Below are 67274 nucleotides of genomic sequence, written 5' to 3'. Positions count from 1 at the left end.
CCCACTCCCCGAACAACAGGCCACATAGACATTACTGTTGCTGTAAAGATGATTGTGGGGGGGNGGGGGTGTCAACGTCTCTATGATATGCCATGATTACAGAAAATGGGCTTCATGCAATTAAAACGATGAAGGATTGTGCCAAAAAAAAAGATTTAGGGCACACGCTCGTCTTGACTTTGCTGCAGTGTTTTGAGGAGAGGAGTCACAAGGCTTTTTCGGGGAGGAGGGGAAGGAGGAGCGAGGGGGTTAAGTCCCATTTGGAGGCCAGAGATGGAGCAGAATTTCATGAGCAACATCTGGAAATCTGACTGCATCATGTGAGCCAGACACGCAGCAGGACGTAGTGATGAGATGGTGGGGGATGGGAAGTTGTTTGGATTTGTTTAATTACTCTTTTTAAAAAAACAAGAACAACAACAAAAAAAAAACTATCAAAATGGAACGGGAACAAAGGATTTGTACATTAGTTTTCTAGATTTTCTCTTCTTACTTTAGCACAAACTTTTGTTGTGCACACTTTTTTTTCTATCTTACTTCTCTCACCTCTGTGGCTTTCAGACCAGTCAGACATTTAGCCTTGGGTCAGTATTTGATGTTTTCTGTCTTTCCCAGCTGACTCTGCAGAGTGGAGAAAAGAAATGCTTCAGCATAATTCCTCCCCACAGTTCCCTTCCCTCCTCTTTGTGTGCAACTGGAGACCTTTTCTTCACTGTCCGGGAAATGACTTTTCTTTTTCTTTTTTTTTTCTTTTTTAACAAAGCTCAACAAAAGACCACACCACAATGTCCGGGCCTCTTTTAGCCATCTCCACTACTCACTCTCACATTTCAACCAGACACAACCTTGTTTTCCAAAAGCTGAGCAGCTGTATAAAGTGTCAGTAAAACCAGAATTCATTGGAAAGTAATATGAAAGTTGCAGATAGAATTTGAATTAGGTGTCAGAATTACTTTAAAAAATTAGAGCAGGGCACATCAGCTTTACAATCCTACTGGGAACTGAGGAGACAAAGATTTAAAAGCTAAAAATTCATTATATTTGATATTTAGCTGCTCAAATTTCAGGATTTTGTTTATAGTTTCTTGTTTTCTTTTGCAACAAATGAATTCCTTTGAGCTTCAGGAATGCCAATTTTTACAATCTAAACTCTTAACTACAAAGCCGGCATCTTATAAAACTTGTAGACTAGTTTGACACGGCTGTGGTGATATTGGATTTGAAGACAAATAAATCATTAAATTAGCTTGATTGGTTTACACACGAACCCAACTTTTATTTTGAAGATTGTAAAGTTCCTGCTCCTAATGTCAAAGTTACTTCAGTGTGTTTTTTCTATTTTCTATCAAAGGCTACAGGAAGTGTCCATCCTTCCATACAGTTATTGAAAAATTCTAACTTCACAACAAAATCTATAAATTAAGTCAAATTCTCTTATAGATGATTACCAATTTAATTGTGTCTGTATGTCCCTGAGTTTCATGCTTCCTGTGCCTTTTCCTGCTTTAAATGACTTCAGTCTTTTACCTTATTTTCTTGAAATGTCACGCATACACCATTCCATACAATGTTCTTCACATCCCATCCACTAATCTCATTTAATCCTAAAAGTCAAATTCTCCTCAAAGACCATTACCAACTCTTGTATCTGTGTCTGCGTGAGTTTCATACTTCCTGTGCCACTTCCTGCTTTAAATGGTCTGCAGGCGGATGACCCAAAAAAAATCCCAACCCCTCCTCCCAACAGGCGAAGTCCTGTTCTCGCTCATTGTACCTAGTTATAGCCATCAAGCTCAGAAACTAAATGACATAAAGTGAAGAACAAGATGGGGGTCATTGTTGAACCGTTATGCCTAGTAACGAGGATGTGAGATAATGGAAAGGTGGGGACTGGTGCGTAGATAGAAAAGGATGTACTTTTTTTTTTTTTTTAATTTGCTTAAGTTTAAACCTCTGACACATCCTGCAGCACCACTGACTGAACACCGTCTTTTACTCTCAAACCGCATGCACAGACTGAAAGGAGAAGCAGGAGAGCGTTAATGTGAAATGGTTGACTTTAGCTTGTGACCAAATTATTTTTAGCTTGTGGGAAATTTCTTTCTGTGGTACAGGGCTGACCTTTCGCTGGAAATTTAGACCATTTTTCCCCAATTCGTACTTTTTGGATTCCCTTTCCTGATTCATCTCCTCACATATAAGGTCTGGCCAGAAGAACCGGGAGCTTCACAGCCAGTTAATGAAATAAAAACATTAATTATTGTGCCCCGACACCAACACATGACAACAGTTTGGCAATAGATCAGCAGATGTACCCTCCATCCTCTCTCATCTGGACATGTTTTAGGTGTTTAGAAGTCCCTTGAAATGCTTTGCTGAAAGAGAGGAGTGGGATATTTCTCATTTGACAAAACCCCCCCCAAAAAAACACTTACTTAATTTAATTAGACAGAACTTGCTGGTATTTTCCTTCTCTGGGCTTCATATGGGTAATCAGTTTTTGGTTTACGTTGTTGCTTCATTTGTGCAAAGTTCTTCAAATCAGCGCCCACCCATCAGTTGGCTGAACTTACCATTCTCAAGATCTAGGATGCATACATGGTTACTAAGTCTTCTTCTTTTTCTTTGGGCTGTTCCCTTTTCAGGGTTCGCCACAGCGAGTCCTCCTCCTCCATCTAGCTCTGTCTTCTGCGTCCTCTGTCCTCACTCCAACTACCTCCATGTCCTCTCTAACTGCTTCCAGATATCTCCTCTTTGTCTTTTTCCTGGCAGCTGCATCTCTAACATCCTTCTACCAATATACCCACTGTCCCTCCTCTGCACATGTCCAAACCATCTCAGTCTGGCCTCTAACTTTATCTCCCAGCTGTTCAACCTGTGCTGTACCTCTGATGACCTCATTCCTAATCCTGTCCATCCTTGTCCCTCCCAAGGAGAACCTCAACATCTTCAGTTCTGCCACTTCCAGTTCTGTCTCCTGTCTTTTTGTCCATCCCACTGTCTCCAAATCATACAACACAGCTGCTCTCACCACTGTCTGTAAACCTTTCCTTTGACCTTCGCTGCCACCCCTTTGTCACAAATCCCCCCTGAAACTTTGATCCATCCACTCCATCCTGCCTGGACTCTCTTCTTCACCTCTTTACCACACTCCCTGTTTTCCTGAACAGTCGACCCCAAGTCCTTAAAGACCTGCAAGTCCTGCACCTTTGTGACCTCTGCTCCTTGTAGCCTCACTGTCCCACCTGCCTCCCTCTCCTTCACACACAGGTACGGTCTTCACACGGCTGACTTTCATCCCTCATCTTTCAAGTGCAACATCCATGCTTACTAACAAAAAGTTTTTTTTCCTGTTTTTGTTGATCTAGGTTAGCATACACGCGATTTTGTAATACAATTTTTATGACTTTGCCTATTTTTTTTTTCTGAACAATCAGAAAACCACTTTTAAATGAGTACTGCAAAAAAGAGTGAATATTTACCTAAACAAACCCTCAGCCTCACTCGGGGACTGAAACAGCAGCTGTTTTGGAAAAGCAATCCAACCTTAAAGTCAGCAAACCTCAGTGCTTTCTGTCATGACTTGTCTGCTGCTGCTTATTGTGGATTTCACTGTAAATTTGAGCACCTTTTGAGTCACAATTATACTGGGGTGGGGCGGCAAAATAAAGGACTACAGATGTAATTAGTCAAATTGTTCATATAAGACATTTAAATGACCTTTTTCTAAGACACATATAGGATTTAGAACAACCTAACCTAATAAATTTATAAAGACGTCACTTCTCTTGCCTTGCTCCGTCAGCAGTTCTTCATTTATTTCTTTGCAATAAATTTCATCGCAAATTAAAGAAATCCCTCAATAAACAGCTTTAAAGAATTGACTGTGAAATACGAAACAGAGCAGAGAAAAAAAAATATATATATGAAAGCTGATGCACATTATAACTTAATTTAGGTAAACTGATAGGTTTTTTTTGGCTGCAAGTTCATAAGCAAGCATTTAAGCAGATTTGGATGGTCTTTGTTGCTCTTTTTACGTCAGAATTAAAGATTACTGGAAAAATCCTAACTCCGTCATCTTGGCTAACTGCCCTGAGAAGTCCACACTGAGTAAACTCGGCCTTTGGAGCAAAATGAGATGCGACAAGAGTCTTAATCTTCCACAGATCAGCCGGACAGTTTTAACACATTTTAAATATTACCTCCTGGTCTTGGTTTTAATAGGAGATTTTGGCAGTGCGCGGAGCTTTAAAGGAGGTGCTCCACCTTCTGATCACTGTTTTTCCTGAGTCGCTGCACAGATCCTGTTGAGCACCACCAGAGGAGGAGAGAGGGGTGAATAACCCGCATATCGTTTTTCCATTTAGGAACACATAGAAGTATGTGTGGAAAAAAAAAAAGAAGCACAAATCTCATCATTTAAACATATTTCTGTCTTCCCCAGAAGCCCAAATATCAAGGGGAGGGGGTTCTGACACCAGCTGTTTGGTTTGTGATCTTTGCTTTCTTAGCAATGGAGGCTGGTCCGCCTCTGCTGAATCTGCTGGAAGCTACACGCCTGTTTTTGTTGCTTATCACAGTGTCTGCACTTTGAGTCGGGTGCGGCGCAGCAGGAGCAGGCTCTTAGAAATTGTCAAAAGGAAGTAATGTGTTGGGGGAGGCGTAGAGCATACAGGTGCGAAAAGTCTTTTTTTCCGGTTGAGGCCATTTTTACTTGGATCAACAATATGAGCAAAAAAAAAAACAACCAACTTCCCACTTTGCTGTAAACATCTAAACAGGCTTATATAATCACTGTATGAGCGTTCAAAATCACAAGATAGACGCAAGAAGATCAAAGAGCTTCTTGTTCTTCAATCTCACAACAGTGTGCTTGGCTTTTCTCCTACGAATGCAAAGCTCACATCTGGTTTCCATAAGCTCATACATGTCATCCCAAGAAAAGAAAAAAAAACTGGGGGTGAGAGGCAGGAGAAGACTTAAAGAGAAAAGGGAGGGGTGTGTATATATCAAGGGAATATTGAACTTCAGTTAAGACTGGCTGTCATAATACTGCTGCCGTTAATCCCCACATCATTTCCTAGTAATTTGTGTTTGCGTGACGCAGCCAATAGTCTCCTCAGTGATTAATAACGAATACAAAACAAATCATTAAAAAGCAAAGGAGGGTGGGAAGGAGAAATGCAGCTTCAAAAAAAAAGTCCCAATTTAAGCAGAATGAGAGCAAAGTCAGAGATCAGAAAGGCCACATCTGAGGTCGACTTTGAAAGCTGAGCTTCTAACACAAACCTATGTGGTTTCTGAGAAAGAAACAGGAGGTTAAAGGAGAGGGGGGGTTTGCTTACAGAGCAACTACAGATTGTTTTTAGTGCCCACTCACCAGGACCTGAGCGGTCGTGCTCAGCTGACTGGTTGCTGAGGTGGTCTGCTGCTCTCCATCAGCTGCAACACAGAAACCTGGAAAAACACCGACCTGAGGCGAGTCTGTCACGAGTTCCTGAGGCTCTTTGTGACACGCGGGTCCAGATCTGCCCTTTCTTTAGCTGATCCAGGTGCTTCGGGTCCTAAAGTAGCAGCAGCAGGTAAAAATCTGGCCGAAGTTAAGGCAAAGGGGTCGCCCACAACTTTTGTTTTAAAAGACCAAATGTTTCCAGACAATTTTGGGGTCATTTTCAGCATCCAAGTACAAACATCTTTTTTTTTTTTATAAATATACAGGAAAATGTTTGCATGGTGATGGTCAGGGTTTAATTATCTTCATGGTTCAAAACTCATAAAAATAAAGTGACAGACTGTGTATGGGGATAGAAAGTCAGGGGGGGGAACACCTTTTATGAACCAGATTGATGGTCTTAATCACTGTTCATACAACTGCTACCCTAAAGTAAAAAGCTTTGTTTGCTTTAGGACTCAGTTAACCCATCACTAACAAGTTTTTTCGTCAGTATTTGACAAATAATCTCCACTACTATAGCGTCCTCTAAAGAATGGCTAATTTCATAAAGCTCTTTACTATTCATAGTCTCAGTGCAAGGTGCTGAAACCAGGAGTTTTAATCTTTACATAAAGAATTTGAAAAGAATATTCTGTGTATCAGAAGAATTTCAAAATTAAAACATCCCATTTTTTTCCTTTAAAGAATTCAATAGGGGGAATATCTATGCTGCCAGGAATTGACTCCTTTGCCTCCCACCCAGCTTATATGGCACCCGACCTTCCCGCAGGTGGTGGGTCCATGTGGAGGGGGCATCCTGTTTCTTTTTTTTGGGGGGGGGGGCTTGGCAAGGCTGAGCCACAGAAGCCAAGGCTCGACCACCAGGCACTCGCCAGTGAATGAATGGCAAAAATGAAAAAAGGTTTTTCTTTTTTTATTCATATTTTTGCCTAAAACTAAACAGCAGGATGACAGGACGTCTCTGTTGCAGACGGACATTTGCATTCTTCTGCAAAGTCATGCTAAGTATATTTCAAAGCTTCTGAAGCTCTTTCTCTGGTTCCACATGCCCAGGCTACACAGCAGGAGGTACAGTGAACAGAAACCTGGAGGGAAGGATGGATAAAACAGATAATACAGCTGTAGTGCACATCCAGTAGCACTTACAGGTTGATGCATTTTCTCTGAAAGGTGTTTCACACCATTAAAACTGTCCAACGTGTTCTTGTGCACTGCTGATAAGGAGATCCTGAGGACTTCATTATGAACAGGAGCTGCTTACAGACGTGAAACGGAACAACCGACAGTCCTGATTTTGTAGCCTAATGATAAAAAAACAAAAACAAACTGAACTTTGACCAAGATGTCTTTGTCCTAACATTCAGCCCATCTTTACCGTCTTATACCTGCCTTAAGTTCAGCAATCACACTGCTGTCTTCCTGCTTTTTCTTTTCCGTACGCTTAACCACTTCTAGATACTTTGTGCTATTTTAGCAACTCATACATCAAAAACTTCAGCTCAGTCAGGAGGTGGGTGCACTGGCTTTTGTTGTTTGTGACTTTTATACTTATGAATATTCAACTTTATTTACAAATACTTTCCCCTCAGAAGCACATTGAGATTTCTTCAGTTCATTCAAAAACATGGCTCTCTTTGAAATCTGCTTCCGCAAACGGGCTGTTTTTGTCTTCTTTTGCTCCATTTAGCTTCTATTCTAATATGGTTACTTTTAGCTAACATTTACCTACTTTTGGTTTTTAAGTTAGCTTTCTGCTCCTTATAGCTTTGAGCTAGTTTTATGCTCTTTTTTTTAGTTTTTAGTAGTGTTTTGCTTCTTTTCACTGTAACAACTCAGCTTCAGCTTGAACAAATTTTCAGCAGTCATTCCGCATCACGCTGTAGTTTGTCTCATCCCTGTGGCTGAAGTCATTAGCGATAAGAGACGGGTTCCTTCTCCAGCTGCTGTCCCACTCTGATTTGTTCCTGAGTGTCAGGAAGATGTTAGGAGCGAAAGGTCTGCAGAGTCCAGACGCTGGGTTGCATCAGGGCAGAAAAATGTCAGGCTCAGCGACCAAAGGGCTGTAATTACAGAGAAGCACTGCTGAGCTTTGCAGGATAACGACCAGAGAGATGGACTGAGAAAAGGAAAGACAGAAAATATGTGATTTTGAAAGAAACTGAGCAAATGATCGCAACAGAGCGAAATCGGGACTTTGTTTTTGTCTTCTCAGCTGAAATATTAACAGAAATCCTGGCAAACCCTTCAAATTCTTAACATGTCAGATTTTTGTAACAGTTTAACTTGACTGCATTAAATATTTTAGCTTCTTTGAAAGGTTTGAAGCAAATGCAGTACGAGCGCCCCCTGGTGGCGATTGAGCGTTTCATCAAGCCCATCAGCTAAAGTTCAGCTGAGCTATTTTCAGAAACTTGTCAGGTTTTTAAAGGCCACGGCCGAGAGCACCGAAAACGGACGGATCCTCTTCGTTGCGGAGAATGGGAAAGAAATATTGCAATCTCTTCAAACTTCAATTTTTATTATTTGTACATTCACCACTTATAGGCGACTCAAAGAAATTAAAAACAAGAAGAAATCTTTGTACTAAAATGATAAAATAACGATAAAAAAAAAAACAATATTAAAACCATTGGTGGTAAAAGTCATAATGCGACCTCTCCTCTCAGGCCTGTAAAGACTCTACAGGGCGAGAAGGGAGGAAGGAAAGATGGGGGGAGGGGGGTTCAATAAGGACATAATCATTATTTTTGTTGGGTGTGACAGATACTCTCCCACAGAGAATTATCTCATAACAGAGATAACAGAGAAACACTGCATTGCCTTAGTAGTTTTTACACACTAAGTGAAAAATTCCCCCAGAGCTGCCTTATTTAAAGACTTAATTTTGAATATTCTTATAGATCTGTACAAAATACCAAACAATTGCAATATTTTCTGATTTCTGCAAGCCTCTACACAGAAGAAAAAAGGCTTTTCTTCTGGCAGCATTGGCAAGCGTAGCTTTGTACTACATGCAGCAACAAAAGAACTCCTCACCAAACTGCAGAGTGTTTGACCCCAAAAGATTCATCCATTGATTGAAAATTATAATCCGCACCTACATTGTTTTGGGGAAAACAAACAAAAAAAAGAACAGAACAGGGCGATTTGGGGGTAAATGAAAATTGCTAAGTGTGCCGTACTGCTACGCGGTCAGGACAAAAACTGAAGAAAGAGATTGGAGAATGATTAAAGAAAATTGTTGAATAGACCGAGACGTACAGCACTCTGGAAAAAACAACACTGCAAAAGTCATGGTCTCCCTTAGCGCCACTCTGTAGGTGTAGATGTGCTTAAAAAAAAAAAAAGAAAAAAGAAAAGAAGTGACTTTTCGAGGGATGGAAACGACATCAATTGGTCCTCTGTTGGGTCTTTGTTGTAACAAAGTACATGTAGTGAAAGGCAAATGGAGGAGGGGGGGTCGGCCTTCAGCGCCTCCTCTCTCTCGGATCGCTTCGGCTGCGCGAGCGGCGAGCCGAGCTGCCTCCTGGTTTACGGTAACCATCCCTGCGTTTGTCGTTCTCCCTCTCCCTTTCCCTCTCCCTGTCTCGATCTCTGTTCCTGTCCCGGTCTTTGTCTCTACCTTTGTCTCTGTCCCTCTCTCTGTCTCGGTCCTTGTCCTTCTCACCCTCACTTCGGTCTCCCGTCGTGGCGCCCGCAGCTTTCACCCTCTCCTTACGCTCCTCTTCCCTTTTTTTGGCCTCCTCTTCTTCCCGTTCTTTCCTCTGCTTCTCACGCTGTTTGCTCCTTTCTGCTCTGTCAGCTTCCCGCTGAAGACTCTGAAACGAGGAGAGGTTGGAGGCTCGAATAAAACTTCCGGCTCAGAATTTTAGACAGCATGAAGTGACGTGGGTCTCACCTGTTCCTCCGTAAGTGGAAGCCAGTAAATGCAAGGAGCTGCTTTAGTCTTGCGGAACAAGTCATCAAGCAGTTTGGCTGGGGGATCTTCGGCTGTTGACCCAGAAAAACATCAGGATATTTAACAAAACTATCATTAAATATCCAGCATAAAATCAAAATGGCAGGTTTCTTACGTTTCTTTTCCGTCTTCTTCTCCTTGCTCTTCCCCCTCTCCTTACGCCGTCTCTCTCTGGAGCGCGACCTCCGGGGGCCTCCGTCCTTCTCCTCCCCGGGTTTCCCGAACTCTTTGACCTTGTCTCGATCCCACTCCCGCTCTGCTCGGGCCCGCTCTCTCCGCTCCATCTCGCGCTCGCGCTCGGCCCACAGGTCTCTCTCGGGGAGGAGGGAGGGCAGCACAGACGTCCGTCCACGTCCAGAGGCGGGCCCCGCTTCTTCTTCTCCGGGTTTGTCCGCTACGATCAAGCCTTTGTGGAAATCCAACTGCGAAGCACAGAGACACCTGTTAGCAACACATGGACAAGGACTGAGGGCATAAAATAAAAACAGCTCACCTCATCCTGCTCACAAAAGTCCACCCGAAGGACTTTTGGGTTGCTTTGAGGCCATTTAACTCCGTGAAGAGCAGCTTGTGTAGCCACCGCCTCCTCTATACAAGAGTACTACACAGAAAAACAAAAAGAAAAGTCTTTCAGAGTGGCTCTGAGCAGTCATTACACAAATAAGTAACCATCTGTAACAACTCACAGTGACATAACAATGGGACTTGATTTTATCGATCCAGAAGCCGTCCTCCACCAGAGTGCCAGTTCTGCTGAGCAGCTCCTTCAGCTGTCCGAGTGTGAACGGCCTCACCTAAACAAAATATGACATCAAGCTTATCAGCACTTTTAAACTTCAAGTTGCAACAAAATAAATATTTAATTATACTCAGTATTTCTCATACAGCCAACAATAACTGACTGATTGAAACATCTGGCTGGAACACAAGGCAGACATTAAGGATAAAATGGAGAAAACGTTTTGATGTTAAAACAAAGATGTGACTAATGAGCTGTTTCAGTTCAATCAAGGAAGAAGCTCCGATGTTGGATTCTGGAGACCAAATAAAGTGATTTAACAACAGTCATGTGTTACTGTGTCTACTCAGCTCAAGTCAAGAGAAAACAATGAAAAACTGAGCTTCAATATAGATGCAAAGTCAAACCATGAACTTATTTTCCCTCAACACAACTCTAAATGTGCCCTAGAGCTGCGTTCACAACACCGTTCACCCAAATACAATAAAGAGGGAAAACCACGATGCCTAATAACACTGAGATGTGCTTTAATATGATCAGCTGACGTCTACTAATCCCACTAGAAAGGAGTCTCAGTTACACAGAGGTTCATTAATACGCCGTCAGTGGTCAGAAACGCTTCTCAGCATTACAAATAGCATTTACAAACAGACTGTTGTTTACAACAACTTTCTGGATTTGACTGACGATACAAAATGCTTCTTTGGAGGAACAAAATGAGACAGTGTTGTCATCTGCGCAGATGAACTGTGTTCCTGCACCGTGGTCCTCTACAGAAATTAGAATTACAATTGGGAGAAATGTAAACATTAGAAGACGGTGTCGACAGGATGTAACAGCTTAGGATGCCTTTCTGTCAAATCTGTCGTTTAGAGACAGCAGTTTGTGTGAAAACATGTCTTCACTGAGATCTGACATCCAAGTGATAGGTAGACAACCCAGTTGTCTACCTATCACTGTTTGGTTCTAAGATTCTTCCTGCTCAAAAACCAAACTTCAGCTGCTGCCTAAACTATTTCAAAAGGAACATTTCCAAAACAAACAAACCACCAAACTACTGGAACAATGGACAGATGGGACTGATGCCGCCATAATGTACTCTGCCCTAGTTAGCAAAAACAAAAAACAGCATGTCAGCAACAACCACCCTATGACAACTATCAAACACGTTAATGAAATGTTGAGGATCTGAGCTTGTTTTGTAGCCACAGGATCTCAGCACCTTGCGGCCACTGAGTCAAATGTGGAATCAGACAGAGCTACAGCTTAAACCCAAAGTAGGTTGTAATACATAAAACATCCCTGTAAAGTGACTGAATATAGAACCAATCAGAGGTATAAATGCCACAGAGACCAAGTGATACAAACAGAGAAAAAGAAGTTTCCATCTTTGCTGCACAACTGAAGTCAGGGAATATTCTCACAGTAACAAATAAGTGCAACAAGGGAGGACTGTTCTCTCACCAGGTTGCAGACGTGAACGATATTGGAGACTTTGCCTCGAGGTGGCGAAGGCTGCCGGCTCGTACGAACGGGGTCGTCGATGGTGATGGAAACACCCGTTTTCTGCTGGCTGATGGAGCGGCGGATGAGGGTTTCGCTGGGCATCACTACAATCAAGGGGAAGAATCAACATAACCTTTTTCGTTTATGTCTTCCTAATTATTCAGTTCTGCTATATTTTTACTAAAAGTTGCGCTAAAATTAGTAAAATATTGTGAATACACTGCAACAGAGTTTTAATAGAAAAGTGTGAATTGTGGTAAATATAGTACCAGTGCTAATTTCAACATCTTGGCTTGTTTGAGTTGGCGACTGGGTTTCCAAAGCTCCGGGGATGGAAGTATCCATCTGCTCTTCATGGACCTTTATTCTTTCTGGCTCTAACTGTGAATCCTCCTCCTCAAACTCCTCACACCTGCTCCTCTTTGCCTCTTGCTGTCCGTTCTCCTCAGCATGCACCACCTTAAGGTAGATGGAGTGCATCAATACAACAACCACTGAGAAAAAAATGTAAGATTTTCTGGAAGATTTCACATAACAAAAAAAGTCTTTCTCATAATAATTCATGCCATGGGAGTACGGGCTGCAAAGACACCTGTGTGACCGTGCGTCGGATCTGCAGGTTCTGCTCTGGACTCTCCTGGTCTTCATCGTCGGCCCCAGATACGACAGCTTCCTCAGGGTGTAGCTCCACTACTGCCTCCTGACCTAGAGGCGGCTTGATGTCCGGAATCAGAGACTGAGGGTGAAGGATGAGGAAACAAACATGTGAATGTTACACCTCGCCCTGTTCAGTGTTGATGACAAAAGCAGTAAAAAAAAAAAATTAAAAATAAAAACCATGCATCATGTCCTAGAGGTCAACAATTCTTTAATCCGGCTGATTAGCTGCCTACAGGCTTTTTACTTCTTGCACTAGTTATTAAGTAGTTCCCATTAGTCAAACTCTAGCAGGCACAGGAGTATCACAAACAACCACAGATGTATCTTAATCCGCTGCCGATACCTTGAGTGAATCGGTGGTGATGCTGATGGAGGGTTTCTTGGCAGTGACAGCTGTGCTGGAGCCCCATCTTCTCTTCCGACCAGCAACGGGCACAGACTCCTGCTCAGCCTCTCCACTGCCGGTGCCGGGAGATGATTTACTGCCTGCAATGTCATATTAAAGAGTCAGTACTTGGGATCTCACAGGAACAATTCAGTGGTTCTCTAACTGTGGGGGCGAGACCCCTAGGGAGGGTGTGTGTGGCCACTGCTATTTTCAGTTTATTTTAATTTTTCGGGCCAAAAAAATTACGTGCGAAACTAATGTTTAGACGTTGTTTCTGCTCTGACAGACCAGAATGCTTTCCAGGCAGTGTAGGGAGTGAGTCTGCACGTACTCCTCTGATGAGGAGAGGAGATGGAAGAGTTTTCTCTCTTTAATGGGGGAAATGTTCACAGTATAGAGCAGATGTCCCTTTAAATCAGGGACAAATGGTCAGAGTTGTTATGGATCTGAGTGGGACGTTCAGCGTATGGGCGGGTTGATAAGAGAAGGACGTAAGATAAAACAAGCATGAGGCTCGTTTGTCTGTCTGAACACTCTGACAGGTGACAGAATGAAGCTTATTGAAATAATATTACAGGCCGCTCAAGTTTTTAATAACAAATCGTCGTGATTACCACAAAACAGAAAAATCACTTTCAGAAACGGCATCGAGGAGGAATAAAACATTAAGCCACAAAAACTATGATAAAAAAATAAAAAGGACTGAATCTTTCTGCCAAATACCTGCTCACGGTTTTGAGTTTGGAAGAAACTAAATTGTACTATTGTTCTTTTTAAATATACAGAAGAGAAATGGACTTGTTGCAGCTCTTATTACTGTGGTTACACTGAGCTCCTTTATGTTTGTGTTACTTGGGGTTCTGCGCACAATGAGGTTCTAAAACGATGATTGGACATCAGAGGCCGACAGAGGAGCCGGATTTTATTTTCCTGGTAAAGTGTAGTTCTTATTCATTATTTTGGAAAAAACAAATAAAAAAATATTTTTAAAAAACAATCTAAAGATAAAATATCACAAACTAAGTCAAACTTTTGACAAGAACAAATTTTAAAGTCTTATATCTAGAGTTTTTTATTTTATTTTATACCCTTCCCCAATTAAAGCTAAACCTGCGTCACTTTGTTTTAGTCTTGTTGAGCCGACAGGGCCCTAAAAAGGTTTCTTCCTTCAAACCGGGGTGTGGCATGAAAAGTTTGAGAACCACTGAATTAGATACACAAATGATAAAACATGCAGACATTTGGATACTTTTTGCTGTTTATTTAGTAGTAATGCTAATAAAACATGCAATATAAATTCTGCGACTAATGTAGATGTTTAACATAAGAGATGGATAAAGCACAGCATCAAAACAACTAGTTATTAATTGATAATAATAACAAAAAAAGCCAAACTTTGAGGGTGTACTCACTTCCAAGAGAGATCTTCCGTGCTGAGAAAACCTTTGGAACCTGAAACAGAGAAGGACAAAAACAACCCGGCATACATGGGAAAGGTGAGAGACGAACACTGTTGGGAGGAAACGAGTGATAAAAAGGTCGGGCTCAAGGAAAGGGAGGGCAGTAACTATGAGAGGAACAATTAGGAACTGAGAAGGAACGACAAACGGCTCTACAGGATCCCTTTGCTACATTTCTGCCATCTGATGGCACCAAACGGTATTTCCTTTCTGTCAAAAATGTGACATCCTCAAGTTTTCATACTCCACTTTCATTAATATCTAAATTAACTCCTTGGGAAAATTTATCTGAAGCTGAAATTATATATATAAAAATGTTATGTCCTACTGTATGAGTAAAGACCTCTACAACAGCCATTCTCAACTGAGTTTAAAGAAGGTATTTAATATTTGTATAAAACTACAGTAATCAGAAAATCTTTGCAATGGCCTTTCTCTTGGAAGAACTATAATCTTTCAAGAAATCCTAAACAAAAACACAAAATAGAGCAAAATCTACTTAATTCCTGGAACCACTGACACCTGATCCTTACTGGGTGGGGTATGGCCCAATGGCGGCTGCATGTACAGAACCTAGGCAACAAGGGTCCAATCACTGGTGGCTGAGATGTTTGGATGGAAATCTGAAAGCTTGGCTGGCAGCACAGGTTCAATCGTTCTCTCACCCGAAGGCTTTTGCCCAGAACAGTCATTCTTTCGAAAGAGGCGTCAGGCTCATTAACAGAAAGAGACGCCGAGAGTCCATCCTGATGAACACCAGGCGCATGGCTTCAACAGTCACTGAACACAAATCCAGACTTCTGATTTAAATGTGAAGTTGCTTGGCAGTCACAGAAAGGAAAACTCTGGTGTAAGAGGAAACAAGTAACAAGTCCTTCTTCAGAAAGAGAATTATCCAGCCCACTGTTACTTAAAAAGGTATCCAACAAAACCCAACTGCTGGAGGTTCCAAAACTTGAACGAAATCCAAATGTCCTTTCAAAATGTCCCCGTTAATAATCCACAGTGACCATATTGGTTTTGACTGTTATTGTAGAAAAAAAAACAGCCTTTAACTTGAAGTGAGCAGCCTTCTTTGCTTGCGTTCTCTACTCAGATTAAAAAAAGCAGAGGGGCATAATAATAGATTTTAGTCAAAGACGTTAAGCCTTTAAGAGGTGGCTAACGCTGACAGGCCAGCCCCTTCGTTTAATGTCCTGGTCCAATAAAAAGCTCTGGCCATATCGATGAACATGGGGCAGCCTTTGTTGTCAGGTGGACTCCTCTGTCGCCCTCGGGGCTTAGCTGTGGTCAGCTCTGTGCAGGTGTAGCAGCAGTTGTGTGCAGGTACCAATATGGGCAACGGAAGAAGCATGAGCACCTTCACAACAAAGCAATCATTTGAAATGTAAACATCAGCCACAGTGAGAAAATAGCCCTGCTGTTACTGCCTATGGCAGCCCCAACAAAGATTTTACAAACAGCCAGGTCAAAACTGCATTTAACTACATGTTTTTACTGCGCGCACAACCACCTGAGCTACAAATATCTATCAGACAAGACATTTTAAATATAAAGAAACAATTAAAAATAGTACAGACAGAAACTATTACATGTAAAAGCCAGTAATGGTGACAAAAACCAATTTCCAATCTCACAACTGATAAAAAAAAAAAGGTTCACCTAATATGTTCTCTAATGTTCTCATGTACTAACAGCCTTGGCAACCAAGATGTGTCATGATTCCTCATGCGCCTTACCTCCTCACTGGTCCCTGAAAGCTTCTCTGGATCAGCCATGACGGTCTCTTTCACCTGCCTGCATTTTGGTAAAAGACATTAGGAAAGAAAAGAGAAACTTCATTACTAAGGTTAGTTTTTAATAGTCTGACCATACATATGTGATTAAACAAACAAATAATAGCTTAATAGGAGCAAGACAAAACATTAAATTTTAATAAAAATAAGCAACTTTAAAAAGTGACTATGTGCAACCAAATGTTAGTGAAGTAGTATTCCACATCTACTTTAAGAATGTATGATTTGTCCTTAACTGGATTAAACCAAAAAAAGCAGATTTCAGCTCTGAAAGCTGCTAAAACATCTGCACTGATGTTTCTCCCTCCCGAACATCTTCTCCTCCCTGAACGCAGTTCTCCTCTGAATACATTCATAATAAACACGACCAAAACCCGTTGCCTGAGCTTAAACTGAGCCACTGAAACAGAACAACCACGTTACTATGAATGACAAAAATAATACACAAGGAAGGACCCACATCTCCACCACACGGGCGTCAAGGTGGCCTCATCAGTGGCCTGACTGGAAATCCAACACTTTATAATCCGTACTTTGCTGCACGTACAGGTGCTGTTAAAATGGGTGCACATACGACATATTGGAAAGTTCAGATCTTTTAAATATGAATAAAAATCAGCATTTCACAGTAAAGGGATCAGAGAAGGTGCTATCAACTCTGACAACCCTAAAAAAAATGACAGTACAGGAAACTCACCCGTGAAGCTTGGTAACCCACTGAGTGATAGAATCCCAACAAAGATTTTTCACAGGCAGTGCTCAAGATAAAACAATTCAGGATTTTTGTTTTTTTAATTATTGTCAGCTAAGACACATTTTAAGCACAAATATAAACTAAACATCAGCTAAATTAGTTCTAGTGTAAAATATTATCTCTTGTCTAAAGTAGTTGACGCTACCTGCGTACTTTTCCCTCTTAAAGCAGTGGTTTTGTTCGTCTTAAAGTTGCAGGCAGAGCTAATATTTAGATGTTGCTGCCTGAGACACCTTCCTCCAGCCTCTGTGTCCTGTGTGAACTGACTGAGGGGGTCAGAGCGGATCCACCTCTGTTACATCCCTGAGTCAGGATGTGAAGTAATCAGAGCCTAGCTGGCGTGTATGTGTGAATGCGAACAGCACTCCCCTCCAATAAACAGCACTGTTGTCTTTTTGCTGCTTCTGTGATGCCGACGTTGTGTGTCCATGTGTCACCAAAAGGAGGTTGCAAGAGATCATTCTTGGTGCCATATTGAGGAATTATGGTGTGAAAGGGGCTGTTTGAAGACAAAATGTCTCACACTCCTCATATATAGGTACTAATGAAGCTGTGATGACTGATGAGCATCAGTCTTATGTGGAGAGGGTTAAATAGTGACAATGCTCCTCGGAGCAGTCAAATCAGTATGTGTGGCTAACAAGAAGCTGTTTAGCACACAGCTTTAATTGATAAGAGGATAGCCAGCTTGTTATTTGTAAGCACACACTGACACAATGTTCACTCTGGTCTGTATGAATGACCAAACAGAAACATTAGCAGGTTATAATGTCACCACTATGTAACAGTAACAGACCAAGGCAGAAAAAACAGACCTTTGATTTTCCCTTTCCTCTTCTCCCTCGCTGTGCTTTCTCTTCCTGAGTGGCTCTCCTCTGGTTGATCCCTCTGTGACCAGTTTCTGGCAATTTAGAAAGACGAGTAAATACACCATCTTTACACCATTAAAAGCAATTTCATGTCAGTTTCATGGTACTTAATAAAAAATAAATAAAAATCGTGATCATCAATCTGTTGGAAAAACACAATTTCAAGAAGAGCAATTTAGGTGCAGCATATTTTGACTTCTGAGGAATTTATACAAAGCCATTGTTGCAGTAAAAACAAGACTAAAAAATAGTTTTATCACTTTATCAGTTACTGACCGTAGTGTGAACCTCATCAGCAGTGTTACTCCTCTCTACAGGCACCTTCTTGTCCTTTACAGCCTCAGCTGTCTCCATGTGCAGTGATGGGGATTCTCCTTTACATTTCACCTCCTATAAATAAAAAAAATAGAGAGAAATGCAATAAACCAAGGATACGTAATGGTTCTGAATGTACATTTTTCCTGAATTGCAATACTACATCCCTGGGCCTGTACGATTTTCTTTATAGTAGGTTTTAAAAACAAAACAAAACAGTCACCTGATCATAAATTTTATGAGCATTCTCCTAATGCAAAAAGATAAAAGAAGAAAGAAATAAAAGTCTGTATCAAAAAGCCACATTTCTGAATTTACAGCTGTGAACCAATGTTTGCTTATCTCTGCAAACGAACGTAGCAGATAGAAGGATTTTAAAGTATCTGTTTTAAAGTACGATGAGTGCGTGTGTGAGCTTAGATAAATATTTAACATGAAATAAGATGACATTACAAAATAACATTGTTCTTAGCTGAATAACGGTAAAAGGTCTGGAGGAAAAGCCTCAAGTACAAATGATATCCAGTGTTTAGGAGGATACAGTTACTGAACTATGTGTAAACACAGAAAACTGCACACATTTTTGTGGTACAAGGAGAAAAAGTCTCATTTGCACGGCTTACCTTTCTGCCTCTAGAGGAGGAAGATGTTTTATCTTGAGAAGATGTGGATGAGCCAGACGATCGAGATGACGAGGACCCAGAATCTGATTCGGATGAAGATGAATCATTTGACGATGGCCTTTGTCGCGCTCGTTTCTCTCCCTTTCTTGCATCTCTTCCTCTCTGTTCTGAAGCATCCACTGGGCTCGGAGAAGCCTTGCTTTCTTCCCGTTCTTTTGCACTTTTGATGGACTCCTTCGTCGTCTGGGGCGAGGGCACCTGATTTTTCTTCTCCAAAGCAAGGTGTTTTGCTCCTTCTTCTTTCGGACTTGGGTCCTGTGCAACTTTTTCAGCGGTCTTCTGAGGCTCGGCCTCTGCAGATCCCACCGTCGCAGCACCAACCTCCTGGTTTCTTCCAATCGGTGGTTCTCCCTGCTTAGCAGAGGATCGTCGTTCCCCAACGCTGGTGGGTGAGATGACAGGTGAGACCTGAGGCTGGGGGCTATCAGAGAAAGTACGAGGTCGCTTAATAACCAAAGAAGTGGATGAGGACTTGGTCTGAATGGGGGAGTCCCTTAAAAACCGGAACTTCTTGAATGACAAGTGAGGAGACAGGGGTGTTGCATCAGAGTCTCCTGCCTGGGCTTTAGTCTGAGACACTGGAGCATGGACATCTTCTTGTCCTGCCTCTGTTGATGATGTTTGAGCCACTCCTTCGGACAGAAGAGAAGACGTTGGCTGGGGAGAGACATAAACTTCATGGCCACTTTTGGATGGAGAAAGATGATCCCCCCTGTCCTTTTCAGCCATCTTTAACTTCTCCTCTTTCAGTGCCTTTTCTCGTTCCTCTTCTTCTTTCTGCTTTGCTTTCTCCTTCTCCAGTCTTTCCTGTTCAAGAGCCCTTTCTTTTTCTTGCTTCAAAGCTCTCTCCTTCTCCAGTACTTTTGCTCTTTCAAGCTTCTCCTGCTCTAAAGCCTTTTCTCTTTCTTTCCTCTCCTTCTCAGCTTTTTCTTTCTCCATCCTCTCTCGTTCCAGAGCTGCCTCTCTCTCTGCCTTCTCCTTTTCCTCTCTCTCTCGTCTTTCCTTCTCTAGTCTCTCTTGCTCCAGTGCTTTCTCCCTCTCAATTCTCTCTTTTTCCCTCTTCTCGAGCTCCAAGGCCTTTTCTCTCTCAATCCTCTCTTGTTCCAAAGCCCTCTCTTTTTCTAGTCTCTCTTGTTCCAGGGCTTTCTCCCTCTCGATCCTTTCCTTTTCCAACCTCTCCTGTTCAAGAGCCTTTTCTCTCTCGATTCTTTCCTTCTCCCTTCGCTCAGCCTCCAGAGCTCGCTCTCTTTCCAACCTCTCCTGTTCAAGAGCCCTTTCTCTCTCAATTCTTTCCTTTTCCAGCCTCTCCTGCTCAAGAGCCTTTTCTCTCTCAATGCGTTCCTTTTCCAGTCTTTCCTGTTCTAGGGCCTTTTCTCGCTCGATTCGTTCCTTTTCCAGCCTTTCCTGTTCCAGGGCTTTTTCTCTCTCGATTCTTTCCTTCTCCCTTCTCTCAGCCTCCAGAGCTCGTTCCCTCTCCAACCTCTCTTGCTCAAGAGCCTTTTCTCTCTCTAGCCGTTGTAGCTCCAAAGCCTTGGCTCTTTCTAGCTCCATTGCCCTCTCCATTTCCTCTCGTTCCTGCTTTTCCTTCTCTTCTCTTTCTCTCTGCAGGCGCTCTTCCTCCAGGGCTCTCTGTCTTTCGAGCTCCCTTTGTCTCTCCAGCTCTATGGCTCTCTTGCGCTCCTCTCTCTCTTTAGCCAAAGCCATTTCCCTCTCCTGTCTTTCTTTTTCTAGAGCAAGTTCTCGCTCTCGCTGTAATGCCTTCTCTCTTTCTTCTCTTTCCAAGGCCTGCTGGCGCTCAAACATCTCCCTTTCCAGAGCTCTCTCCTGTTCTTCTCGCTCTAGTGCGAGGGCTCGCTCCCGCTCTTCCTCGGCTGCTCGCTCTTGTTCAAGCTGTCTCAGCTTCTCTTGCCTTTCCAGTTCAAGTGCTCGTTCTCTTTCCATCTCAGCCTCCCTCTCTCGGTCCCTTTCCTCTGCTGCAGTGGCCTTAAGCACACTCACAGAAAGAGGGACCGAATGTGTGACACCCTGGTGGGAGCCAGGAATCATGGGAAATGGTATATGGCTGGCAGTGTTGGCTGTGTGAGGGACAGCGGAAACCAGACCGTCTGGAGCACCCCTGCCTGGAAACAACATGGCTGAAGGTGAGCTGCCATCCTGCCTATCACCTTCACCGTCTGTGCGGTGCCAACCTGCTCCGGAGAAAGCCCCCTCTGACTCCATTTTGCGAGCCAGAAGGGTCAGCGGACCAGGCTTACGCTCGGCATGGCCACTCCTTTGAGGCTCTGGACTGCTACTGCGACTGCCGCTGCTGGAGGAACCAGAGCTGGAGGAGCTGGGTGAGTGCCTGGCTTGGGCAGCAGGAGGACTAGGTGGACTCTGTTTAGGGGTGTCAGGTAAGGGGAACGATAACTCTGGAGGTGGGGATGGAGGCGGCGTTGGCTGGCGGAGCTGAGGCGACAAAAGGGAAGGGATGTGTTGCTGTTGGGGTTGACGTGGTGCACCAGACCTCTCCCTTGCTGTGGGAACTCTGGGCGGCTCTCTGAGGTTCCTCCTTGAAGCGCTGCTCCCCCAGTCGTCATCATCATCGCCACCACCACCCTCGCTATCTTCATCATCACTCTCGCCTGCAACTTCGCTGGAAGCTGAACCTCGCTCTGACCGCTGCTCACCGCCAGGACCCCGCATGGCCACGGAGGCTGAAGCAGGTGCGCTGGACACGTCAGCCTCCTGATTTCTGTTTTCTTGTCCTGCATTCACAGAACCAAACAACCCCTCTCCAACAGAAGGGCCAGGCGGCTTGTGCTGCACAGGTGGTGTGACATCCTGATCAGTAAATTAAAAAAAGAAATTAGCCACGTGGATTTTCCGGCACAACCAAGTTACTTATAATCTTTGGGGGCTCTGGAAATCCCCAGGTAAAAAGAAATGAACATGTAAAAGGCAGAGAAAGAAAGAGCCATCTAACCTGAGCAGGAGGAGGGCAAGATGTACTGTTGTTAACGTCTCTGTGGTCCTGTTGATCTGGTCACAAAAGACAAAAAGAAGGAAAAAAAAAAAAAAATATATATATATATATATATATATATATATATATATATATATATATATGCTTAATCAAATACCAAGTAGGGAAATAAAGATGCAGCAGCAGTTGCTTCAACCTGCAGACTGTAGCCAAAAATGTAGTTGTTTTTTTTTATTTTTTAGGTAAGAATGCTCTTTTGTATATTATTGTGTACACTGTTTTCTAAGGGTTGTTAAATATATCTTTATACAAGTTACGCAATAATTGCTATGTTTAGTTAAATGAGAAATATATTTGTATCTGTATATGGGCCATTGGCTTCCCTGGTTTCTTAAGATCGGCATTAGACTTAGAAAAACTCATATCAGTCGACCTGTAGCTGAGACTTTGAACCCGACTGTTACCGTTTGTTTCATAGGCTTCCCGAGCCTCTCTCTCCAGACGCTGCCTCAGGAGCTCCTGTTGCTGAGCCAGATACTGCTTAATAAAACTGTTCTGGCTCATTTCCTCCCCAATCTAAACATAAAGAAAGCATCACAAAACAAATTAGGTGAAATTCCTCAAGGGACCTAAAGAAAGAAAGCTGTTTGGAGACATATTCAAAGAATTGCATTAATGCACATTTTGCTATCGATTCCTAAAGAAACCCCTCAGCCTTTGAATAGAAAGTAAAAGCATCATTGAGACATTTACCTGGGAGTTTGGCTGCAGTCCAATATGAGGAGTGGAGGTCCTCTGCAAATTCTCCAGCATGAGAGCCTGTTATTGAGACCACAGGTTATATTTGTGAGGGGGATATTTGTACAACCATGACATCTGATTAAAGTGCTGTATTCACCCATAGATTCTCTTAACAAAGTGGGCCAAGTTTGTCTTTTTTGCCTGCCGTCAACAGAAAACACTGAGTACCATCACCTGTCTGCGTTTCTTAACGTGGAATCTGTAGATTTTGTTTTCGACAAAGCTTACGACAACAAGCGTTCAGAAAATTTACAAAATAGCCACGGAGAGCAGGACGATGTGCCACGAACGAGCTCCCTGATCGTGCCAGCAAATTAGATTTAAGTCACACAAATCAATCTAACTCTAATAGGCCTAATAGACAAGGCAGTTTTCATTTGGCTGTGAAAAACATACCAGACAGGGAATGAAGGGCAGGTCTGCAAATAAAACACCCCATCTAACTCAATAAAAAGTGTACTTATTCTAACAAACATGTTTAAATCGGTAGTGATCCCTTCCCTATCACTTAATGTCTGCATTAGAGATTAAGGATATTTAGTATATGTGCTCATCACCATTATGTGTTAAAGCCAACAGGTCAAAATGTGCACAATGCGCAATCATAACTCAAATCTGTCATCAGTCATGCAGCAACAAGTGACATTTATGTCTTAAAAAAAAAACACAAAACGACCTTTGATGTTTACATATGTGGAGAAACTAATCAAAAACACGACTGGCATAAACGCTTGCCGGTAAAAAGAAAACAAACAAAAAAAAAGGCTAATGTAAACAGCGTTTCGCCTTTTATTTATCTGTGCGCTGCATTTTCAGCGGGCACGTTCGTGTAACAGGACCACTGTGTTTACCGGGAAGACGAAAAATCACAGCTTCCACGGCGGAATATGTCAAAATGTAAACAGGTTGCCTCCGGCGTGACTCACCGTGGCACCTCGCACACCCAGATATAACCCGGGCACAAACCGTGCTCGTATCGTCAATGACAACACGCCGTAGAGACAGCACCGAGACAGCCGCTGAGGCCACCTCTCAACTCACGGCGTTAGCAGGGGAGCTAACAGGCTAACACAACATCAAAACCAGCACAGTTTACAGTCAGCCAGTAAGTTGACTGAACTCCGGGGTTTACCGTGAGCCGGACAGCTCTGGGCAAGCCAAACAAAGCTCGACTACGACACGGAACAGAGACAAATTTTAGAGCGGGGTGTCAACAGCGATAAGTCCACTACTACGCTCGGCAGTAACGACACTCAGTTGTCGGCCCTCTCCGGAGAGCGAGAGCATCAGCCCGTCTAACCGTTCACGCTAGCTCGCGTCAGCAGCCGTGCCACATTTCGCCGTGAAGCTTACCCCCTTGAGTCTTTTGACGAGAGCATTTTTCTGCCCGCTTTTCGACAGTCCTCTCTCTTCTAGAGCTGCTTTTAAGTCGGCTACACGGAGGGACTGGAGCGGTCTCCCGTCCAGCGTAACGTCTTCGAGGTCCGCCATTTTCCGTTCCTCTGCTCAGTTCCCAGCGAGAGCGACGAGTTTTAAGGCAAGCCGTTGTAACATATATTCACACCTCAATCCAGAAATGGATTTTTAAATTTAAAAGGCCTCTGGAACTGAAATCGTGTTTCTCAGTGACTTTTAAATTTAATGACTGGACTGTGTAAACATGAGTGAATATCTAATATAAAATTCCTGTTAGGCGAAACTGGCATTTTAGATATCTACACTGTAAAAATACACTAGTTGTAATTTTCATTTCACCTGTTTGATGTTAAAATAGCATCTCATCAAATTCTATTAACTAAATACATTGTTGACAGTCATTACTCTAATTACTGATGTCTAAACTTGCTTTTCATGCGTAAATTGAAGATTCCAAACATTATTAAGTAGTTTTTTATAGTTAAAACTGCATTATATTTATGGAATCGTTGTTTTAATTTGGAGGTTTTATTTAATTTACCTTTCTGGACAGCTGAAATGTTCATAGAAGGACGTTTGCTTTAAAGACGTCGTGCAACTAATATATGATAAATCGGCTTGCTAAACAGCAGAGCCTTCCTTTAGCCTACGTCATAATCGACGAGTTCAAAATTATGGAAACATTTAAAGTCCTTAACGCAAGAAATATATTTAACTCGTAACTATATTTATATGTATATATGTTGAACTCAAAATATAGTTTCAATATCTATTTTAGGTTCAATAACAACCCTTGCGTAAAGTCGGCGCAAGCTTGACTCTTTTGTTTTATTGACTGCGTCCACTTCCGGTTTGATGTTTGTTAGCTAGACTAGCAGGGCTGCCGCTAAGTAGCGCTGCGTTCTAAATATGCGCACAACATTGTTCCAGTTCGTCGAAAACTGGTATTTGTAGCCATATATGTTTGTCAAGTGTAGTTGTATGTATGGACGGGTTTAAGGTCGGAGTCGTGCGGCTGTCTGGCTTAAGCTAGCTGTCGTTGTAAACAACAAGATAATTCTCTGGCGGCAGCAAACTTTTGGAGGCTGGAACAAAGTTTCCAGGGATGTCGTGGTTCAGTCAGGTCAGCCAAGGCTCATGCCAGCAGCAGCAACAGCAGCCCGCCGGACTGACAGCTGCAAACATCCTGGGCAACACCTTCAGCCCCGGCAGTCAAGCTGCGGGGTTGGTGACCCAGGACGGCGGCGGTGGCGGCGGGGCTGGTTTCTCTTCTCCGAACCCGCTGAACTTCCCGTCGGTTCCTCACCGTGGCACGGCCACCCCGCTCAGCCTCGAGAACCTGTCCTGCGCGGGTCAGCTCGGGGAGCCCGAGCCCATCTCCTACGTGACCCTGCAGGAGCAGCGGTGCGTCCTGAACTGGTTCCAGAACTGGACCTCAGCTCAGAAGGAGCGCTTCCTGCACGACCTGCTGGGGAAAGCTGTGCCGGGCAAAGTGTGCACCCTCCTGGAGTCGCTCAGCTCTCTCCAGGTACCACCCGTCCTTCCCTTCTGGTAGGTCGGAACCCCGGCTTGCCTCTCAACCTGCTGCGTTTCCTTCTCTGTTGTGCTGACAGGTTAAAGACAAGCTCCCCAACATCTTCGAGTGCCAGCTTCGCCTGTGGACCCAGTGGTTCGAGTCGTGGGGAGAAGAGGAGAGGAATCATTTTCTGCACATGCTGGAGGAGCAGGACCCTGTGTTTGTGGCCCACTTCTACAGGGGTGTAGCTGGCACGGCAGGGAGAGACTGAAGGGTTTGTGTAAGCTTAGATCAAATCACTAGTTGTCATTTAAGATGCTTTTTTATTTCCTTTTCATACAGAATCTTCCCCAAAGTCCACACCATTTACTATTGTTTTATGTTTTGCTTTCCAGAAACGTTTCTCTCTCATCGAGAAAAAAAAAAATCCCACTGACTTTTTTTTTCTTAATAGTATTTAACACACCTGGAAGACATGTTTGAAAATAAAAGACAATAAACTCACTGAGTTGCCGTATTTGTTTATTGCTCTGAATCAGTAATCATAAAAAAGAAGTAGCATGAAACAAACTCATTTAGTTTGTGGAATAATCAGACACACGTTTTTACAAATATGATCAAATCGAACAGACTTATTGGGGATAGGCACCAGCTCCCCACGACCCGGAATGGAGAAGCAGGTAAAGAAAATGGATGGATGGAACAGACTTATTTTATCCAGTCAGTTGATCCCGGTGGGACCAAAACCATTGGAAGTGGATTATCAGCGCCCTCGACACAGTAATGAACAAAAGGATAGATTTTGTTTGTAAACGCCTGACCTGTAAACGTGTACATGTGCGATCTGGCACCGGCGTTGTAAAAGGAAATCTGCCCCTTCGTGTAGTCCAGCAGGATGCCGACTGTGAGCGGCTGGATCTCAGCTGAAATGACGACGGATTTCTGATCCAGAGCTCTCAGGTTTCCCTGTCTGTTCAGAACTATGGTCCAGAAACCCGTCGTCGGCTTGAACGACAACGACCCCTTCCTTCGAGCGGCTTCGCTGGCCATCCCGATGTGGTAACAGCTCATTTCAGCGACGGACACCTCCCAGTAGTGCCTGCCTCTCGAGAAGCCCGTCGAACCCAGGACGGCGAGAATGACGTCAAACCTCCCGGGGTTGTCCTGGACCTCCGACGCGCGGTCAGTGGTGGACACCTCGGTTCCGTCTGCAGACAAAGCTATTCTCGGATGGGCAGTGTTTGGATCCAGGGTTATCTTTGCTGTGAGCAGAGACGTGTAGATTAGAGTCATCAGATTTACCATGAAGTGATATAAACATAAAAGGATCGTTCAGGGATATTCCCATCCAAATTGTTTACATTTATGCATGAAGGTTGGGCTGACTGTGTGAACTCATATTATTATATTGTGTGAATAGATTCCCACAATTTCAGAGTCAGAATGAGCTAAATATGCCTTAGTTTTTTACGAGCATGAATTTGAAATACATTGATCAGTTTAACTGTTGACATACAGTGTGACTGCTCCCCTAATTGACCAGAAAATAAACAATTTTCAACAAACTTACGGCAAATCGCTGAAAAAGCAGGAAGTAGACATGCACCTCTATTAAATAAAATGCTTGATTTTAAGGCACTGAAAATATGGCATTCTAGAAACACACAGCGGTCTAAGCAAATCAAGGTTGTGGATATTTGAAGACATTCACAACCAGAAGCATCGTTCCCTATTTTTAAACATTAAGGTGCGACTTAATACTCTCTGACTTATTTTACTTATTTTCTACAAATACGGTAAGAACTGAAATAACATCTAGACATCCTTCCATCTTCTATTGCCTGCTTCTCCTTTCTGGGTCGCGGGGTAGCTGGTGTCTACCTCCAGCAGTCACTGTGGAAGAGACGGGGGACGCCCTGGACAAGTCGCAAGTCCATCGCAGGGACACATCGAGACGAACGAGAATCATTCCCGCTCTCACTCACACTGCGGGACAATTTGGAGTTACCAATGAACTTAATATGCTTGATTTTGGTCTAAAATTTATTTTTATTTTTGTTGATTCATACAGGTTGCTGCAGTGTGTTTAAATAGGCTTTTAAAAAAAAAAAAATTAGTTTCAGTTTGACAAAGAGTCATGTCTGTGACTGCAGACAGCAGGAATGTTCCCTACGCTTGTTGACGTTCTCCAACAAACAATCACAACATTGGTTCAGTCATATCTAAACTCTACAATAAAGAAAACCCAACCAGAGGATCTAAAATTGTACTGGTCATAAAGCCAGACATTAATAAAAACATTTGTTGTAGCTTTAGGTGAAGATAAAAGTATTATCCTGTATTTATATCAGATATATTAAGGTGGTTGTTCTAGTTAACAAGGACTTATCACAAGAGGATGGTTAATAAATCATTTCATCTGTTTTTTCCAAGTTGATTTTGTGGTTCTATACAAGTTCTTTTTAGGAAAAGAGAAAAATGTGTCAGACCTCCGATTAAAAATCGTGTCATGTTTCCAGGTTGGAAAGGCTCCTGGTTAAGATTTGACTTGCTTAGTGTGTGTGTTACTCACTGGTCTGGATAGTAATGTCTTCCACTTCATTTAGTTTCCGGAGAGCACCTGAGGGAAGAAAAGGCGAAGCATATTTATGGAGAGACGTCTGTCAAGGAAAAGATTCTCTAAACAAGTGAACTTGTGTTTGTTGTCAAACGTCATATTGTTTGTCTGAGCACGCTCGTGGGGGTTAAACATACTGTCGTGGTCCTCCTGCAGTTTGGCTTTCTCTCGAGCCTGCTCGTCAAAGTCGGCCTGCAGTTCTTTCAAGGCGGCCTCCTTCGCCTGCAGCAGCTGATAGAGATTGTCTGCCAGCTCCTGGCTCTGCTGCAGCTCCCTCTGTATGCCTGTTAGAGAAGAAGAAAAAAAAAAGCTACGTCGAATGACCGTGGCTCTTAAAGACAGCAATAACCAGGCGATTCTGAAGCTCTCACCTTCGCACTGAGTGTTCGTGGTGCAGCACAAATTCAGCTCCTCCACTTGTTGTTTTAAGTCTGACGGAAGGAGAAGGGTCGAATGTTAAAACGCCGGCTCACACGAGAAAGAAAAGAGGTTTTTTTGTGCAAATGGCATCTGTGTGCTCGATTTTGGAAATTGAAGGCGGGAAATGAGTTGCAGCCTAATTAGAGCCGGTCGCTGAGGCTGCTGTCGTCCCGTTTTGCCTTTCTGAGTGGCTCAAGACGTGCCAGGTAAGTCTCGTAACGTACACCCCACCGCCCACTTTATTAGGCATGCCTGTTCCAACGCTCATTAACGCAGATGGCCAATCAGCCAATCACGTGGCAGCGACTCGATGCATTTAGGCAAACAAAAAAACAAAAACAAAAACTGGGCAGCAGAACGGGGAAGAAAGGGGATTTAAGTGACTTTGAATTTGGCTGGTCTGAGCATTTCAGACACTACTGATCTACTGGGATTTTTTTTTTAAACAAACAACCATTTGTAGGGTTTACAGAGAATGGTCCAAAAAAAAAAAAAAGATAATATCCAGAAACAGCATCTCTGAATGTACAACATGTCCGAATTTAAAAAGACCACATGGGGTCCCGCTCTCGCCAGCTTCCTGAAATATTGCCCTTTGCATTTTTGGTTCAACTAGTTTTCGTTTAGACTGAACTGAACCACTCAGCTTTTTGGCTTCCTCTGCTTTTTAAACTAAATTACCACTGAAAGAATCCCCGAGTGCCACCAATGGTACTTGTAACATAGTTTTAGGACCTAAACTCTTTGATTCTCAGTATGTTTCGTCTGCCTTTACAGTACTGGCAGTAGTCTTCCACAGAGTGTGTTCTCTATGTACATTAGCTCAATGGATTAATTAGTGTTAATATGGTTGAAGCTACAGATCAAACATCTGCTCAGACAGTTACTCTCTGTACTGTAAATCCCTGAGAAATAGGCTAAACATGACCATTTTTATAACCTTTTTAAAGGATTATCCTCACTGATAATTGACACGTTTCAGCCTGTACCTGCATTGGTGCTCACAAGTTTCTTGTTCTCTCTCTCTTGGGTTTTCACTTGTTTTTCCAGGTCTGAAAAAAAAACACAAAGTAAAAACAATCAGGAGCCTAAACTCCATTAAAAAAAAACAAAAAAAAAAACCATCATTAACTTCCTTCAGGTTGTTGGATAACTGCACACAACAAGACGACCCACCTGCGATACTCTTTCTGGCAGCCTTGGACTCCTGTTTCTGAGCACTTTTCAGCTGAGCCCTCAGTTCGGCGATCTCCATTACTGGAAGGCACAGAAAAGCAGCTGGAATGTCACTTCACGCCAAACGACAACAGGCTGTGACGCGCGAGTGGAAAACTGGCTCATACTCAGTTGAAAATTCTTTGCATCCGACTGCTTGAGCAGAATTTCATTGTCTTGCAGCTGATTCTTTGTCATGTCGAGTCTCTCTTGAAGCTCTGAAGGTGGTTCAAAGACCAGTGCCGTGCGTAGTTATTAAATCGGAATCGTCAAAATGGATGAGTTCATATCATGTTGATGTTGTATATTTGTTATTTTCTCATTTACCCGCGAGGTTCTCGGCATGTGTCTCCTTGAGGTCTGATAATTCCTCCTCCAGTGGTTGGATTTTCCTGTGGAGCTCCATAATCTGAGCCGCTACGGACAAATCGACAATTCCAAACTACTTGTTTCTGTCGCGTCTGTGGGAATTCGGGGATTTTGAATCAATAAAACAAGAGCAGAATACTTACACAGATTAGTGATCCTCATACCACTCGAATCGATCACGAGGGTTTTTACTCTTATCTGATTTCTGATGTGCTCCAGTTCACTTTCCAGGTCTTCAAAGAAAGAAAGAAAAAAGATGTTTGTGTTTTCAAAATGTGTATGAAAGTATTTCATTTGTTCAAGCTAGTATCCCACCACAGCCCACCATTAATTCTCTCGGCTTGTGCCTCCAGTTGACGTTCTTTCTGCTTTTTAAGTTGGGCTATTTCATCTTGACGAGCCAAAATCTGAAACGCTGAACAAAAACAAAAGGATAAATAAATACAAAAGTGATAACTCTCTCCCTCTATGTATGTATGTATGTGTGTAAATATGTTTAAAAAGACCTACTCAGTTTTGTGCTTTCATTGTCTTTGTCATTAATTCCATCAATCAGGCTACTCAGGTGATCTTGGAGCCCTGCAGGTCAAAACACAAAGCACTATCTGTTTCTCTTTGTTCAGTCTGGATTGTAAACAGCGTAAGTGAGTTAATGCAGCGTGCGGTAAAGATACGTTTGCCACTCACCTCTAATCCTGGCATAATCTGTGTCATTAGTTGCCGTATTTGCCTGTTTCTCGATCTCAACTTGTATAGCAATAATCTGCAGAACTGAAAGAGTTAAAACCACTCTTAGTGCGCTTTACGGCTTTGTTAGGCACAAACCTCAGTGGACTGGATGGTTTCAGTGCGCTGCTGACGAAGCCAAACTCACATCTTTGAGCCTGGGCGCTTCGCTCTTTCAGCTCTTTCGTCTTCCTGTCCAGTTCCGCTTTCTTTTCGTCCACGGCTCTTTGAAGCTCTTTAAAGCACATAACATCGGTCAGCTCGTTTGCACATTTCTGCTGGTGTAAAAACCGGTGTATTTTCCGTCCCTAAAGCAGCGACAATGGGGCTTGGATTGACCGCCGAGGACGTTCTCACCTTCCACCTTGGATTTGGACACAGAGTTTGCCAGCTGCCTGTTCAGTTCTTCCAGCTGCACGGTTAGCGTGGAGATCTGAAGAGCTGTAAAAGGAGCAAACAAACAGGAGTTTAGGGAGTTTTTCCTCATCCTTCAGGGGACATGTTTAAGTGGGGCTCTGTGGAAAAGTCAGGAACAAATAAAATTTTACCTGTTGTGGATAGCTCTTAGAATGACCTCACTTTAAAGACACGGTTTAACTCTGATAGGACTGACGAGCCAACGGCTGGTCTAAACACAGCTAAGACCGAACTGGATTGCTGCCACCTTAAAACAGCTCTTGCTCCTTAAACTGCCATCAGCTTTGAATCAAATGGTCATTTACAAGGAATTCTGTTGTTGTCTGAAAGTGCAAACAGCGGCGGCAACTAGCGGCGACTGCGGCAAAAACGTCATAATATTTCTAGCTGTATAATGTGAAATTAACGTGCAGATGGACTGCTGTGATTTTTGAAGGCTGGAGTTGTTTGAAGACGGCAGCAAGACTTTGATCTTGGCTGAATTCAGATGAACAATTCGTTCATCAATCCTGTTGGAATTCAACTCGATTCCTCTCAACCGAGGTAGTTCAAAGAGCAATCCAAAACAGGCGAGACACGAATCGCTAAAAAAAACAACCAACATCACACATAACATAAACCAAAGCTCCACCACTCACTGAGGGAAGTCATGGTGTCGGACTTGGACTTCAGCTCGTCGATCCTGGATTCCAAGTTGTTCTCCAGGTCTACAAAAAAATACATCAATGACAAGTCAAAATGCAACGCTCGCCGTCTGAAGCATGTCGGCACGCATCAGGTCACCTTTAACCTTCTGTTCATTCTCAGAACACCGTCCCTCTGTCTGGTTCGAACTGCTCTGCAGAGCTACAACACACACACACACAAAACCCCTGTTACACATACAGATTAAACTGAACCCCTAACCCTGACACGTTGTGACTGAAGTTACCTTTGATCACAGTCTGATAATGTTGGTTCTCCTCCGCTTTAATCCGCAGTTCTTCTCTCAGCTCTAGAACAAGGTAAGAAGGATGCAAATCAACAAAGAAACAGGATTACTGTTGTTTTCAGAACGATATAAGAGGAAGGCGGGTGGAATAATAGCACGAAACAATCTGGAGGATGAAAAAGAAACCCCTCAGCCTCAGCGTGATGCAGCTACTCACTAAATATTGCAGCAGATGTTGTTTCATCCTTTGTCTGCTGTTCTTTTCTCAGTTTTCTGAGTTTGCTCTGGAGCTCAGTGATGGTCAAAACTGACAAAGCAAAGCAAAAATGCTGATCCCCCCAAAAAACAAAAATAAACGCACAAGTTGATTAACTCTAATTGAATTTTTTTTGTTTGTTCGTTTTACTTACACAGATGAGCATTTGCCTGGTTCTTTTTAGTCAGCTCGCTGATGTGCTGACTGAGCTCCCTGTCCCTGGCTGTGAGCTCGGCGGTCAGCTCTGATGACAATGGAGGAGGAGGTCGTGAATCACAGGAGTATCAAAATATAAACCTAAACCTTTGTGTGAGTGTGTTTCTCCATTTCTGAGCTTACTACGCCCACTAACTAACTGGACCAAGTTTCCATCTTTCAGACTTCATTTTTTTCAGTAATTTGTTCCGTCTGAGAGCCATCAGTGGGATTCGGGATGCTTACGTGTGACCGCTGCGGGGTCTAACATCTCGTTCGACAGCAGTGCCTGCAGATGCTCCACCTGGCTCCATAGCGTCACGATTTTCAGCACTGAAACCCAACAGGGAACAACCCGTTTGACTGCGAGGTGAATCAAGTCTTCGGGTCTTGTTACAGAAACGTAACTGTTGTTATTTTTTTGTTTAGTTTTGTGGTTAAATTGTGGTTCTTTCACACTCACTCTGCTTCGTGTTGTCTTGACCTTGGTCACTTATTTCATTGATCAGATCGTTTATTGTCTTCTGCAGTTCTGGGGAAAAAAAAAGAGATTCGTTATAAAACAGAGTACATGTACAGTGGGTTGCACAAGTATTCAATCCTCTTGGTATTCTTTCCATTTTGTTGCCTCACATCTAGGAGTTTAAATGTATTTTTAATTTGATTATATAATGTTTTTACCTCTTTGAAGCCCCAACCATTACCTTCGGAAGCCACATAATTCGTTAAATAGGATCCACCTGTGAGCGATCTAAGTGTCAGATGATCTCAGTTCTGACAGCTCCCCGGATCAACCTGTACAACACTTCTAACCACCGAGCAAAGAAAAGACCAAGGAGCTCTCCACACAGGTCAGAAACAAAGATGTGGAGAAGTACAGATCAGGGTTGGGTTCGAAAAAAAAACAACCCAGAAACCTGAACATCTTTTGATGCTGCATTAAATCCATTATTAGGAAATGGAACGATGACCACAGCAAAGTTAAAAAAAGGGTCCAAAGTCACCAAAAGTCACGGAGCAGGTAAGGATGTTAAAGACAACCCCGATGGAGCTACAGCGGATCTGTCCGTAAGAGCACTATGAGCTGCACAGAGCTGGGCTTCATGGAGGAGTGGACAGAAAAAAAGCAGAAAAAAATAGCTGACCTGTCGGGAATTTCTCCTCCAAACCTATGGAAGACAGTGCTGTGGTCAGATGAGATCAGGAGCACCATCCCTTCAGTGAAGCACGGTGGTGGCAGCAACATACTGCTGGAATGTTTTACATAAGCAGGGACCGGGAAACCGAAGAAAAGTTACACTAAATACACAATCTAGAGAAATTCCTGAGGGAAACCTGTTTGAAACAAATAATCTAAAGTCAAGGAGAAAGGGACAAATGTCCTGGGAATGGTCCAGACTTCTGTCCAGCTGAGAATCTCAGGTTTGATTTAATGATTGCTGGACACAAGCAGCATCCATCTAACCTGAAGGAGCTGCAGCAGTTTGGTCAGGAAGAACGGACAAAAAGTCCAGGTTAGATGGACCAAAATCCTGGAGACATATCAGGAGAGACTTTCTGCTGGAGTGATGCAAAAGGTGGCTCCATAAAGTATTACCTCCGTAGAATTATTACTTATAATCAAGCTAAAAAATTCAGGTTTTGAGTCAACAAAACAGAAGAATTATCAAGGAGGGGTGAATACATTTGCAAGCAGCTGTATTTCATTTGGGATGTGATTCTTCCAGGAACTGAGCTGAACTGGTCCGTTCTTCATGGGCAGCTTTAAATACCTGTTCTGTTGTCGGCCGAGCTGTGGGAAGACTTGATCTGCAGTTCCCAGATGTCGTTCTGCAGCTTGACGATTTGTAAAACTGGAACAAACACGTAGGAAACATGAGACTACCGTCTTTTTATTCAGCACATATATAACTCTATATATAACTAACAAAGTGGCTGCTGATTGTGCGTATTGTTACACATCAGTTTGCTTGAGAACAAGCTGATAAATTGTTGTTAGAGGTTTAAAGTCTTCCTTACTACAGAGATGTGTGTACTTTCTTGTTCCAAGTAAACATTCAAAAAAGGCAATGCAATAAAAAAAATATTAACTTTAATTGATTTTCTATTTTTATTGATATCTTTAAATCGTGCTGGAAAACAGTTCATACATTCATATTAAAAACCCAGTCTGGGATTTTTTCATAGCACATCATGATTGCTCGACTGATGATAAATTTACACCCATTCAGTTGATTTGGACTGAAATGATGAGCCAAACAATCCCAACTCACTTAACTGTGGGTTTTTAACCAGTCCCTGCACGTCTGCAGTTTTGGAGTTCAGCTCCCCTTGTTTCTCCTGCAGTTGTGCTCTTAGATCTGAGGAGAGAAGGGTTAAAAAATAAAAGTTTGAACTCTGCTGGAAATGGTTTCGACACAGTTTCCATTTGAAAAATTCCACACTTTTCCAAAAATCAAATTTAGTGATTTTTCAGTCGCTTTTTGGGGTCATATTTTATGCTTAAATACAAACATTTTCTGTCTGTTCACACAGAATTTTCAGATGGTGATCAGGGTTTTATTTTCTGCTGCATTCGAAAACAAAAAAAAAGGTCCAGCGGTCCTTGAAGAAATGCATATCGCCCGCCGCCTTCCATGCCAGAGATTTAGAGTGAGATCCATTTATGTTGAGAAATGACAGAGTTGTAGCTGTTTTTAAAAAAAATGTTATTTTTGATCTCATGCAATGTCACACAATGTCACGCTCTGGTTATGTGTTGTGAATGACTCTCAGCTACTACCATGTCAAATTTTAGCTTAGTATCTGCAAAATTGACTGAGTTACAGCATTTTCTGTGAGGGCTGATGTTGATTAGCTGTGGCGGCCATCTTGAATTGGAGTGACTCCAAAAATTAATTAATTGGAGAGGCATATCCAATGATTTCTTTTTGACAGTTTCATTAAAATCTGTCCAGAGTTTCATTAAATATTCTGCTAACAGACAAAAGAGGGTTGACAGCAACAGTTAATGCTGGAGTTTTAAGGTAAGATTTTTTGCAATGAGTAAAACTTAGAGTATGTATGTGTTGGGGGTCAATTTAAGCTACGGCTGCAGCAAATTTGAGCTAAATATCTGTAAAACTGACAAAATCATAGCCATTTCTGTGTTTTACAAGGACGGTTAGCTGGGGCGGTCATCTTAAATATGATTGGCTCCAAAAGTTAATCAGCTGTAGATGTACATCCAATGACTACTTCCTGGGCGTTTTATTACAATTCATCCAGTGGTTCATGAGATATTTTGCTAACAGACAGACACACAAACCCAGTCATGGGAAAAAAAAACCCCATTATCCACCGCTTTTCAGCAGCAAGTGGTAAAAACAACAAATTATGGTATATATCAATATATTCTTTGAACACTTCGGTCTTAATCACAGGCTTCAAACTGAGGCGGGAGCCCCATAAATGTGACATAAACACGAGTATTTCAAAGTCTCCTTTTTGGTGAAAACAAAAAGAGATAATTTCAGCTTTTTTGCCAATTTGTCCTACGACACGTAAAGCAGCAGCTGACTGTCAGTAAATGGATCTGTGCTTGTTATTCCTGCAAAAGGATTAAAGGACTCCGAGCGGACAGTGACCCTGGGGCCTTGGAGGAGGGTCGTGCTCTCGGCGCGCTTCTAGTTTATCGTTTAATTTTAAGGAGAGCAAATCACTCCTTCAACTCTGACCGACTGATACTCACTTGAAATCACTTCTGCGTCCACTGAGGCGGAGATCTGCTCCTCCAAAGCCCTTAGTTCGGCGTGCAGGCTGATCACTTTCAGGACTGACACAAACAGAATAAAAGGGAAATACCACCACCTGAATAATCTGATGGGGAAACTCCAGGGAGGTTTTCTTTACTGTGAACAAACATCTATAACTCACTGAGTGCCGCTTTGGAGTCTTCAGTTCTGCCCAGACCGGAGAGCTTTTGGTCCAACTCTTTTTGCAGGTCTGCTCAAAACCAAGCGCATGTTTTCAAAGAAGCTACGTGAACGGGAGGGTTTTCAAGCTGAAGTCGGAGGAGCAGCTCACCTGTGTGTCTTTCCCCGAGTCCAGAGTACTTGTCGAGTGTTTGCCGCAGTTTCTCCTTCAGCTCTGCAGTTAGGAGAAGAAAAAAAAACAAGTGGGAATCGATCTGATTTCATCTAAAAATGAGTAAAGAGTAAACCTTACCGACAAAAACTCACGTTTCAGTTCAGCTTGAGCTGTGGCGTAGTCGCGCTTATACGTTTGGAGCAGAGCCAAAACATCTGTTGGAAGAACAAATATTAGACAGGGAAGCCATTTGTTTCTGTGGACCAGAGAGTTAGCAGAGACGCCCCTCACCCTGGTGTTGGCCCGTCGGCGCCTGCTCTCTCAGCTCCTCCATTATGCTGATGATTTTCAGAACTGCTCGAAGGAAAAGACGAAATGTCATCGTGTTGTTCTGACGTTTGGATGAAATCGGTCACCCGCCGACCCGTACTCACTCAGCTGTGCGACGGCGTAGTCTGCTTCCTCCAGCTGTAGCTGCAGAAAGGCCTCCCGCTTCTTCTGTGCCTCCAGATCTTCTGTTATTACTTAAACAAAGAAACAAAAAATAACCCTAGCATGTTAATAACTTTCAGCAGCCAAAGACTTGCGGATTGTGACGTCATAGTCTCAGTAAAGGTGCTCGATGCATAGTATGAAATCAAACACTGCACTATATCAAATGGTGCAGTTTGAAAGAGTTTCCTCCAGCAGTTTACAGATATACTGAAATGCGGGTCCACATGCCTCACAAGGAGGAGCTCAAGGATCTGGGAGTCTTGTTCTCAGTGATGGTAGGGTGGAGCAGGAGGTGGATCGAAGGATCGGGGCCTCGTCCGCAGTAATGAGAGCGGTGCTTCGGTCGGTCGTGGTGCAGAAAGAGTTGAGTCGAAATGCAAAATTCTGGATTTACTGCTCCATTTACGTTCCGACCCTCACCTGTGGTCATGAGGTTTGGATCATGACAGAAAAAACGAGATCCTGGACACAAGCAGCTGAAATGAGCTTCATTCGTAGGGCGGCCGGGCTCAGCCTTAAAGATAAGATGAGGAGCTCGGAGTAGAGCTGCTGCTCCTCATCGAAAGGAGCCAGCTGAGGTGGTTCAGGCAGCTGATTAGGATGTCTCCTGGACGCCTCCCTTTGGAGGTTTTTGAGCATGTCCCACTGGTAAGAGACCTTGGGGCAGATCCAGAACTCCCTGGAGGGATTATGTCCCCTCTCTAGGCTGGGAACACCTTGGGATCCCCCAGGAGGAGCTGGAGAGTCACTGAGGAGAGGGAGGTCTGGGTTTCCCTCCTGGACCTGTTGCCTCCGCGACCCGACCCCAGATAAGTGGCAGAAGATGGATGGATGCATGGTCGGGTCCACACTCAATGTAAACAAACCACTGGGTTGAATTTGCCAAAAGACCATGTTGAAGCTTAAGTGAAATAATTAACCTACATTATGTTGGCCTTAGTCTGTGGAAGGTGAACAAATTGGCCGAATAGATTACCGTTTCACCTGTTTCCAGTCACTTTAGCCATTTCAGTAGGTAAACAAACACGTGGTATTTGGCAGCTGTACACAAATTTGAAATTTAAGGACACAATACCCATCAATATCAGAAAGATATACAGATTTTGTTACTTTGTGAATCTTAGTTTTGTCCATTTCGTGACTTTGCAAGGAGCACCTTTAGAGAGGAGTGTGTTGGTTCACCTGTAAACGTGGACTCCGGTCTCTCTTTAAGATCTGAAATCAGCTTTTCTAAAAGCTCCACCTCGCCCTGCAGCTTCAGAATTATTCTCGCTGAAAAGAAAACAAACAGAAGAGATCATCAAACCATTCAAAAGACTGAAGTAAAGTGAAGAAATTAAAGCTCTGGCAGTCCTTGAAGGGATGCATATCACCCGCTGTTTTAAACTACGATCATCTTCTGTTGAAAGTGACGTTATGTGTGATCATTTTAGCTCAATTATTGTAAAATCATCTGAATTGCAGCCATTTTTGCGTTGGCTAATGTCAGCCAACTGCGGCGGCCATTTTGAATCAGTTGCAGACGTACAGCCAGTGATCACTTCCTGAGAGTTTCAATTTGAAAAACCAAAAAGGCCGAGGTGCCCACTTACTGAGATTTTTGTCGTTCTCCTGCTCGCTCAGCAGCCGAATTGCTCTCTTCAGTTGCTCCCCCTTCTGCCTCCACTGCCTCTGGGCGTCTGAAATAAAGGAGGGAAACGTGTGACGGGCGACAGACCGGGACCTCGCGGCCCGCTCCAAGTCTGGGACTTACCAGCTATTCTGGACCTGATTTCCCCCCTCTCGAGCTTGACCCTCTGCTCCAGCACTGCAACCTTACTGCGCACAGAAATCAGCTCCAGCACTGAAAGACCAACAGACAGTGGGAATCGAGGAGACGCGTCACAACGCGCCTTTAACAGAGCTGACGGTAAAAGAAACGCTGGGTGGTGACTGACCCACTGAGAGCGAGTCCTGTTCTACTCGCAGCTCGCTGACCTTCCCGTCGAGTTGTTCTTGCAGAGCTGATGAGAATTAACGGAGAGAGGATTAGGAATCGAGTTGTGTATTGTTAGGACCTTAATGGGATAGTTCAGACATTTTGAAGTGGGGCTCTGTGGGAAGGTTACGAACATTATAATCTTACCTGCTCTAGATAGTGACTGAATGTACCGAAACTTGGCGCCATTTGTGGAAACAATGGAAACGCTATGAACAACGTTGGCCCTGTGTTGTTGCTGTTTTTTAAACTTATGGGGATTTTCCTGAGACTTCAGGAAGAGAGGCGCAGTGGAAGAAATGCTCTGGATGCCGCGATTGTTGTGGGGAGTAGGACAGCTGTTACAGTGCCTTCAGCTGGGGGACAGACGGCATAAACGTTGCGTTTGCTCTTTATGCTTGCATCTGGCCACACCCACGACCAATGAGTGAACAGGAGCTAAGCTTGCGCCGCCCACGAAGCAGGGCCGGCCCGGCTGGCCCTACTCCGAAGCAGGGACCAAAAAAGCAGGGACCAGCCTCGAAAAAATGCCGGTGGAAACGTGTGCAAAGCGAGCCCAGTAGAGTGGAGCCGGGACCTTTAGAGCTGGTGGAAAAGGGGCATAGATCACTCATTCACCACATCATGGTTGGTTACTATATAGCAGACTAAATAGGGGACAGGGAACATCTCAGTATTCTTGCGTTTTGAATGCAGCGATGCTTTAAAAACATTTTTTTTTTAAATCCTTTGTTTAACCAGGCAAGTCCTATGTAGATCACAGATCTCTTTTTAAGGGAGGCCTGGGCCTGAAGGCAGCTTAACATGCATGTTTTTAGACTTTGGGAGGAAACCGGAGCGCCTGGAGAAAACCCACACAAACACGAGGAGAACCCAGGTCCAACCCAGGGCTTGAACGCAGAACCTTCTTGCTGTGAGGCGACAGTGCTATCCACTGATCCATCGTGCTGCCTAATTACACACCACGCGGTCTGATGTCGCATAACTACTAACATACTGAAAACAGCATTACTCTGCTGGTTTCGCCGTACCATAACATATTATTACTGAGATAAAAAGTCCCTGTCCAGTCAGTGTTCCTTAATATCATTTCGGAAAGTTGAATCGCACTTAAAGAGCAGGTAAAATATTGTTTTATCATAACCACCTTCACACAGAACCCCACTGCAAAAGATCTGATCGGATTAAAGTAGAAAGGCTACACAGATTTTACTTTACATGAATTTGTCAACGTAAGGTGAGTTAAATTTATCACTCAGGTAAGTCTAAATCAAAGTGGCAGCAGAGTTTACCCAGAATCCTAGTGCTGAGCTGAAGAGAGGTTTCGTTGGTCAGCTCTGTGTGACGTAAATCCAAGATCTGGTTCTGCAGGGAGATTATCTGTAGAACTGAACAGACAGACTACATTTAGCCCTCGTTACAGACAGGCTACGCATAAATCACAAAAGACAGTTCCTTCTGCAAAGTTCTCCTGCAAGGTTCTTTGGAAAAAAAAACAAACAAAAAAAAGGGGAAGACACTCACTGAGAGTTAAGGTCGCGGGGTTTCTATCAATTTTCTGCTTTATAGCGCTCAGTTCGTTTGTCTTTTCGTCCAGTTCTTTCTGCAGATCTGTGCGGCGTGAGTTTAGAAAAGAGAAATCCTTTTTTAACTACAAAATTCTTGAGCTTGGGGGGGACACATTCTTTAAGAATAACGTACAAATGGAAATATTCATTTAAAAGTATTTCATTCATGGGAAGTTACTGTAAGTGTAGCAGGTCCAGATGTCAAACAACGGAGGAAAGACAAACAGCAGTCCAATAAAACTACTCACTCGATAGCATCGTAGAGGTTTTATTTAAAGCAGCAGCTTTAATCTTATTCTGTAAAGTATTCATGTCTCTGGTGAGGGTCATGATCTTCAGGACTGAAAAAAAACCCAACACATTTATATTAAATAAAGCAATATGAAAGTAGTTTTCAGTTTGTTTGAGAGAACCCTACTGTGCAGCGTTTCGCTGTCAATCACATCCAGCAGGTTGTTCATCTTTGTCTGCAGCTGGGTTTGAGATGCTGTCAAGAAATCACACAGAGGTTTGCTCACGGCAAGCATCTCCATGAGATCCAAACGTGCAAAATAGAGGTCAGGGTCTTACAGACGGCGACGGACGGCAGGGCCGAGGTGCAAGTGTTAAGATTCAGACTGAGCTGCTGGATTTCCTGTCTCAACCTGAAGGCCTCGGCATCTGTGAGCAAACGGGCACGTTAGACAACCACAGCAGGGCAGACGGTCATTACATGTCCTGAGGAACGCTTCCACACCGAGCTGGTCTTTATCCTGAGTCGTTTCCAGAAGCTGCACATTCAGAGATGTCAGCTCTTCTTTCATGCCTGCCAAAGGAAAGACGGATATCTGTCAGATTGTAATAATAACAGACCTATTGATATATGAACAGTTCTGTGCCTTAGTATGAAGAACCACCTACCAGAACAAAGCCGGATGCTGTATTTCTGTAAAGAATGAAACGTAAAGGTTGAATTTAAACTAGTATTTTGAGTCTTTTTAAGTTGATAAAAGACCGCAAGACAAACACTTTAAAAGAGGGGTGTCCAAAGTTTGTCCCGCGGGCCATTTGTGGCCATCACAGTGATTTTGTGCGGCCCGAGTGACTGCAGTTTAAGCATGGTGTCATTTTGGCCCACGGGCTTAAGAGGCTGAAGCAGCTGGACACCATATATAAATGTTATGGTAACTATCATAAAATGTGACTAAATATAGCAAGTGTTTTCAAAGAACAACACTGCTGTTGATTTCAACATCAACAGAGGGAAACTGGACTTTGTTAATGGAATATAGAACCGGGCATAATTTAATTACAGTTCGATCAACTTTACTAGAGTCCCTTTAGACCAGGAGTGTCCAATCCTGATCCTTGAGGGCCACTATCTTGCATGTTTTCCTTGTTTCTCTGCTCCAACACATCTGATTCAGTGGTTAAATCACCTCTTCATGTTCTGCAGAAGCCTGTTAATCACCCATTGATTCAAATCAGGTGTGTTGGAGCAGAGAAACAAGTAAAACATGCAGGATGGTGGCCCTCAAGGACCAGGATTGGAGACCACTGCTTTAGACCTTCTATGAAACAGTTTTAACAACTGCAAAAGGGTGCCTTCGACCACGTCCTGTGGGTCCAGATTCTTTTAAGAATTCTCTCAGGTGGGCCAACAAAATTTTCACTTCAAGGGTCTACAGCCAGGCCATACAACAACAGGTTAAAAAAAGTAACTCATACCTTGGTTTTATTTTTGAGAATAGACTAAACTGTACTTTCCAAGCACAAGGAAACAATAGACCCAACAAATCAAAGGAATTGAACGCTTTTCTTTAAAAAAAAAAACAGTTAATATTTGCGTGGCTTTTTACATTTCAAATCTACAATTTTGAATTCTCTTTCCACCAGAATTTGCATGCTTTGTCTCTTCACGAAGACATTTATGTATAAATTCAACTTCCTGCAGCCCTGTGAGTGTTTGCAACTTGAAAAAAGTTTAGACACGACTGCTTTACTGTGAAAAGAGTTTATCACATACCATTATGCTGACATTGTCCAGACTGGTTGCATTCAGTATGGGTATCTAAGATAAATAACATTAAAAAAGTCATTTTTCACACTTGAGCACTTTTTATGTCATTCCATTGTTGCGCTCTTGAAGACTCACCGGGATCTTTGAAAGGATGTCGTCCACCTCTGGGTCTCCTGTTTTACTGACCAGGTCGCCCACGGCACGCTGGACTAAACAAGGAAGGCAGCAAAACCCCAGTTAATCTCAGATTTTAGTTCGGCTGTCATTTACAGCTGGGTGCTGGCTACTTACCGTGCCTGCTGTCAGATGCATGAAGGAGGCAGATGAGCAGAAGAGGAACGCGAACAAAGTGAGAGAGTCGGGCCATTGCTCTGTCTGACATCAAACCTTCCTCTTCTATCAGCAACAGCAGCAGCAGCGGCGCTCTTTATATTGACACTGAACGACCCAGGGCTCACTTCCAAGAAAAGGAGGAGCAAACAGATGACTAAACATGCAGAAAGGCTAAAAGTTAAAAGGACTCATGGGGGAGACCATTTGGTATGAAGGTTGCCATCTAACTGGAGCTGGGCGTCTCAATCTGTTTTTTTTTTAGTGGGGGGGCACAGCACAAAAACAGCTCTTCTGAAAGGGCTGAATGGTTTGAAGAGGGTCTGCAGAGCCTGGAGAGGTATAAAAATGTGGGCCACTTGGGTCCACTTGGGATGGGTTGGCATGTGGCAATAACCAGAATAAACCACCACTATATATGTTTTTATCGATATCTTACTGTAGCAATACTGTACTACCTGCTATTCTGAAGGGTCAGTATGATTAACCCCTGTCACCGGAAGGCAAAGCCAATTGATGTTTATGTACATTTGTGTTTGTTCCCAAAATATCTCATGAACCACTGGACAGATTTTATTGAAACTGTCAGGAAGTAATCATTGGACGCACCTTGACAACTCATTACCTTTTAATGTCAGCCTGATTTAATATGGGCGCCACAGCCAACTGACTTTTAAAAGAATAACAGAAATAGCTCTAACTCAGTCAATTTTTACAGACATTCACTTAACATTTGGCATAATAGTAGCTGAGACAGATCCCCAACCCATATTTTGAGCACTCGCAGATTGCATGAGATCTTTCTTTGAAATTATGCCTTTAACCATCTGGAGTTGGCTCTGTCTGCCCGTTAGCAAAGAATCCCATAAAAGAAGCTACAATTGTATCAATATTAAGCTAAAATTTGGTGTGGCTGTAGCTGAAAGTCATTTACAATACATACTTTAAGGAAGAAAGGAAGAAATTTTAGGACATAACAAACTGACATTTTTAGGCACCAAGAATATGTTTATTGTTGACTTGAAAATGACTAAAAGAGCCTGAACTTGCACAGTACAAAGGTCAGAAAAAAACAGTCAACATTTGCTGTGCTGCTGTCAGAATGAGTTCTGCTCTGGTTGCATCACTTGTGTTCTTGTGTGCGAACATCTTGTAAGGCTCAGGAGTCCATTCATAACAACAGAATTTCTGATCTTTCCTCGCTTTTGGGGATTTTTCCTGTTGCTGAGTTTATGCCGCCAACCAAAACGCAGCATTTGGGATTCCTCAGACTGTTGAAAAGCAGCAACAATGCGCATATTGGTTAAAGATCAAAAGTCATTTAGTTTGAAGGTTTACTAAAATAATCCAAACTTTATCTGGTTTTAAAATGAGTTAAACCTAATCTCAGTTGAACAAGACGAACATCAGATGAGTTTCAACCAGCTAAACAAGTTGCACTTTGATATTTTCCTAATTATTTGGTCAACATCACCTGTTAGAAGAAAGCAGGGATGTAGGCAGTTTGCTGCTCTGGGGTATCCAGGCACAGCGAAGAAAAAGCAAAAGCAAAATGCTGCAAGTACCAAAAACACCAGCAGGTAAGAAATGCTACAAACTTAAGCCACAGAAAGGAAATGCACCAAACCACCAGGAGGTTGGATTCAGCTGTCTGACCCCATGTCTCCCTCTTCCTAAACGCTGTGTTTTGCTTAGGGACCATCAACAAATTACCCAACCAATGACACTTGCAAAACAAAAATGAAATAACCTCCATGTCATGTGAACGTCTGACCAAAAGTTAATGTTGAATTGTTTCACTGGACTGGACTAATAAGACGCACCGCCTGCATCTTAGTTCGACAGCTTATAAAGTTTCTGAAAATACAACTGCAGCCACAAACAGGAATAAGCGGATGTAGAAAATGGTGGAGGAATTGAACAGGGTTTGGTTGGAAGGGTTACGAGGATAAAAAAGACTCAAAGTTTCCTTGAACAATTTAAAAGGCTTTTGGAACAATGTCCTTTTGAACTGATGGGACCAAGGAGGCCGTTGTGCACATCGTTAACTTAGCATAAACTAAAGGGCATGGAAAGGGTCAGCACGGGGGTGGAGGGTTGATGGTTTGGGCTTGTTTAGCAACCAGAGGACTCGATGACCTGCGTCGACCGTGAGCTCCTCTGTATGGCACAGCGTCCTGTCCAGCAGATGAAGCTTGGACCAAACTGAGTCTTTCTGTCCAATTCTGTCCACAAACATCAACAGACCGAAGCAACGTTTTAAAGCAAAATAAGACACAATTCCTTAAACCTAAGGTGACCCAAAAAGGTCACACAGAAGAATTTCGCTTGAATTTCTTATTGCGATCGGTCTTATGGTTTCATAATCCACTGACTCACAGGGCGGACTTTGTTTCTCCCATCTGCTTCCTCGGTCAAATTTTTTTTTCAGATTTTTCTATGAAAAAGACGGCGTATTATGTTGTGCTAAGGCTCCGTGTTCCACTGCACGTTGTAAGTGTCAAATAAGTGAAATTAATATCACAAATAACCACAAAAATATCAGATGAAATCACAGTAAATTAGACTCCAAATTACTGACCCTTCACAGACAACAACATGTTTCCTTAAAATTAAATGGGATCGGGAGTTTTCCATCAGCCCCAGATCTGATCTGTAGAACATTCACAGAGACATGTCATACAACTAAAACCGTATAAAGTCTTTACAGAACATGTGGAGACCTGCTCACAGTGCACTAAGGGCAACACAGATAGATATTTCACATTTACTTTGGATCTATACACCTGTTGACACATGTAGGTGGATGATTCCATAAAACCTCTCAGCTATCCCGACCTGCATATTAGGAGACCTCACGCCAAGAAATTGCCTATTAATAGCCTTTAACTAGCGACAAAAAGCCTATCTTGCTGAACTGGAAGTATAAAAAAAACATTCCAGCATACTGTCCTTTTGAGGCAACATGGGAACCATTTTTAAACTATTAAACTATTTCAATAAACTGGATTACACCATGCACAGTCCCTCACATATATAACACATATCACATTTAAATAAACTTCATGCACATATTATTGCTTTTTTTGTGCACCTCTACATAAACATTAACTTTATGTTATTAGGGATATATCCATGTAAATATTGTCCTATTATTTTTCTTTCTTGTTCAGTCTTCACAATGTATCGTAATTCACTATAAAACCATTGTGTGCAACAAAAATAGCAAATAAAAAATATAAAAACAGTTAAGGCTGTTTGTTCAGCAGATGAAGCTTGGACCAAACTGAGTTATTCTGTCCAATTCTGTCCACAAACATCAACGAACTGAAGCAACGTTTTAAAGCAAAATAAGTCAAAATTCCTTGAAACTAAAGCGACCCGAAAAGGACTTTCACTTCTTATTGCGATAGGTCTTATGGTTTCATCATCCCCTGACTCACAGGGTGGACTTTGTGTCTCATATCTGCTTCCTCATTCAAACCGTCCCAGATTTGTTTTTGTAAAAAAAGATGGCGTAACATGTTGTGTTCAGTGTCCATTTTCCTCAAATGAAGACCTGATAACGTTCAAAACCAGAAGACAGGTTCAAAGACGAGATAATTTTTTTTTTTTTAAAGAGAAGGAGGGGGTCCTCACACTGACAGGAAAGTGGCCCTGATAAAAATCGTAACTTTAACATGGACCTCAAATGAACCCCACTGATCACAGACATTGTAAACACTTAGAAACCAAACTGTAAATGTCAAAACAAGAAGCAGCATTTTAGGGATTTTTAAAGCCAGCACTTGGAGCAAATTCTATTCTCTTATTTGACTTTTGCTTCTTTTCCCTTAATTCTAATATGTTTTCCCCACTCTAAAACTGTCAGGATTTGGAGGTGTTTGGGTTTGTTTTTGAATTGGGTTTAGTTTTGGTGTCTTGCTCCCTGTGCCCCGTGTGTTCCCTGTAATCATTCACCTCTCCTCAGCTCAGTACCTGTCAGCCTGCCTCAACCGCCCACACCTGTCCCTCGTTCCTAATCAGTCACCTGTGTCCACTTTCAAACCATCCTCAGCTTTTAAAACCTGCTCACCTCCTTCACTCCCCTGCTGGTTCATTTTCACTCTCATGTGCTTTCTTGGGTTTTCCTCATGTCTCGCCCCTCGTGTTCTTTGCAACCCTGGTTTTTGTTATGTTGTGACTACGTGAGTCTTTTGTTTTGATAAATTAGTTTCATTTGCTTGCATTTGGGTTCAAATCAACCACTCCACTGTGACAAAAACAACTGCAAACAATCTCATTCAGAACGTTAAAACACTAAAAAGATCCCAACTTAACTGAAGCTCTTTCATAAAACTGAATAAATATTTAGCAAAACTATTGCAGGTGGTAATACTTTAGATTAGTAATTAACTTAATTACAACTTCAGCATTAAGTTATTTCCTATTAATGTTTTAATGACATTCCAGCTATTAATTAGCTTTTGTAAAGCACTAATAGCATTAATTAAGAATACTATTCCCATAAATGCTGACTAATAGTTTGTAAAGGGGTTGTTGTTAAATGTAATTGCTTTGCGCGCACACACACACACGCACACACACACACACACACACATATATATATATATATATATATATATATATATATATATGATGAGATAAGGTTGTTTTGTTTGAATAAATATATTTTTGTTCACAACATTAATCAGTGTAAATGTACATATTGCTCAAAGTTTAAATAAAGTTGTGGAAACTTAAAACTTAAGTTATAAAGTCGTGATTATTTTTCTAACAATTAGATTGATTTGATTAATAATTGTCACCCATGAAACGTCTGACGAATCAGATCTTTTTACCTGATCCTCAGGTGCGTGTGTCATGGATGAGTTTCCAAAATGGTAAAAAGCTTGTAAATGAATAGTTAAAGTAGATTTCTACATGTGCTGACTGAGTGAACCAGCTGCAACTACATGCCTGATGATTAACAGGAAACAACAGGACAGTACGTCAAAAAATATTCAGGACTATCACTGAAAACAAACAAACAAACAAAAACACTTCATGTGTTATCAGAGGATTATGCAATATGTGCCGTTCTGGGTGGAAATTCCTTTTTTCCCATAAATGCTGACTGTCTGCAAACACAAACATGTTTTCTTTAGATTAACTTGTTTCCTATCAGTGACTTTATTGCAAGATGATAACAGTTAGCAGAATGTAATCTTTGGATAAACATCTACAACTGATAAAGTTTTGGAGTCAATGCCTTTCAAAATGGCTGCCACAGCTGATAGACCTTAGCGTGCACAAAACTGTCTATAATGCCGACAATTTTACAGATATTTAGCTCAATTTGGTGTGGTAGTAGCTGAGAGTCCTTCTCAACACATACTTTGAGCGTCACTACATTTCTCTGGATGATACTGTGACAAACCTGTTATGAAAGGTGGTGGGCAATATGCATTCCTTCAGGGAATGTAGGCTTTTAATTTATTTTAGTTTTAAATTTTAAGTATCTGTGAACCTCAACATGTTGATTAGAATTTCTTATTATGAAAGGATTTTTTGAATTTCATGATATTCCACAAGTCTGCAAATTTATATCCCTAAATCAATCTTCCCATTTTTATCAACAAATATCTCCTGCAGCTACAGCTTTAACCTTGACCAAAGCTCCCCCACAAAAGCCATGACTCAATGATGTATTTTTTTCTGTGTTAGTTGCAGAGTCAGTTGTTTTGACATTGTTCTAAATATCTGTCCCAGGACTAAGACTGATGTTGAGGATTATTAGGAGGACTACCCTGCCATCGTCTGGTTGCTGTTCAGTCATTTTATTCCAAAATCATCTTTGACGGTCAAGATAGTTCACTTCCCTTTCACTCTTATAGTGTGTTAGCTGCGGTTTAGCATGCTAGCCTAAACCAGAGCTACCGGCAAGTTTATCCAAGTAGGCAACACGGAAGTAAACTTTTACTTATCTGACAGTTGTAGTTTAAAGTACGTTAATATTCGACGTTTTGTATGATTATGTTGAAGTTAATTACGGCGAGGCATTTACCCAAAATATTTAACTTGTAAACGCTTTCTTCAACAACTTCTCGCGATAGTGCTGTAGGATGGACTGCGTGTTCGTATTCTCGCGATATTTCACCACTAACAACAGCCTTTAGGAATTTGTGTTTTCGCCCACGATCCTCCTGCTGGTGTCATAACTGTAGCAACACTCCGCCGAGCGTGAACAGATTAATTTCCTCCTGTTCTTTCTTAGGAAAACTAACCTGGGACCTGACAAACCAGCTCCGGCGCTTTATCTACCGCGAGGTAGGTTATTTTCTTATGCAAATTAACCAATAACTACAATAAACTGAATTTCAAACCTATTATTTTACACTTTAGACAAACGCTTATATGTTGAGTATGTCTGTTTATTATTAAGAATCCAATATTTTTAATATCTAGGATGTTTATTACATTCAGCAGTGATGTTCTGTTGGTGGATCTCTGCCTCTCAGACGCTACAAGTAATATTGTTTTTAATTATATCTAATTTTAACACTTCGCTCTTTATGACAGGGTATTTATTCATAAGAAGAATAAATGTGTTTATAATAGTTTAACTTGATATGAGATGTGAGTGACTGCTTTAAAGGGTTTCAAAAATAAGCTTGGGTTAGTGTCAGAAATGAAAATAGTTTTAAATAAAAGCTTACAATTAAACAAAACTGTAAAATAAAAGCTGAAAAAAGACGCAGCAGGCCCAAAAATTATGATTAAAATTCTGTATTTTGGTCCAGAATTCAGTTAAAGACGGCTTAATTTCCCAACATAAAGTCTGCTGTGCTTCATCATATCACTGTATTTCTCCTCCACAGCATTTACTGTCTCAGTTACTTTTTCATGTAGACGCTTCATTAACTAAATATAATGGGTTTTTCGTTAGGCTGTAAGTTGTGAACAATGTTTGAAAACATGCTAATGGTGAGTGAACCACAAGTGGTTTTCACCCCTTCAGATATCTAGTGAACTTTGACTAATCGGTGTCAGCACAGCAGTGTCGCTTTTGTAAACATTTAAGGCCAAACTGAATTCAAATCTCAAAAAATTGACACTTCATGAATGTTATTTAGTCTAACACATCCACACAACATTGCAGGGACCCGTTTTATGACCTAAGCGTTAAATAAACTGTTTTTAGCGTTTTAATCAATAATTTCCAAAGTTGGTGATTTGTGGGGCAGAGTTCATGACAAGCGCTGTGTCACAGTTGTATACTAGTGGAAGTGGAAGAAGAAGTTGATTTTAAACACAAAGAAATGCCGGAAGACTGCGGGAGTAATGGATATACAACCATACCAGTATGAACCTAAACTGAAGGCTGGATTTCCAGAATCAGATGAAAACTCCTCAGATTCAGATTCTGATGATCACCAGGACCATCATGGCTGACAAAACAATACGCATAACGACCGAGTTAGGAACATGGAAGGGTGAGAACCGATTACCCCCCAGATCGTTGTCATGACATCAGCACACGACACTGCAAGTTAACATAAAGACAGCAAGAGAGAGCTAACGTTCCTAACTCAAAGACTCGAGGACCGTGCTTGCAAGTAGCATTTATGAACTCTCACACCAGAGTAAACTAATCAACAGCAGGTTTGTTTAATCACATGGATTGTTTATATTTTTTCCTCTGAATCCCAGACTGATCTCAGGCTGTCGGCCTGTAAGCAGCTCAGACCTTTTAATGACAGCGCGTTCACGTCACGTCTGAAGTAAAACTTCCTGTTTCTCATCTCCATCTCTGTGGAGATGTCCTCCTCTCCGTTTGACTTTCTTTTAAAATTGAAAATAGTTAAGACTGCTGATGGCAGAAGGTCCTGTTTTTAATGGCGTGAAGCCAGTCCACGGCAGTAACGAGGGTCGGAGCGATGCTTCCTTTTGAAGTGATCCGAACCCGAGTTCTGATAGTAATTCCTACATGTGAGCTTATGGAAGGTTATCTTCTCATATATCTCTACATCGCCCAAAGTTTCTGATCTTACTGCTTGTTGTCTGTGGTGTTATTTCCATCAGCAGGGAAGATGTCTCTGTCTGGCTGGGTGTGTGTGGTGACAGGCGCCTCCAGGGGCATCGGGAAGGGGATAGCCCTGCAGCTGTCCGAGGCGGGAGCTACTGTCTACATCACGGGGCGCCAGGAGAAGACCCTCAAACAGACTGCGGCACAGGTGACACTAAAGCAAAGCGTGATTTAGCATTCCCGACTGTTCGCAGAGATGGGATGAATTCGGTTGCTGCGGAGCTGTGTGCAGCTTTTCGGAACACGGTCATCACCCTTTGCCTTGCCTTCTCCGCACAGGTGAACGAAAGAGGCGGGAAGTGCGTGCCGGTCGTCTGCGACTCCACGAAAGATGACGATATCGAAGCGTTTTTCGAGCGGATCAAGCAGGAACAGGGCGGCAGACTGGATATCTTGGTCAACAATGCCTACGCTGGAGTGCAGGTAGGTGTCAATGAGACACTGACGGGAAAAACCCCAGCCCGGCGTACCATAACCTTTACGATACGTCAATTATAGTTCAGTTAATGAGTAATTCTAAAGAAAAGCAGCTGTCCACTCTGGTACTGAGCTCATCTTGTGTTATTCCAGAATATCTTTGAGAACACGGAGAAGAAGTTCTGGGAAACCGATCCGTCTGTTTGGGATTCCATCAACAATGCAGGCCTTCGGTACAGATTGATTTTTGTAATCAGTCATACTGCGGTAAAGTCACAAAGGCTTTTTTTTGTGTCATGTCATGTGTCAAAGGACTGTTTTTCATTCATTTTGCTGCTTTCCATCTACCATGGAAGTCGGAAGTTGGATCCAGGAATGACGTCAAACCTGGCTTAACCAGTAGGGTTTGCTGCTTGTTGTTGCTCAGGGATCGTGCTATTATTAGCGATACAAGCATATAATGGATCCCCCACACCATTTTGTGCATTCAAACACTGCAGAAATTTATTGTAGCTGTCAATGCTTTTCATGCGGAAGGCAGCCATATTGGATTTTGAGGTTGAGCTTAGTCAGGAAATTCTGAACTTTCCGAGTCAAAATTCAAGTAGAGACCTAGTTGGTTTGTCCGACTTGGAAATTTCGACTTCTGAGTACAAATGGAACACACCATTAGCTATTACTTCATTTGTTTTTGTCTGTTTGTTGAGTTCATCTCTCTAGATTATGCCAATACGCTGAAAAAAAAATGTTTTCCTCTTCTGGTAGGGGTCACTACATTTTCTCTGTGCATGGGGCTCGGCTGATGGTGGCTCAAGGTCGTGGTTTGATAGTGACCATTTCATCGCTTGGTGGGCTGCGCTACATCTTCAATGTAGCCTATGGGGTTGGGAAAGCTGCAGTAAGTGGTTCACCTAATTCGTGTTGGCGGCCTGTAACTATGTTCATATCCACACTTGGTCACGACTTGTTTCCTGTCTTAACCTTGCGATAAAGAACGCGTTGCTGTTGTGATTTGGTTCCAGTGCGACAGGCTGGCGGCTGACATGGCCTGGGAGCTGAAAAGCAGGGGCGTCGCTTCAGTCAGCCTGTGGCCGGGAGCCGTTCAAACGGAGTTAATACGTCAGTTCATCGTGGAAAAAGAAGATGTGAATTCCCTGGTAGACTCAATTTTAAATAGGCAGTCCATCTGCTGTACATGAGCTACTCAAGTTGTGTCCTAAATCGCTGGATTTCTCTTTCCTCAGCTTAAAGAAACGTTTGCCTCTGGAGAAACCACAGAACTCAGCGGGAAGTGCATTGTCAACTTGGCAAAAGGTTAGATTACACTGTTGCATATGAAGTTGAAGCTGTAAATGCAATAAGACATTTTATTGGATTACGTTTCACCAACTGTTTACATATCTGTACAAGCCGTTCTCGGTCATATCAATTTAGACAGCTGTTTGCAGGCCAACCTAAGTGTTTTAGAAAGAGGTCCTAATCTTAAAAAAATGTAAGCTTGTTTTTGATTTTTGCTTCTTGGTTTTTGTTTTTTTTCCCCCTGAAAGATAAAAATCTCATGGCACTGACTGGGAAGGTGCTCATGACGTGTGACCTGGCAAAGCGCTACGGATTTAACGACATTGATGGTGAATATGTGTTTTCTTTTTCCTGTTAAAATCTGAATAATATACACAGATTGGCCAAAACATAATGACCACCTATCAAAAATTTATTAGGCCCTCCTTTTATTTTGTGATTGAGGCATTTGAGCCTTGAGGATTTGGAGGTGGCGTCTCTTTGGGCATCTTGGAAGTGATGGTCTGTCAAAAACGCCACATTAGCTAATATTAAACCTCTACACTTTTCCGCATGATGCTATTTCCCTCCACCAGGGAGGTTATGTTTTTGTTAGCGGCTGTTTGTTTGTCCGTCAGTCTGTCTGTGCACATGATTACTCCAAAAGTTATGAATGGATCTTCATGAAATTTTCAGGAAACGTCAAACATGGTAGAAGGAAGAAACGATTAGGTTTTGGTGGTGATCCGGTCAAAGGTTAAGGTCACAGATCAGCCCGTGCTTTAACTCTGCAACAGTGAATTGTAGGAATGTCAAACAGCACAGCTGGACACCTCACGGGTCAAGGATGATCACTGTTGATTTCAAGGTACATGGGGTCAAAGGTTAAGGTCACAGGTAAGGGCGTAGAAATGAGTTTACTGACAGATTTGTAGTCTGAAAAGAAATATATTATAAATTAACTACACTGCAAAGCATTCACAAAATGCTGTTTGATCTTTTACTTTCATCTTTTTTAAACGTTTCTTGGATAAATGGTGTTGTGATTAAAAATTTAAAAAGTAAATTAAAAATTAGAGAGAGGGCTTATTCCTCTCATATCCCACCCAGATCCATTAAATATTTATCTGAGGAGTTTGTCCTTTGGTCATAATGTTATCGCTGCAGTCATAAACTTGCAGTCATACTAATTTAAATTATAAATATGTTTCGTTCCAGGGCGGAGTATAACTGACTACACTTCCCTAAAGTACCTCCTGACCCGGGTCCCATACCTCTCCTGGCTGTCGGCTGTCGTCCCATCGTTCGTACGCATTCCTCGCTTCGTGCTCACTCTGGCAAACGGCCGCTTCTAAACATTTCCCTCATCACTCGTCAGACCTCGAAACTGTGCATTTTAAGAAAACGACCAGTACTGAACCGCTAAAGAATGACACAAATTGCCACTTAAGGCGTTAAACGTTTTTGTGAAGTTGTGGTTATCCAAATGTGAGCGGACACACATTTATATTCTTTCATTTTTAATGGTTGTAACAAAATGTTTAGTTTATGTCAAAAAGGTGAAGATGAAGAATGCTGAAACAATTATTTTGTATTTAACAGAGGAAGAAGCCTAAAAAATGTGATTGTAACAAAGATTAATGAACTTTTCAAGTCCAGGACAACTAAAAATATATGTTTCAGAAACTTATTTGTACTGTTTTTTGTTTTTGTACTTATTTCTGAATATATTACATTTGTGTCAAAGCTGGGGTAGGCAGATACAGGATTTCTAGGTGCAAGGGAACCCACACAAACAACGACAAGCCTCCTTCTAAAACTTTTATCCGTTAGTCAAGTCACCCCCACCACAAGCTCCTTGTTTATGATTTGCAGTGAGATAAAATATTTTCAGAGCTCAACAATGCACCTTATTTTTTGTTTTTATTGTAAATAGAGTTCTAAAATCCTATCTGTCCCACCAGAAACAACTGGATTTAACAGAAAACTGAGCTTTAAGGTGTCACAAAATCTTTAAAAACACGTTTAGGCTTTCATTGTTAGCCTTTTTTGAAATTAAACTTTGTTTTGTGGGCAGTTACAGCAAAGGCTGGGTATATTTTTTGCAGCACCACCCTCCGTGTACTCAATCGTATTACCATAGAATGCCAAAAAAAAAAAAGTTGTGCCAAAGTTGTAGTTGTACTTTTTCCTCTACATTGAGTGTATTTGGTCAGCTGAAACCCAAATGCCTAAATGAAGAATTATTCATCTCATGCTACGTACTTATTTTGGCTCCTTTTGCAAAGAAATAAAAAGTCAAAAAGGCCCATTCCAGGTTTCACAGCCACTATATGTAGAATTAAAAAGCATCTGCTTTGTCAATTAGTGACAGCTCATGACGAGCATGAATGCAGCATGCATTTTAAGTACATGTACTGAAATAGTGCTTACTGTAAAAGTGCATATTTGCAACTGAAAAAAAAGTTGCTGAAGCTGAAAGTTAAACAAACAGCTTTTGACTTGTTTGTGAGAATATCATTCAAACAGCTTTACTGACTCCTTTCCCTGGCTTCAGAAATTGCAAACACATGAGTTTTCCCTCTATTTTATGGTGGGTCTGATCCAAAGAGTTCTGAGTGGGCAGCTACAAGAGGAGTCCCCCCCTAAAGAAGCCGACGTCGGTTAGTGGAGGAGCTCCGGTGTACCAGGACGACTCCATGTCAGCCTGTAGTCCTGAGAACACGGGGCGCTGCTGAGTCGTCAGCATTGGTCCGCTCTAACGGATTTATAATACGGGCCCTTGCTCCCTCCAATCCACGGCCTCCTCACCCAGACTGGCACTCCCACCCAGCCATCACTAAAGGGGGGAGAGTCATGTGGGCCTTCTGGGCTTCCTGGTCCTCGGCTCCGCCTCGCGTCGATCTGGCCGGACAGGGGGAAACACTTCTCACTTTAAAGAACAAAAGCAGCCACGGACCGAGCGAGGGGGAGGAATAGAAACAGCGACTCGACTCCCCCCCCCTCTCACCCCCGTTTTCCCCCCCCTTTTTTTTGTTGTTATTGTTGTTATTATAATCTCCGGGGTTAGATATCTTGGTGTCCTTGGCGAGAATTAACCAAGCGACGGAACTCCTGACGACCAAACTTGGAGTCCTGACCGTAATCCGCCGAGGAGCCCGACGAATAAGACGAGGGTCAAACAGACAGATGGACGGCATTGTTTCCTCGGTGTGCAAGCAAAACTTCGGCCGCGCACACGAGCAGGTTGCGGGGCTTAGAGAGTGAGCTCCGAGCCGCTTCGGGCTTTTACCCCGTCCGAGACGGACGCTCGGGGGGGGATAAAGGGATATTTTGGCGATTTTGGGTAAGTTTATTTTTGTGTTTCAGTGAAGCGTGTCTGAGGACGAAGTGCGCCTGTGCGGAGTGGAGCCTTTTAGTTAGTACGCCACAAAGAGGAGGAGGAGGGTGGGGGAGGACGTGGGGGACGGGGACGCTTGCTGGGTAGCTTTTGTTACACACTGAGCAACTTTTAGAGAGTTTTGTTGAGTAAAATGAAAACTGCAACCAAATTGCCCAATGTTCCACAGGGGAGAAACCAACCAACCAACCAAACAAACAAACAAAAAAGAAAGAGAATCTGAGGGGGTTGCCCACGAGCTCACTCATGGCGGGGGGTTCAAGTGTGTCACCGGTGACTAACAGTGATTAGTTGGATAATGTTTGTGTTGCTCAAAAACATTTCAGTCGTGATTTAAGCTCCTTACGTGGTCGCCTCCGGTCATGGCATGACCTCCCGGCTAAATGCGCAGTGCTTTTCTTTATTAGGAATAAATGAGGACCTTTGAAAAACAAGAACATAGAAGTAGAGCGCCGGATTTGGATATTAAGGGGAGACCACAATCCAACCCCCCCCCCCCCTTTTTTTAAATAAAAAGAAAAAAAAAAAACAGTCAATGTGGTGATTTTAGCACCTGTTGCCAAAATAATAAATGTTTTGTTGTTTGTTTGTGTTTTTTTTTCACTGGAAAACACTTTACGTGTGTGATGTGCCCATATGAGTGAAAATCTTCCTTCTCGCTTCCTCTTCCCGCAGGTTTCTGTCGCCGTGTCGTCCTTTGTCGGGCAGCCCCGCAGATATTTCGAGACTGAGAACTTGGAAGTGGAACAAAGCCGGACCGGGAAGGGTGAGAAAGTAGACAGTGATGGATTCCTTGTAGATTTTCGTTCCCCTGCGCTCCCACCCTTTCTTGCGGGACCAATCCCCCCTCCTCCTCCTCCTCCTCTCTCACTCATGCAAAACAAAAGTCATTCACCACACTCTGGGGGAGGGGAGAGCCTGTCTGGACGGCGTATACGACTTGGCTTTATTGGTAGTTTTGAGTGAGGAGGAGAAAAGGGAGGAGAGCGTTGTCAGATAACTGGCTTTGGGAATGAATGAAGAACAGAAAGTTTCCTAAAACATCATCTCCTGGATAAATTGTCCTCCTTATCTTTTGAAGCTGAAACAGTTTGTCAGCGGGAGATAAGCACAAATCCAACTCTCATCGCTGCTTCCGTTTCCTTCCTAGGTGGCGGGACACATTTTGATGGCCCAGATGGCATCGTTCACCGAACACAATGGCATAGGCGTGCTACTTGTGGACATAGACGAGCCCATCGAAATTGAAGAAACAGAGGCCGACTATGAGAAGGAGAGCCCTTTGGAGAAACTGCACCACTCGGCCAACTCGGACGAAAGCAACGCGAGCGGGGTGACGAGTTTCACCACCAACCACAACGCCGTCGTGTGCCTGCCTCTGGTCTCCGAGGGGCTCAAGCTGGTGTGGACGCAGTCGGATCAGACCCGAGAACTGGACGACATCCCGGAGCTGGTCCACGCTTTCAACTTGTTCCCGTACCCGTCGTCCAAGGAGGTTAGCACGCTGGCCCGAGTGTGTGCCTTGCCACTGGACAAAGTCAAGGTATGGTTTATGGTGCAGCGGATTAAATATGGAATTAGCTGGTCCTCCGAGGAGATTGAGGAGACGAGGAAGAAGCTGGCCGTGCCCGAGCTCTGTGACGAGTCGGCCGAAGCGAGCGAAGCCCAGTCGAAGAGCACAAGCTCGGATGAATTAGTAATAGAGGAAAATGACTGCGAGGAAGAGGAGGCCGCACTCGCCAGCTTTGTTCCCCAGACAAAGAAGTCAAAGTGTCAGGCCACGGATTCCTATAGATCAACCGCGCCCTGTTTCAGTTCCACTCTCCCGCCGCCCGAGGACTCATATTTCTACCGCCCACCAGCAGACGCTCCAGCAAGCACAGCAGCTGACGTCTCCCTTGACCTGTCGGAGTCGTCTTCCCGACAGAGCCGCCACGGGCGCTACAAGAAGTCCAAAGCCCAGCTGGCGGCCCTGCGCAAAAGTTTCCTGAGAGAGAACTGGCCCGCGGAGACGGAGCTGAGACGCCTGCAGGAGGAAACTGGCCTGAGCCGGAACGACATCCGGAAATGGTTCAGCGACAGCCGCTACCAGTTGAGGGTCGGCCGAGGGAGCCTGGCAGCAGCTCAGAACTATTCCCACCACGCTGCTGCTGGGGGAAAGCAGGACCCACAGTCTCAGCCCCTTTCACTCACCAGTCTGAAATCTCGTCAGGCAAACGGGGTGAAGGGTCAGGAGGGAACGCGCAACAATGGGATTAGAAATTCGCACTTCTTCCAGACTTTTTTGTCAAACAGCCTCGAAGCATTTGGGGAAAGGATCCATGAGACGCCGGGGCTGGAAGTCAGGGAGGAGCTTTCTGGAGATGGAGACAGTTTTAAAGACGAAGAACAAGATGAAGAACAACCCTTACAGCTGACAAAGAACTTCATAATTGAGCCCGACGTGCAAGAGTTAAGATCTTCCCCCTGCTCCTCCCCCTCTGGTAGTCCAGCTCATGCCGCCTCACCCAACAAACCGCCTTCACCCAAGATCCGCACGTCCAAGAAGTCTGTGCACTCAGCCAAAACCAGTCCCTCGCAAACGCCTGCGTGCTTCCAGGGTGCTTCCACGTCCACGTCTCCTGCCCTGACTCCCGCGGGGCGGCCGAGAAAGACCAAGGAGCAGCTGGACGTGTTAAAGCAGCACTTCTTGCAGTGCCAGTGGCCCACGAGTGAAGATTACACGGAACTCGTGAAGCTCACGGGTCTGCCCAGAGCCGACGTGATCCAGTGGTTCGGTGACACGCGCTACGCCGTCAAAAACGGCCAGCTTCGCTGGGTGAAGGGCGTCCGCGACCAGTTCTTGGCAGAGCTCGCGGCTCAGCAGAGCAGCAGCAGCACCAGCGGCGGCGGCGGCAGCAGCGGCAGCTTGACAAACGGGAGCGGAGCGTCCGCTCGCGGAGGTGGCGGTCGCAAACGGAAATCTAGTCGACCAAGCACGGATTCGCCAGATATCCAGCCACTGGTGTCCTATTACCTTACAACAGGCTCACTACACGAAAAAGACCTTGACTTACTATGCAAGAAATCCAGAATGAGCTACCAGCAGGTGCGAGACTGGTTTGCAGCTCAGGAAGTCGGGGAGACAGACCAAGAACTCGTCGTTGCTTGAGGACATTTTGACAGCCTAACGGGGTGCTTCACGCATCTGTGTCGATGCAGTTTATGTTGCTTTAATTCAGGCAGGTCTGTAACAAAAAACAAAAAACAAATCCAGTTTTCCCAGAACAGCCCAAAGTGAGTTTTGTGTATTTTTATATAAATATATGCTGCATTTCTTGCTTATCCTAATATATTAGACTTGAATTATATTTGTACTGCCTATGTTGCTGTATAGGACAGTAACTTGTACACTGGTTTGCTACAGTTTGGAGTCATTTTTGTTGTTTAGATATCACTATTGTTTTTTTTATTAGTATTATTACTACTATTATTTGTAGCAGTATAATTTAAACCTATTTTGTATTGTCGGTAACTAGCTATAGCAGAGAATTTACTGCTCGAGAAAAACGTCTACATTGACAAACTCACGGACTTTTCGATGCGTGTCATTCCTTTTTTTTTTCCAGCCTTGGTTTTCATCAAAGAAGCAACACTGGACATTTAAATTTAACATCTTGCACTTTGGTTTTAGGGCCTGCTGCGTGTTTTGTTTTTATTATTATTATTATTATTATTATTATTTTGGATAATTAAATCCAGTTATTTCACCAAAAATCTAAATATTTCACAAAGTTTGAGTTCCTAACTACACAGTGTCGTTCTCAGTAGATCGCTCTGGAACCTCAGTCACGTGATCCAGAACATACATTTACCTCGTAAACATATTTCAGGATTGTTTTCATTCCTTTTTAGGCACTCGGTTGCAATTTGAACGCCCTGCCCGTCATTTGCGTAAAACTACACATTTCTGACAGTAATGGTTAAATTTAGACGCTAAAACCAAGTTCTACAAATGCCTGAATTTCAATTTTACTTGTCGATCCAGTCAGTATTTTGTTTTTCTCTCTCTCTCTCTCTTTTTGTCCTAAAAGATGTAGGATGTAACTTGATGGCTTATAATGTAGACAAACTTATGGACAAAACGTGGCTGTCCACATGTATGAATAGAAAAGAAAAAAACAAACTCAAATCCAAAGATTTTGGTTACAATTCTCTAACTCGAGTAGGGACTGGTGGCACGACGCTACATTTTTAGGCCATCAGTTCGTGTGAAAACTCTAAGCCTCTAAGTACTTTTAGTTGAAGTGACTGACGTGGACTTTAAACGGAGTCAGAGTTTAGCTCTTTGGAAATGTCCAGACAAAGGTGAAGTTACCAGAAACTTGACTAAGCGGTGTGCGTCACGGTCGATTTCCCTTCTTAGTCATAGAAAGGTAATGTGAGTGTCATGCTGCGGGGATAAGCTTATATGCATTTTGTTTTCCTTCGTCGATGTTTTCAGTTCGTTTCTTTTCTGTTTTTCCTGTTTTGACAAGAAAAAGAAAGACTGATTTGCACAACTGTGTCACTGGAAATAAGTAAAAGAGTTTCCTTTGTAACCTTGTCGAGATGTATTTTGTTTTATTCTTAAAATGTGTGTGTGTGTGTGTGTGTGTTACAGTGAACTTGAGCGGCTGTGATTTAGATTTAAGAATTTTCGGTGTAAATATTTGCCCTGGAAGTAATTTGTAAAACTTCATTCAGGATTAAAGTGAAGATATTTTTGGAAAATTAGATGAACGTGTCCTGGTAAAGTTTCAGTGGTTGTTTTAATTCCTCAACAGATCAACATGGGAATATAACCCAGGTAAACTGAACATACCTTTTTTTTATTTGTTTGTTGGTTTTTTTTTAAACAGACAAAACTCAAAATTCTCCTCTGATAATGTAACCTGTCTGACTAATCTCAGACCGAACCGAACACGTTCCCCAGAGCTATTTCATCACTGCCTGGGCGACTGCAGTGACAATCCGTGCACAAATGGGACCTGGAAAACGGGAGTCGGAGCTCTGAGGACGACAGAAATGAACCGGCTCAAAAGTCAACTTGAACACGTGTGACAGAAAGCGTCCAAGAAAGCAAAACTGCTGCTCACCTCGTCGGAGTGCTGAAGGACGGAGGTGTTCCTTGATCACGAGAAAATGGGAAAAAAACCACAAGATTCACTCCACTTCTAATGTCACGCGGCTGAGCGTCTGATTAGGAAAAGGGAAGCCGCACTTACTTCGTTCGAGAAAAGAGCTGTGGCTGGAAATGGAGGCGACCGATCCAGGAGTCTGACGCAAACGGAAAGAGGCGGCGAAAGGCCGTTATTTCACGCAACAAAGATTATAACTGCGCAAGAATCTCTACTCACAGTGAGGGAAAGGCCTCTGTCTCTGGGCCACCTCTGGGACTCGGCTGAGCCTCCGTGACTGCAACGGAAAATATTTGTTAGAAGGAACCGAGATTAAGAACCCGAAGTCTGGAGCGTGACAGCATAAGGCGTACCTCATAGTTCTTGATCGAGGCGTGACTGGTGAAAGGGTAAAACAAATTCATTTGAACCATTTCATGTGAAACTGACGACAACTCGACTCGAGATGAAATGGCTGAGCTTACCTGGCGTAGTAACAGCGACGGGGAGGGACACCCTCTGAGACCTGCCGATCAGAACCCGTTATTGAATCGTCCCATAAGCCGACTTTTAGGGATTGTGTACGTAAACCGGGGTTTTACCCAGTAGCTTGAAATGGTCCAGGAGAAACCTGTGGCACATTAAGGCTGAATCAGGCATTGAAATTCACGCAAGGGAATCATTTTTTGTCTCAACTTTTTTTTTTTTTTAAATATTTAACATTTACCCTTCTCTGGGAGAGTGGCTTTTTCAACTCCGCTGTTTCCCTCTTCAGCTCCATCAGCTGCTTTTTCAATTCGGCATTTTCTCCCCTCAGCTCAGAGATTTGCCTTCAAATGAGAGAAGCCGGAATAAAAAAAAAACAATTAAAAAAAAGGGAATTTACTCGGCCGAGGCGCAACGTTACCGTCACCTGTAGCCCTGCTCGGTGACTTCCTTCAGATGCCTCTCCAGCTCTGAAGACTTGTTCCTTAAGTGATTTATGACTCTGCCCTTCTGCGCCTGCTGAAACACGGCGATCTGGGGAGCACAAAGTCGTCATTTGTTTATTTATTTATTTTTTTACAGTTATAAGGTAGAGAAGCGTCGGGGCTCCCTGGGTGCGTGTTAGAACAGACGAAACAGACCTGGGATAAGTGCGCCATCCTCGACTGGATGAGTTTCACAGGATCCTTGAAGAACACCTTTTCCTGTGGCTTCATCTGAAACAAGAGCGCTAGCTGTGTGAACTGTAAAACCCCCCCCTCTGCTGGCGGTAACCTGTTCAGGATGCAAACCTCATCGGTGATGGGCAGGTAGCTGCATCTCGCCCCACACACGCTGCACTGCTCTGACGGGAACAGGAGACATCGACTGATTTAAACCTTCGGCGAGTTTCTCAAGAGCCTGGGTTACAGTGTGGCCGAAAGCAAGTTAATATAATGAAAGCAATGGGACAAAAACCCATCTCACTTGATTTAAGGCAAGCTTCACAGCAGATGTGGCCGCAGCTGGACACGGCGAACTTTGACCCGGCCTTTCGGAAACACTGGTTACAGTGGAACCAGTCCATCTTTGGCAGCTTTCTGTAAACGAACACAAAATCCGAACGCACACACACAAAACGTTTGTATGACAACACAGGCTCAATTGGAGCCAATCTCAAATCTTTGAGGGCCCAGCTAAAACGTTTGTAGCTGAAGAAAGAAAAAAAAAAAAAAAAGCATCAGATGTCTGTTAGCAAAATATCTCTTGAACCGTTAGCTGGTTTTTACTGAAACTTTCAGGAAGTAATCAATGGATCTACGTCTGTAAGTGATGAACATCTGGAGTCAGTCTGAATCAAGACAGCTAATCAAGATTAGCCAACACAAAAATAGCCATAGGTCAGACAATTTTACGGATCTTGAGCTAAAACCTGGCGTGATAGAAGCTGAGAGGCGTTCACCGCCCGCACTCTGACAGGGAGATCACATTTAACAGTGAGGAGCAGATTCAACACATCCAGGGCACACACTGCAGTTATTTGGCTCAGTTAATCCTAACAACTGAGCTCGTCGTACAGTCAGCCTGTATCAGCGTGCAGTTCAGTGTCAAAACAACAGACTGCAATTAATGTGGGAACAAAAAGAGCTGGGTGTCATTGAGGTGGTGTCTCACTGGGCTGCGAGTAGCTGGTGGACACCATTTATGATAGTCTCCAGAATGTATTGGGACTTTAGCGGGGCTCTCCCAGTCGCTTGAGTTCTGAACATGTTTCCCAAAACAAAACTAGAGCTGAGTTTTGATGCCCGTACGGGACAGGAAACATCTGAGTCAAGCTGCAGGCTAACAAATGGTCTATAGTGCAGGTTTGCTCTGATTCAGCCATGTTCCGAACATGGGTTTGAGACGCCCGCAAAAACTCGGTCACTATTCTGAGGAAAAAAAAAAAGTGTTTTTGAACATGTTCAAAGTTCAACAGGACTGAGCTTCTGAGGCTCATGTGAGGAAACTGAGGGCCCCCACGAGTGTTTCCAGACACATTGGAGACTCCATCGGGAACGGCGGGGGTTCATGCGGTTGCCGTAAACCTTCACACCTCCTTCATTTAGCGTTGCGTGCTTCACTGTGCGTGTAAAATGTGGCAGCAGAGGCTGGCAGTAGCACGTCTGGTGGCACTTTGTCAGCAATTTCTGCCCGAATAAATGTGCAACGTTAAAACAACAGTGATATCAAGGTTTACGAAAGAAAGCTTACACCAACTGCTTTGAAATTTTGACAAGTTTAGTCGTATTAAGACGGCAAAATCCACTTTAGAAGTAGTTATAGTCATTAGTGTAAAACTTATTATGGTGGTGTAAGGGTTTATAACAGCATTCTCTTTGGTGGGAAATTTTTGAGACTAGAGCTAATTTAAATGTCAAAATTTTCTTTCTTACACATTAGGACTAGTCTTTAGCTAATCAGTCTTTGTTCCAACTCAGTTTCTCCAAACTGAGGTCGGTCAAACAGCTATCTGAGCAGATATCTGTTCATAACTTTCCCACCATGCCCCACTTCAAAATGGCTGAACTATACCTTTAAGAGGGCTATATTCAACTCCCCATGTGGTTCCACTTCTGTTTAAGAAGAACAAACTGGGAAATTAAAGAGTCAGCTGCAGTTTAGTCAAGACTAAAAATGAAGCTACTTGTTCAAAACTGTTTTAGCCACTTAAGAGTGTATGCTAGTAGTTAGCTTAAAAGTACAGAGCAGCTCTGTTTAGCTGGACAGAACGCCTAAAACTCGACAATAAAGACTGAGAAAAATAAACAAATAAAAATCTTAATTAAATGAGTGCTCAAACCACACACACACAGACTACCTGTTAGGAATCCGTTGTTTTTATGTTATTTTTAGGCGCAGCTTCGTGGCCCCGCCTCCTGGATTCCGTTCTCCGCTCTGATTGGTGGAGGGGACGTATGACGACCGTTGTAGTAATTCAGGCACATTAAATCTAAACTTTAAACCAGGATTGTAATGCTGTTTTGGAACCATGGTTATGCTCTTATTCAAATACACCTGTTTTATGTGCAAGTTCAAACTTTACATTTCACTTTGTGCAGGTTTAGTTGCAAAAATAGTTCAACCCTCCCATGCAGTACATTGGCTGAGAGCCTTTTAATTCTCTATACCTTTCTGAAAATTTTGACCACTTAATACATCTGGCCTTTAACAAAACCTTATATAGAGGGTTAACTGAAGTGATCAAATGACAGGGTCTAAAGAGGCATTTGGAATTTTAAAGTCTTACATGTGTTCAGATTAAATTTGATATCTGCGAAAATGCTTTGAATGCAGAGTTTTACGGCACCACAACCCAGCTTTGAGTTTTGCATTTAGAAAATTTTCACCTTCGCCAATGTTTAATTTTATTTTTTATAAGCAGCGTGTAGACCAGTGCAACATTTGGACTGCCACTGGAGTAAGCACTTTAAGTTCAGGAGACTCAAGTTTAATTTTGCAATAACTCTAAAGAGATTGTTTGAAAGAGAAGCACCACAACTTTAAATTTTGATCTTTTTTTATTGACAAGTCTGACAACTTTTTGAAGTTCTGATAAAAATTCAAGTCAGATTAAAGCCAGTCCGCAGTCGTCTCCACTGAACCCTTCAGGAGGTCAAGTCGGTGATGGTTAGTGGTCCAAGGATAGCCTTCTGCACCAGACCAGTCTTGTCTGTATGGAGAAGAACACAAGTAGACTTATAGTGTAGTTACAGCTTGGGGGTTGTGCAAATCCTTACCAGAGCCTAGGCTTCTCCTTTTCCTGGTGCTGCAGGTGGAGTCACAGCAGTCACACAGTCCACTGTATACAGGATTGTCCAGCAGCTCCCATCTGAGAACACCACAGTGATTTTAAGAGCTACACATTTGATTCTTCAGAGAATCAGTTGCACTTTTGAGCAGGTGGAGTTTTACCCATGATCTTTCACATAGTGGCAGGCCTTCTTGGTGTTGTCAAGATCAAGAGGATCCCAAGCACTAATGCTGCAATGGATATATACCTACAAGCAATAAAAGTTTAACCCTTTAAAAAAAAAATTAAAATGTTTTATAAATGATATACATTACCTCCTGTCCCAGTGCAAATTTAAATGCTTGAAGTAAGAGCTGGAGCACTGAGGATTTAACCCTTGGTTCAAATTTTGAACGGGAAGTCTTACTGTCCACAAGGCATCTGTGCAGAGGAACACAAGTTACTTCGAAGTCAAAACGAGGAATCACTTATGCCAAGACAACTGGAGTACCCCTTGTTGGTGATGATAGGATACAGGTCCAAGCCAGGCCGCAGGTCTGGAGTGGTGGCAGCGACACATTCGTCGAGCAGCACCAGCAGAGGCTGATGGGTGACCTGCTCCACCCTGGCCAAGATGGGGATCATGGAGCCCAGAGGGAAGTTCGTTGACTCGGCAGGGCCTGAGAAGTCATCTGCAAGCACAGGAACACCACTTTGACTTGTTCTAGTCACCCAAGGCTTCACTAGGAAGAGTTTAAACACCCACCATTCATGAGGTCAAGATGAAAAACCAAGTCTTCCACGCCATAAGTGGAAAACACTGGGTCGTAGATCATTGGGTACCAGTCTTTGGGCCTGAATGAAACATTTCAGTTTAGTAAAGTAAGTCTATGAAGAGTTTTATTTAAAAGCATTCACTGACCGTTCATATGTGCAGACAACTGGGATCGTGAAGGGAGGCATGTAGGCATCAGGAGAGGAGGTGTAGATCAGAGAATTGGTGTAGAGCAGCTCATTCCCAGTAACCTAGAAAAAGAAAGCTGAAAATTTTACAATCCATTTCCAACATGGTGCATTAACGTTCGTATATAAACGTTACTCACCAGTCTCTCAAAGCTGCAGTCACTGAATTCCACGTTGAACACCACCTCCCTCGCTGTGAAGCTGGTGGGCAGACAGCTACCAAGGCGGAACAGCGACGGATCAGTCTGAGATTTGCTGTCTGTCCATACCAGGGTCATGTAGTCAGGCCTGCAGTCCAGCTTCATGTCTGGGAAAGAAAACAGCACAGTTTCTACTCAAGCTGTACTAGAAAAATCATAAAGAATATTACTTTGTGAACGCATTACCTGCACTTATTAAGCTGGCAACCACCAGGCATGAGAGCAGCACACAATGCCAGAAGAGAGCCATGATGACTGAATATCCTTCACTCCAGCTGCAGGTGCTTTTATTCTCTCTAAGTGGTGCCTGTCAATCAAGGAAACTGCTTCCAGGTGGGCGTCAGAAACAGTCACAGGTGCAGCTGCAATCAGTGTGATTACAGCTAATTCATTTTGATGTCAAGAATTAAGGTTGTCACAAGTTAATATCTTTGAAAAAAAGGCAAATAATAATTAAGACTCAAGTGTGTATGGGGTTTGATGCCTTGCACACTCATGCACGATCAGTGAGGTCATCAGAAAGTCTTTAAAATAAAAGGCCTAGCATTGCTTGAAGGAATGCATATCGCCTGCTGCCTTTCATGAGTTTTAGGCTATCAATCAATCAATCAATTCACTTTATTTTGGTAAATTATCAACATTAAACACAAGAAATAAAAAGACAATAAAAAAAACAGAATTTACCAAAAAAGGCATAGGCTGAAG

The 67274-nt window shown here is 42.9% G+C and overlaps 7 protein-coding genes across 11 annotated transcripts; 3 read left to right on the top strand and 4 right to left on the bottom strand.

The window, feature by feature from the left end:
• Nucleotides 1–8211: 8211 nt before the first annotated feature.
• Nucleotides 8212–23863, bottom strand: acin1a (apoptotic chromatin condensation inducer 1a). Its single transcript, XM_017420836.3, has 18 exons — nt 23706–23863; nt 22305–22370; nt 22016–22127; nt 21552–21607; nt 18527–21409; nt 17865–17978; nt 17535–17620; nt 15909–15966; nt 14122–14161; nt 12665–12807; nt 12254–12397; nt 11931–12120; nt 11620–11765; nt 10103–10210; nt 9910–10017; nt 9532–9838; nt 9357–9448; nt 8212–9276 (listed from the first exon to the last, which is right to left on the bottom strand). Exons 1-18 carry the CDS (start codon nt 23841–23843, stop codon nt 8926–8928), a joined length of 5142 nt encoding a protein of 1713 aa, XP_017276325.1. The 5' UTR covers nt 23844–23863; the 3' UTR covers nt 8212–8925.
• Nucleotides 23864–24447: 584 nt separating this feature from the next.
• lg20h14orf119 (linkage group 20 C14orf119 homolog) lies at nt 24448–25792 on the top strand. 2 transcript variants are annotated; one of them, XM_017420904.3, is made up of 3 exons: nt 24448–25296; nt 25382–25558; nt 25680–25792. In XM_017420904.3, exons 1-2 carry the CDS (start codon nt 24874–24876, stop codon nt 25553–25555), a joined length of 597 nt encoding a protein of 198 aa, XP_017276393.1. In that variant the 5' UTR covers nt 24448–24873; the 3' UTR covers nt 25556–25558; nt 25680–25792. The 2 variants fall into 2 exon arrangements, with proteins under 2 accessions (XP_017276393.1, XP_017276392.1); XM_017420903.3 differs by having other exon boundaries at nt 25382–25564.
• si:ch211-14a17.10 (putative leucine-rich repeat-containing protein DDB_G0290503) lies at nt 25790–42981 on the bottom strand. Its single transcript, XM_017420901.2, has 43 exons — nt 42830–42981; nt 42674–42747; nt 42545–42589; nt 41440–41464; nt 41276–41344; nt 41110–41199; nt 40958–41026; nt 40788–40880; nt 40496–40582; nt 40264–40359; nt 38931–38996; nt 38747–38836; nt 38586–38672; nt 38176–38265; nt 36933–37022; nt 36790–36852; nt 36651–36713; nt 36496–36558; nt 36346–36414; nt 36161–36244; nt 34704–34790; nt 34203–34283; nt 32894–32962; nt 32677–32763; nt 32390–32479; nt 32197–32286; nt 31980–32042; nt 31832–31894; nt 31687–31755; nt 30989–31072; nt 30780–30866; nt 30593–30676; nt 30416–30484; nt 30231–30320; nt 30049–30138; nt 29864–29953; nt 29665–29754; nt 29498–29578; nt 29311–29373; nt 28273–28332; nt 28039–28185; nt 27857–27904; nt 25790–26546 (listed from the first exon to the last, which is right to left on the bottom strand). Exons 1-43 carry the CDS (start codon nt 42918–42920, stop codon nt 25993–25995), a joined length of 3840 nt encoding a protein of 1279 aa, XP_017276390.1. The 5' UTR covers nt 42921–42981; the 3' UTR covers nt 25790–25992.
• Nucleotides 42982–49023: 6042 nt separating this feature from the next.
• Nucleotides 49024–54321, top strand: dhrs1 (dehydrogenase/reductase (SDR family) member 1). Of its 2 annotated transcripts, none has more exons than XM_037981943.1 (9): nt 49024–49177; nt 50933–51084; nt 51216–51359; nt 51507–51586; nt 52119–52251; nt 52376–52498; nt 52598–52667; nt 52901–52981; nt 53850–54321. In XM_037981943.1, exons 2-9 carry the CDS (start codon nt 50941–50943, stop codon nt 53984–53986), a joined length of 912 nt encoding a protein of 303 aa, XP_037837871.1. In that variant the 5' UTR covers nt 49024–49177; nt 50933–50940; the 3' UTR covers nt 53987–54321. The 2 variants fall into 2 exon arrangements, with proteins under 2 accessions (XP_037837871.1, XP_017276273.3); XM_017420784.3 differs by having other exon boundaries at nt 52376–52510.
• Nucleotides 54322–55469: 1148 nt separating this feature from the next.
• On the top strand, nt 55470–60615 carry homeza (homeobox and leucine zipper encoding a). Its single transcript, XM_017420923.3, has 3 exons — nt 55470–55977; nt 56707–56797; nt 57182–60615. The coding sequence occupies exon 3, from the start codon at nt 57200–57202 to the stop codon at nt 59180–59182; it is 1983 nt and encodes a 660-aa protein (XP_017276412.1). The 5' UTR covers nt 55470–55977; nt 56707–56797; nt 57182–57199; the 3' UTR covers nt 59183–60615.
• A 187-nt stretch (nt 60616–60802) lies between these two features.
• On the bottom strand, nt 60803–64542 carry LOC108238674 (RING finger protein 212B). Of its 3 annotated transcripts, none has more exons than XM_037981944.1 (12): nt 64495–64542; nt 62622–62734; nt 62297–62499; nt 62083–62189; nt 61897–61999; nt 61772–61800; nt 61655–61695; nt 61544–61568; nt 61410–61467; nt 61278–61329; nt 61149–61179; nt 60803–61062 (listed from the first exon to the last, which is right to left on the bottom strand). In XM_037981944.1, exons 2-12 carry the CDS (start codon nt 62719–62721, stop codon nt 60996–60998), a joined length of 816 nt encoding a protein of 271 aa, XP_037837872.1. In that variant the 5' UTR covers nt 62722–62734; nt 64495–64542; the 3' UTR covers nt 60803–60995. The 3 variants fall into 3 exon arrangements, with proteins under 3 accessions (XP_037837872.1, XP_017276413.1, XP_024862693.1); XM_017420924.3 differs by lacking the exon at nt 64495–64542 and having other exon boundaries at nt 62297–62371; nt 62447–62499; nt 62622–62849; XM_025006925.2 differs by lacking the exon at nt 64495–64542 and having other exon boundaries at nt 62622–62849.
• A 633-nt stretch (nt 64543–65175) lies between these two features.
• Nucleotides 65176–66845, bottom strand: LOC108238619 (zona pellucida sperm-binding protein 3). The gene is made up of 9 exons (XM_017420822.2): nt 66756–66845; nt 66510–66676; nt 66329–66432; nt 66173–66261; nt 65918–66098; nt 65742–65847; nt 65589–65674; nt 65414–65505; nt 65176–65346 (listed from the first exon to the last, which is right to left on the bottom strand). The coding sequence occupies exons 1-9, from the start codon at nt 66817–66819 to the stop codon at nt 65282–65284; spliced, it is 954 nt and encodes a 317-aa protein (XP_017276311.2). The 5' UTR covers nt 66820–66845; the 3' UTR covers nt 65176–65281.
• Nucleotides 66846–67274: the final 429 nt, after the last annotated feature.

This window comes from Kryptolebias marmoratus, linkage group LG20, assembly GCF_001649575.2.
Source record: "Kryptolebias marmoratus isolate JLee-2015 linkage group LG20, ASM164957v2, whole genome shotgun sequence".
In the NCBI taxonomy this organism is placed as follows: domain Eukaryota; kingdom Metazoa; phylum Chordata; class Actinopteri; order Cyprinodontiformes; family Rivulidae; genus Kryptolebias; species Kryptolebias marmoratus.
This window is presented reverse-complemented; position numbering and strand designations above follow the sequence as displayed.

Excerpts from the sequence above, each read along its gene's own strand:
- lg20h14orf119 (XM_017420904.3), top strand. The coding sequence starts at position 24,874 with ATGTCGTGGTTCAGTCAGGTCAGCCAAGGCTCATGCCAGCAGCAGCAA. Across the intron at positions 25,297-25,381 it reads AGTCGCTCAGCTCTCTCCAG|GTTAAAGACAAGCTCCCCAA; the intron begins GTACCACCCGTC and ends TTGTGCTGACAG.
- si:ch211-14a17.10 (XM_017420901.2), bottom strand. The coding sequence starts at position 42,920 with ATGTCAGACAGAGCAATGGCCCGACTCTCTCACTTTGTTCGCGTTCCT. Across the intron at positions 32,963-34,202 it reads CTCGGCCGACAACAGAACAG|AACTGCAGAAGACAATAAAC; the intron begins GTATTTAAAGCT and ends TTTTTTCCCCAG. Across the intron at positions 30,485-30,592 it reads AGATTATGCCAGGATTAGAG|GGCTCCAAGATCACCTGAGT; the intron begins GTGAGTGGCAAA and ends TTTGACCTGCAG.
- acin1a (XM_017420836.3), bottom strand. The coding sequence starts at position 23,843 with ATGGCGGACCTCGAAGACGTTACGCTGGACGGGAGACCGCTCCAGTCC. Across the intron at positions 10,018-10,102 it reads AGTCCCATTGTTATGTCACT|TACTCTTGTATAGAGGAGGC; the intron begins GTGAGTTGTTAC and ends TTTTCTGTGTAG. Across the intron at positions 9,277-9,356 it reads TTCCACTTACGGAGGAACAG|AGTCTTCAGCGGGAAGCTGA; the intron begins GTGAGACCCACG and ends TCCTCGTTTCAG.
- LOC108238619 (XM_017420822.2), bottom strand. The coding sequence starts at position 66,819 with ATGGCTCTCTTCTGGCATTGTGTGCTGCTCTCATGCCTGGTGGTTGCC. Across the intron at positions 66,433-66,509 it reads ACTGCAGCTTTGAGAGACTG|GTTACTGGGAATGAGCTGCT; the intron begins GTGAGTAACGTT and ends TTCTTTTTCTAG. Across the intron at positions 66,099-66,172 it reads TCATCTTGACCTCATGAATG|ATGACTTCTCAGGCCCTGCC; the intron begins GTGGGTGTTTAA and ends CTGTGCTTGCAG.
- homeza (XM_017420923.3), top strand. The coding sequence starts at position 57,200 with ATGGCCCAGATGGCATCGTTCACCGAACACAATGGCATAGGCGTGCTA.
- dhrs1 (XM_017420784.3), top strand. The coding sequence starts at position 50,941 with ATGTCTCTGTCTGGCTGGGTGTGTGTGGTGACAGGCGCCTCCAGGGGC. Across the intron at positions 52,252-52,375 it reads ATGGGGTTGGGAAAGCTGCA|TGCGACAGGCTGGCGGCTGA; the intron begins GTAAGTGGTTCA and ends ATTTGGTTCCAG. Across the intron at positions 52,982-53,849 it reads CGGATTTAACGACATTGATG|GGCGGAGTATAACTGACTAC; the intron begins GTGAATATGTGT and ends GTTTCGTTCCAG.
- LOC108238674 (XM_037981944.1), bottom strand. The coding sequence starts at position 62,721 with ATGGACTGGTTCCACTGTAACCAGTGTTTCCGAAAGGCCGGGTCAAAG. Across the intron at positions 62,190-62,296 it reads GGATGGCGCACTTATCCCAG|ATCGCCGTGTTTCAGCAGGC; the intron begins GTCTGTTTCGTC and ends TGTGCTCCCCAG. Across the intron at positions 61,180-61,277 it reads CAGCTCTTTTCTCGAACGAA|GAACACCTCCGTCCTTCAGC; the intron begins GTAAGTGCGGCT and ends CTCGTGATCAAG.